We start from the raw sequence: 63296 nt of genomic DNA on the forward strand, positions 1-63296 counted from the left end.
GTAAAACTACCCCACCCCATCTCCCTTTGCTAATTCTCTGTTTGGACTCAGCCCACTTGTACCCAAGTGAAAATAAACAGCCTTATTGCTCATACAAAGCCTGGTTAGGTGGTCTCTTCACACTGACGTGCATAACATTTGATGCCGAAAAACCCAGGTCGAGAGCTCCTTTGGGAGACTGTCCCCCTGTCCTCACCCTCCCTCAATGAGGAGATCCACCTATGACCTCGGGTCCTGAGACCAGCCCAAGGAACATCTCACCAATTTCAAATTGGGTAAGCTGTCTTCTTCACTCTCTTCCCCAGCTTCTCTTGCTACCCTTCAATCTCCCTATCCTTCCAATTCCAGTTCTTTTTCCTCTCTAGTAGAGACAAAGGAGACACATTTCATCCATGAACTCAAAAACTCTGATGTCGGTCATGGATTTGGGAAGACAGTCTTCCCTTGGTGTCTGATCATAGCGGGGACGCCTGCCTTGATCATTCACCCACATTCCACTGGTGTCTGATCTCCACGGGGACACCTGCCTTGATCATTCACCCACACTCCCTTGGCAGGTCAACTGCAGGGATGCCTGCTTTCCCTGCTCACTCACATTACAGCCCAGGACTCAGTCAGGGATGCCTACTGGAAGCCTGGTAGGTGCCCACCTCCATTTCTCCGTGTCTCTACCTTCCTCTTTAAAGTTACCTTCTCCACCATGGGCAACCTTCCGCCATCCATTCCTCCCTCTTCCCCCTTAGCCTGTGTTCTTAAAAACCTAAAGCCCCTTTGACTAACACCTGACCTAAAACCTAAACATCTTATTTTCTTCTGTAATACTGTTTGACCCCAATACAAACTTGACAATAGTTGCCAAGTGGCCAGAGAATGGCACTTTCAATTTGTCTATCCTTTAAGACCTAGATAATTTTTGTCGAAAATTGGGCAAATGGTCTGAGATGCCTTACGTCCAGGCCTGTTTTACACTTCCCTCCCTCCCTAGTCTCTGCTCCCAATGCAACTTGTCCCAGATTTTCCTTCTTTCTCTCCCATCTGCTTCTTCAGTCTCCATCCCAAGTTCAGAGTCCTCCAAATTCTCCTTTTCCAGTGACCCCTCTGACGTCTCTCCTCCTTCCCTGGCTGCTCCTCACCAGGCTGAATTGGGTTCCAATTCTTCCGCAGCCTCTGCTCCCCAACCCTATAACCCTTCTATTACCACCCCTCCTCACACCTGGTCAGCTTACAGGTTCATTCTGCGACTAGCTCTCCCCCACCTGCCCAACAATTTCCTCTTGGAGAGGTGACTGGAGCTGAAGGCATAGTCAGGGTACATGTGCCTTTTTCCCTATTGGACCTCTCCCAGATCAGCCAGCATTTAGGCTCTTTCTCATCAGACCCCACTAAATATGTACAGGAATTCTAATATTTAACTCTGTCCTACAATTTAACCTGGAGTGACTTCTACCCTCTCCCCAGATGAGTGAGAAAGAGTTTATACCCTAGCCCAATCTCATGCTGACAACTGCCGGCATCATTAGCCAGGCCTCCAAGAAGGCACCAGGGCAGTTCCCCAGGAGGATCCCCAATGGGGATACCAAACAGGCTCCCAAGATATATCTAGACAAGATTACATGGTCTCTTGCCTAGTTGAGGGGCTTAAAAAGGACAGCATACAAAGTTGTTAATTATGACAAACTTAAGCCACTCAAGGTAAGGATGAAAACCCAGCTCAGTTCATGGCCTGCTTGGTGGCTACCCTCAGACACTTTACAGCCCTGGACCCAGAAGGGCCAGAAGGCCATCTTACTCTTTTTTTTTTTTTTGAGACGGAATCTCACTCTGTCACCCAGGCTGGAGTGCAGTGGCGCAATCTTGGCTCACTGCAAGCTCAACCTCCCAGGTTCCCGCCATTCTCCTGCCTCAGCCTCCTAAGTAGCTGGGACTACAGGTGCCCACCACCACGCCTGGCTAATTTTTTGTATTTTTAGTAGAGACAGGGTTTCACTGTTGTTAACCAGGATGGTCTCAATCACCTGACCTCGTGATCCACTCACCTCGGCCTCCCAAAGTGCTGGGATTACAGGCATGAACCACCGTGCCCGGCCAGCTTACTCTTTTTTTTTTTTTTTTTTTTTAGACGGAGTCTCCCCCTGTCGCCCAGGCTGGAGTGCAGTGGCCGGATCTCAGCTCACTGCAAGCTCTGCCTCCCGGGTTCACGCCATTCTCCGGCCTCAGCCTCCCGAGTAGCTGGGACTACAGGCACCCGCCACCTCGCCCGGCTAGTTTTTTGTATTTCTTAATAGAGACGGGGTTTCACCGTGTTAGCCAGGATGGTCTCGATCTCCTGACCTCGTGATCCGCCCGTCTCGGCCTCCCAAAGTGCTGGGATTACAGGCTTGAGCCACCGCGCCCGGCCAGCTTACTCTTAATATGCATTTTATTACCCAGTCCGCTCCTGACAGGAAAAAACCCCAAAAACTAGATTCCAGCCCTCAAACCCCACAACAAGACTTAATTAACCTCACCTTCAAGGTGTTTTACAATAGAGAAGAGACAGCCAAGCGACGACAACATATTTCAGAGCTGCAACTGTTTGCCTTCACTGTAAGACAAACCCCAGCCATGCCTACAGTACACAAAAACCTCAAAACAACAAAACTGCAGCCCCCAGGCACTCCTTCAAAACCTCCTTATGGACCTTGCTTCAAATGACAGAAGCTGGCCACTGGGCCTTGGAAGGCCTGCAGCCCAGGATTCCTCCTAAGCCTTGTCCTGTCTGTGCGGGACCCCACTGGAAGTCAGACTATCCAACTCAGATTACAGCTGCTCCTAGACCTGCTGGAGCAAAAACCCAAGGCTGTCTGGCTGACTCCTTCCCAGGTCTCCTTGGCTTAACAGCTGAAGAGTGATGCTGCCTGATCATCTCAAAAGCACCCTGGACCATCACGGACGCCGAGCTTTGGGTAACTCTTACAGTGGAGGAAGACAGGAATGTCAGGCCTCTGAGCCCAAACTAAGCCATCATAACCTCTGTGACCTGCACGTATACATCCAGATGGCCTGGAGCAACTGAAAAATCACAAAAGAAGTGAAACAACCAGTTCCTGCCTTAACAGATGACATTCCACCATTGCGATTTGTTCCTGCCCCACCCTAACTAATGAATCAACCTTGTGACATTCCTGCCCTGGACAATGAGTCTCAGGAGCTCCCCACCAAGCACCTTGTGACCCCTGCTCCTGCCCACAAGAGATAACCACCTTTAACTGTAATTTTCCACTACCTACCCAAATCCTGTAAAACTTCCCCACCCCATCTCCCTTTGCTGACTCAACCCACTTGCATCCAAGTTAATAAACAGCCTCGTTGCTCACACAAAGCCTGTTTGATGGTCTCTTCACATGGCTGCATGTAACACTCACTGTGGTGCCCAGGCTGGTGTTGAACTCCTGGGCTCAGGAGATCCTCCTGCCTCAGTCTTCCAAAGTGCTGGGATTACAGGCACGAGCCACTGTGCCCAGCCTGCATCTTACTATATAGATGGTGTCTTACCATCACCATAGATCTTTTTCTTCCACATTGCAATAATTACTCCAAAATTGCAGTGTGTCTTACAATTAATGTTTTGGATTAAATGAAATATCACGTAAGAAAGAGATGAGATGGTGATATCAGCAAGATGGTGAAATAGGAGGTAGGTGTCAGCCTCCATTTCCCCCACAGAAACACTGACTTAATATACAGACCAAAATACCTTTATTTTGGTAGAATTCTAAAAACGAATTAGGTTTTACTACCCCAGGCAAGCACGAAGCCAAAAAGAACCACACTGAAACAGGTAAGGAGCCATTTCACTTTATCTATGATTGTCCCTTCCTCAAACCAGCACAGCTCAGCTTGGGTCACAGGTTCTTCCTTGGGGGAAAGAGAAAAGCAGAACATACATCTAATGTTCTGGCCTTTTGGAGGGCTGCCCGTGGACTGGTTTCTTTTCTTGTGTAACTTGATGTACTAACGGAACTGGAATACTCTAGATGCCTGGGGGCCACCGAAAGCAAGGGAGAATAGGGTTGGGAAGTACATCTTGCTGCAACACTGGAGGGCCTGTAGTGCCAGAGACAGAGGTCAACACACTCAGCACAATTGAGAGAAGGCTCCCAATTTGTGGCTTCTCTCTTGGGAAGGAAGGAGAAGAGCAGAACATTTGTTAGTATTCTGCCTTTTGGGAGAACTGCCTAAGGGACTGGTATTTGTCACCTAATTTGGGATGCTAATGGAGAGCCAACATAATTTGAATGCCTGGGGGCCACTGAGCACAAAGGAGAGCAGGGGGACTTGCTGCAGTACTACCAGAGAACCTGCAGTACCTCAGACAGACACTAGAAAGAACAGGAAATTATGCACTTCTGAAAGTAACAACAAACTGGCAAAGGTCTGTAATTGGGAAATTACAAGCATGAGCCCAGAGAAGTAACATCCCCACCGAAAGGATTTGGAGGTTCCCAGAATCTACGTTGGCTGCTTATTGAAGCCAAGACCTTATTGAAGGTCTTTCTCTGTATGAAGCCAGTCTGTGAAAAATCAGAAAAACAATATGTGAATGAAATGAGAATGTCAATAGAGACAGAAACAAAGAACCAAACGAATTCTGAAACCGAAGAATACAATAACTGAATTGAAAAATTCACTACAGGGGTTCAACAGCAGACTTAAGCAGAAGGAAGAATTAGGTAACTTGAAGACAGATTGAACTTAGTGAGTCAGAGGAACAAAAAGAAAAAAAAGAATGAAGAAAAATTTTAAAATCCCAAGGGATTTATGGGATACCATCTAGTGGATCAGTATACACATTATGTGAGTTCCAGAAGAAGAGGGAGAGAAAGGGATTGAGAATGTAATTGAAGAAATAATGACCCAAATTTCCAAAATCTGAGGAATGAGATGGACATCCAATCCCAAGAAACTCAAAGAACTCCAATTAAGATGAACCAAAGAGGCCCACAATAAAGAACACACATTACAATCAAACTGTCAGCAGTTAAAGACAAAGTCTTGAAGCTAGCAAGAAAAAAGCAAGTCATCGCATACAAGGTAACTTTATAAAATTATCAGGGAGTTTCTCAGCAGAAACCTTATAGGCAAGAGGGAATGTGATGGTGTAGTTAAAGTGCTGAAAGAAACACACACACACACACACACACACACACACACACACACACCCTGCCAAACAAGAATGCTACATCCAGCAAAACTGTCCTTCAAAAATGAAAGAGAGGTAGGTATGGTTACTCATGCCTGTAATCCTAGCACTTTGGGAGGCTAAGGCAGGAGGATTGCTTGAGGTCAGGAGTTTGAGAATAACCTGGACAACATAGCAAGACCCTATCTCTACACCCACACACACCCACACACACACACACACAGCTGGTGTGATGGCATGAGCCTGTATTCCTAGCTACTCAAGATTTTGAGGTGGGAAGATCACGTAAGCCCAGGAATTTGAGGTTAGAGTGAGCTATGATCATGCTACTGCCTTCCAACCTGGGTGATGGCAAGACAATGCTAAAAAAAAAAAAAAAAAAAAAAAAAAGAAAGAAAGAAAAAAAGAAAAGCTTACTAAGATAAGCAAAAGCTTAGGGAATTCATCCCCACAACACCTGCCTTACAGGAAATGTTAGGATGAGTCCTCAGATTTAAACTAAAGGATGCTAGACAGCAACACAAACATGTACAAAAATACACAACTCACTAGTAAAGGTATATCTATAGATAAATACAGAATACTGTAATACTGTAATGTTGGTATGTAAATCCCTTAATAACTGGTATATAATTTAAGAGAGAAAAACACAAAAACTCAAACTGCTTTGATGCATACAAAATATAAAAAGATGTAATTTGTGACATTGATAAAGTGGGGGAGAGGTAAAGGAGTAAAGTTTAATGTAATTGAAATTGTTATTAGCTTAAAAGAGATTGTTATAGCTATAAGATGTTTATGTAAACCTTATGGTAGCCATGAAGAAAATATCCATAGAAGATGCACAGAAAAAAATGAGAAAAGAATCAAAGCAAGTCAACACACACAAAAATCAGTGAAACACAAAAGGAAGGGCACCAAGAGAAGAAAAGAGAGACAAAGTAACTACAAGACAGACAGAAATAATAATAAAGTGGCAATGATAAGTTCTTTCCTATCAGTAATTACTTTAAATTTAAGTGGATTAATCTCTGCAATTAAAAGACATAGTGCAGCTGAATGAATAAAAGTAATTCTGGTTTCTAGTTCCACGTGTAAGGAGCTTAGAAGTCACCCCTCTGTTTTAGCAATAAGTAAAAGCTGAACAAACTAAAAGATCAACAGCTCTACTTAGATCCATAAGATCCATAAAAGATGTGAGGTCACAGGGCAAATCATTGCCCCTGAAACTGGAGAGACAGGTAGATACAGAGAATCACAACATACCAGAACAGAAACCTGTGTGGAAACCAGTGCCAGGGTAGGAAAACCTAAACTGTAACTGATGAACTTCTGGAACATTTGGAGAGCTCCCAAGGGACTGGTACTTGAAATTCTGTAGAGCTCCTTGTTTCATTTAGGACTTTCACTCCATTCCTTTTCTGAGAAGGGTCTTTCTCTTTCTTAGCAGTGAAAGGAACTAGTCTGTGCTTCCTGGTTTTCTGTTAAGCTAAGCCCATTTCATTTTAGCTCCTTCTTGAATTCCAGCCAGCTGAGACTTTCCTCTGGAATAAGTCTCAGAGGACTGCAGTGTCCTGACACCAGCTAGAACCAGTGATGTGGCTATGTTCCTGGCACCTGAGACCACTCAGCACCCTACACCCCAGGGAACAGACAGCCCAGCACATCAGGGAGATTGCCCCCAGGACATAAGGAGCCAAAGTTCATGCCACTGAAGAGTCTGAGAGCTGCCTGCCCAGGGCCACCATCACTGACAGCAACTCTGCCCTCTTTAGCAGAGGGGCCATACACTGCCTGGGGGCCCAAGGACTGAACTGCTTGGGGCTGCTGCTACCACTGCTACCGTTGGTGCCAGTGCACATGCTATCTTGGGGCCAAGGACCGGCCCACCAACACCTGTGCATGCTGTCCAGGGACCAGAGGACAATCCGTTTAGGGTCACTGCTGCCACTACTGATACTCGCATGCACTGCCTGGGTATCTGAGGACTGGCCCACCCAGAATCCATATCTACAGCAAAGCTTCACCACAGCCTTCACAAACAACTGCAGCCTAAGTCAATGAGGAACTTGGAAATACTGGTGACACTGATTACAGCTGTAGGAATCATACAGACACTACACTATAATGCTCACTCAGAACCAAAACTGAAAAACCCTACCCAATTGATACTATAGATACATCTACAGGAAAAAGTCTTCCCCTATGAAAGCTACTTCATAAAATTGGAAGAAGTGACTATTATACTAGATGCATAGATATCAACATAGAGACACAAGAAACAAACAAACAAAAAAGACAAGGAAACATGACACCTCCAAAGGAACACAATAATTATTCAATAATAGACCCCAAAGAAAAGGAAGTCTATGAAATGCCTTAAAAGGGATTCAAAATAATGATGTTAAGGAAACTCAGGAAGCAGTGGCTCATGCCTGTAATCTCAGTACTTTGGGAGGCCAACGCGGGTGGATCACTTGAGGCCAAAAGTTCGAGACCTGCCTGGCCAACATGGCGAAACCTCATCTCTACTAAAAATACAAAAAAATTAGCTGGGCATGATGGTGCATGCCTGTAATCCCAGCTACTTGAGAGGCTGAGGCACAAGAATTGCTTGAATCCAGGAAGCAGAGGTAACAGTGAGCTAAGATCGTGTGCCACTGCACTCCAGCCTGGGTGACAGAGTGAGACTCAATCAAAAAAAAAAAAAAAAAAAAAGAAAGGCGAGAGAGAGAGAGAGAGAGAGAGAGAGACAGAAAGAAAGAAAGAAAGAAAGAAAGAAAGAAAGAAAGAAAGAAAGAAAGAAAGAAAGAAAGAAAGAAAGAGAAAGAAAGAAAAGAAAGAAAGAGAAAGAAAGAAAGAGAAAGGAACGTATATGACATTAGGATACCATCAAGAAAATAAACATTTGTGTTTTTGGTATTCCAGAAGAAGAGCTGGCAAAGGCATAGAAAACCTACTTAATGAAATAATCACTGGAAATGTCTCAAGTCTTGAGAGAGAAATATGAACAACCAGATATGGAAAGCTCAAAAGTCTCCAGATAGATTCAACCACAAAATGTCCTTTCTGAGACATATTATAAAACTGTCAAAAGTCAAAGACAAAGAGAATTCTAAAAACAACAAGAGAAAAGCATTAAGTAGTATATATAAGGGGATTCCCATCACAGTAACAACAGCATAAACCTTACAAACCAGGAGAGAAAGGACGCATATATTCAAAGTGCTAAAGGAAAAAAAATAAAACAAAACTACTAGCCAAGAATATCCACCAAAGGTATCCTTCAGAAATGGAGAAATAAAGTTTTTCTCAGGTAAGCAAAAATTGAGGGGCTTCATCACCACTAGACTGGTCCTAAAAGAAATGCTTAAGGGACTCCTACATCTGCAAGCAAAAAGATGGTATCAACACTTACGAAAACACAGAAAGGTATAAAACTCACTGGTAGAGTTGATATACAAATAAAAAAAAGAATCAAACATTATCACTGCAGAAAACCACCAAATTGCAAGAATAAACAATAAGAAAGGAGCAAATGATATATAAAACAATCAGAAAACAATTACAAAATGATGAGAGTAAATCCTCACCTATCAATAGCAACCCTGAATATAAATGTTTCAAATTCTTCAATTAAAACATATAGAAAAGCTGGATGGATTAGAAGAAGAAAAAAAAAAGACCAAACTATATGCTGCTTACAAGAAAGTCACTTCACCTTTAAACATGTAGCAGACTGAAAGTGAAGGGATGGGAAAAGATATTCTACACAAACGGAAACCAAAAGCACGTGAGAATAGGTATACTTTTATCAGACAAAATACACTTTAAGTAAAAAAACAGAGACAAAGGTCATTATATAATGTTAAAGGGATCAATTCAGAAAGAAGATTGTGAATATATATGCATGCAACACCAGAACACCCAGATATGTAAAGTGTATTAGAGCTAAAGAGAGACCACAATACAATAATAGATGGGGACTCCAACACCCCACTGTCAACATTGGACAGATCATCTGGACAGAAAATCAACAAGGTAATATCAGAACTGGAAATTCATTTTTCTATTTTTTTCCTTCTTCCTTTACATAGAAATATGTTTTTCTATGTTTAACTTTATCTATTAACTTTTATCTGTAGCTGGTTTGATTTTTCTCTCTTTTTTTTCTCTTTTCTTTTTTCTGACCACAAAGATCCAGAAGGTATCTACAGTTGGTTTGAAAGTTATATTTTATACTTCTGGAGGTTTCCCCTAACTTACCTACACTCACATTTATACTTTTTACATACATAATCACAAGGTCCCACAATAGGCTGTCTGCAAGCTGAGGAGCGAGGAGAGCCAGTCCAAGTCCTAAAACTGAAGAACCTGGAGTCCAGTGTTTGAGGGCAGGAAGCATCCAACATAGGAGAAAGATGTAGCCTGTGGTTGTTTCTCCAGTGCCAGAATGCATAATTGGCATAGACATACTTAGCAGCTGGCAGAACCCCCACATTTGCTCCCTGACTGGTAGGGTGAGGGCTATTATGATGGGAAAGGCCAAATGGAAGCCATTAGAGCTGCCATTAGAGCCATTAGAGCTCCACAGATTAGAAATGGAATCTGTGGATTCTAATGGAAGCCATTCGAGCTCCACAGATTAGAAACTAATCTGTAGAGATTAGTTTCACCATCAAGGACTTGAAAGATGCAGGAGTGGTGATTCCCACCACATCCTCGTTTAACTCTCTTATTTGACTTGTGCAGAGGACAGATGGATCTTGGAGAATGACAGTGGATTATCGTAAGCTTAACCAAGTTATGACTCCAATTGCAGCTGCTATACCAGATGTGGTTTCATTGCTTGAGCAAATTAACATGTCTCCTGGTACCTGGTATGCAGCCATTGATTTGGCAAATGCTTTTTCTCCATACCTGTCCATAAGGCCCATGAGAAACAATTTGCCTTCAGTTGGCAGGGCCAGCAATATACCTTTAGTGTCCTACCTCAGTGGTATATCAAGTCTCCGGCTTTGTGTCATAATCTTGTTTGGAGAGACTTTGATCGATTTTCTTTTCCACAAGATATCACACTAGTCCATTACATTGATATCATTATGCTGATTGGATCCAGTGAGTGAGAAGTAGCAAACACACTGGCCTTATTGGTGAGACATTTGTGTGCCAGAGGATGGGAAATAAATCTGACTAAAATTCGGGGAGCTTCTATCTCAGTAAGATTTCTAGGGGTTCAGTGGTGTGAAGCCTGTCAAGATATTCCTTCTAAGGTGAAGAATAAGTTGCTGCATTTGGTCCCTCCTGCAACTAAGAAAGAGGCACAATGCCTACTGGGCCTATTTGGATTATGGAGGCAACACATTCCTCACATGGGTGTGTTACTCTGGTCCATTTATTCAGTGACCCAAAAGGCTGCCGGTTTATATTGGGGTCCAGAACAGAGAAGGTTCTGCAACAGATCCAGGCTGCTGTACAAGCTGCTCTGCCACTTGGACCATAAGACCCAGCAGATCCAATGGTGCTTGAGATGTCAGTGGCAGATAGAGATGCTATTTGGAGCCTTTGGCAGGAGCCCATAGGTGAATCACAGTGGAGACCTCTAGGATTTTGGAGCAAGGCCCTGCCATCTTCTGCAGATAACTTCTCTCCTTTTGAGAGACAGCTCTTGTCCTGTTACTGGGCTTTGGTGGAAACTGAACATTTGACTATGGGTCAAGTCACCATGCAACCTGAACTACCTATCATGAACTGGGTGCTTTCTGACCTGTCTAGGCATAAAGTGGGGGCATGCACAGCAGCATTCCATCATCAAATGGAAGTAGTATATATGTGATCAAGGTCACGCAGGTCCTGAAGGTACCAGTAAGTCACATGAAGAAGTGTCTCAAATGCCCATGGTCTCCACTTCTGCCACCCTGCCTTCTTTCCCCCAGCCTGCACTGATGGCCTTATGGGGAGTTCCCTATGATCAGTTGACAGAGGAAGAGAAGACTGGGGCTTGGTTCACAGATGGTTCTGCATGATACACAGACACCACCTGAAAGTGGATAGCTGCAGCAGTACAGCCCCTTTCTAAGACATTCCTGAAGGGCAGCGGTGAAGGAAAATCTTCCCAGTGGGCATAACTTTGAGCAGTGCATCTGGTTGTGCACTTTGCATGGAAGGAAAAATGGCCAGATATGCGACTATGTACTGATCCATGGACTGTAGCCAATGGTTTGGTTGGATGGTCAGGGACTTGGAAAAAGCATGATTGGAAAATTGGTGATAAAGAAATTTGGGGAAGAGGTATGTGGATGACTTCTCTGAGTAGTCAAAAACTGTGAAGATATTTGTATCCCATGTGAGTGCTCACCAATGGGTGACCTCAGCAGAGGAGGATTTTCATAAGTGGATACGATGACCCGTTCTGAGGACATACTCAGCCTCTTTCCCCAGCCACCCCTGTCATTGTCCAATGGGCCCATGAACAAAGTGGCCATGGTGGTAGGGATGGAGGTTACACATAGGCTCAGCAACATGGACTTCCACTTACCAAGGCTAACTTGGCTACAGCCACTGCTGAGTGCCCAATTGCCAGCAGCAGAGACCAATACTGAGCCCTTGATATGGCACCATTCCTCGGGGTGATCAGCCAGCTACCTGGGGGCAGGTTGATTATATTGGACCTCTTCCATCACGGAAAGGGCAGAGATTTGTCCTCACTGGAATAGACACTTATTCCAGATATGGGTTTGCCTGTCTTGCATGCAATGCTTCTGCCAAGACTATCATTCATGGACTCACGGAATGCTTTATTCACCATCATGGTATTCCACATAGCATTGCCTCTGACCAAAGCACTCACTTTACGGCTAAAGACGTGCGGCAGTGGGCTCATGCTCATTGAATTCACTCGTCTTACCATGTTCTCCATCATACTGAATCAGCTGGATTGACAGAACGGTGGAATGGCCTTTTGAAGTCACAATTACAACACCAACTAGGTGACTATACTTTGCAAGGCTGTGTGTGCTCTGAATCAGTGTTCAATATATGGTACTGTTTCTCCCATAGCCAGGATCATGAGTCCAGGAACCAAGGGGTGGAAGTGGAAGTGGCACAACTTATCATCACCCCTAGTGACCCACTAGCAAAATTGTTGCTTTCTGTTCCTGTGACATTATGTTCTACAAGCCTAGCAGTCTTAGTTCCAGAGGGAGGAATGCTGCCGGCAGGAGACACAACAACAGTTCCATTAAACTGGAAATTAAGATTGCCCCCTGAATACTTTGGGTTCCTCCTACATTTAAGCCGACAGGCTAAGAAGAGAGTTACAGTGTTGGCTGGGGTGATTGACCCAGACTATCAAGATGAAATCAGTCTGCTACTCCACCATGGAAGTAAGGAAGAGTATGCATGAAATACAGGAAATCCATCAGGGTGTCTCTTAGTATTACCATGCCCTGTGACTCAGGTCAATGGGAAACTACAACAGCCCAATCCAGGCAGGACTACAAATGGCCCAGACTCTTCAGGAATGAAGATTTGGGTTACTCCACCAGGCAAAAAACTATGACCTGCTAAGGTGCATGCTGAAGGCAAAGGGAATAAGGAATGGGTAGTAGAAGAAGGTAGTCATCAATACTAGCTATGACCATGGGACCAGCTACAGAAATGACTGTAGTTGTCATGAGTACTTCTTCTTTTGTTAAAAACATGTTTGTGCATGTATACACTTGTACTAAGAAAATATTCTTCATTTTTATTCCCTTTTTTCCTTTATCATGTGATACAAGATTTATTTACTTCATATCAGCATTTAAATTTTGTTAATTTTATGTAATAGCATTTGGGTTGGGGATTGGTGCCCAAAGGACAGTTGTATTATGTTAGGTGTAATTATGTCTTTATTTGAAGATTATGTTTTTTTTTTATTTATTTGAAGATTATGTATGATCTCAGGAGATGTGTATGGGTTCAAGTTGACAAGGGACGGATTTGTGATGGTTAATACTGAGTGTCAACTTTATTGGACTGAAGGATGCAAAATATTGTTCCTGGGTGTGTCTGTGAGGGTGTTGCCAAAGGAGAATAACATTTGAGTCAGTTGACTGGGAAAGGCAGATCCACCCTTAATCTGAGTGGGCACAATTTAATCAGATGCCAGCATGGCTGGAATAAAAAGCAGGCAGAACATGAACAGATTAGACTGGCTTAGCCTCCCAGCCTACATCTTTTTCCTATGCTGGATGCTTCCTGCCCTTGAACATCAGACTCCAAGTTCTTCAGCTTTGGGACTCAGACTGGCTTCCTTGCTCCTCAGCTTGCAGATGGCCTATTGTGGGACCTTGTGATTGTGTGAGCTAATATTCCTTAATAAACTCCCCTTTATATATACATCTATCCTATTAGTTCTGTCCCTCTAGAGAACTCTAATACACATACAATAGAAGATTATGCAGCCTTTGAAAAGAATGAAATCCTGTCATATACTGCAACGTGGATGAAATTTTGGGACATTATGCTAAGGGAAATAAGCCAATCACAAAAAGCAAACGCTGCAACACTGCATGATTTTACTCAAATGAGGTATCTAACACAATCAAACTCATAGAAACAGAAAGCAGAATGGTAGTTGAGAGTCTATAGGGTGAGGGAAATAAGAAGTTATTATTCCATGGGTATAGAGTTTCAGACATATGAGGTGAGCATGTTCTGAAGATCTGTCATATAACAATGTGCACATAGTTAACAAGACTGTAGTGTACACTTAAAAATTGAGAGGGTAGACCGGGTGCGGTGGCTCACGCCTATAATCCCAGCACTTTGGGAGGTTGAGGCAGGTGGATCACCTGAAGTCAGGAGTTCGAGACCAGCCTGGCCAACATGGCGAAACCCCGTCTCTACTAAAAATGCAAAAATTAGCTGGGCATGGTGGTGGGCGCTTGTAATCCCAGCTACTTGGGAGGCCGAGGCAGGATAATCACTTGAACCCAGGAGGCAGAGGTTACAATGAGCCGAGATTGTGCCACTGCACTCCAGCCTGGGCGAAAATAATGAAAATCCATCTCAAAAAAAAAAAAAAAAAAAAATTGAGAGGGTAAATTTATTTTATGTATTTTTTTACCACAAAAAAATAAAAATAAAGAAATGAGCTAAGGCAATAATTGGCTTGACTGTTTATGCCCTAGAATGCACAGATTTGGAAAGAAAGAGATGATAGGGGTTCAGGAGTCTCAAAGAGCAAAACCAAGACTGCCCAAAACTTTTGAAAAGCACCCTTTACACTTCTCAGTTATGTAATGGGAAATAAGTCTGTGTCTTGGATTAGACCAAGGATATTGCTTTTTTACCCAGTGCTATTGTTTCAGTTGTCCTCCAGATAGCAGCCATTAAACTGAAGAATAGATAGACGGGATAAATGGTATAAGGAAATTAGAAATGTTCTTTGTTATCTAAATAATTAAATGCTATTTTAAAAAGATACATCCCTAACAATCTAGAGTTAAAGCTTCCAATGATTTCAAAGTGTCAGGGAGGTAATGAAGAGACAGACACAGAGAGAGGTAAATGCATGCCAAGATTCTTAATGTGTCTGGAGTAAAGATTTAGATACCATGAGCTTTAGGCAACCAGAAGAAAAAAAAGTATAAATGTGAGTGTAGGTAAGTTAGGGGAAACCTCCAGAAGTATAAAAATATAACTTTCAAACCAGTTGCAGATATCTTCTGGATCTTTGTGGTCAGAAAAAAGAAAAGAGAAAAAAGAGAAAAATCAAACTAGCTATAGACAAAAAAATTAAACATAGAAAAACATATTTCTATGTAGAGGAAGAAGAAGGAGAAAAACAAAAATGAATTTCCAATTCTGGTAATTCCGTGGACTAAAAAACTGTTTATAAAGCACCTACAGTTGTGCAATTGCTACATAAAACACAGCAAATATCCACTTAGGTGCATGCAACTTTTTTTCTTCAGTTTACAGAGATTCAGTTTGTATTTATTTATTTTTTGATGATACAAGTAAATTTTAATGAAAACAATGTGCATGTATTTTGTGGCTAAATCTAATTATAATGCCTATTATTGGCATAGAACTTTCCAGTTTATAAAGAACTTAAAAAAAAAACTTGTAGTTATGGGGTACATGTGCAGGTTTGTTATATAGGTAAATTGTGTGTTGTAGGGGTTTGCTGTATGGATTATTTCATCATTCAGGTAATAAGCATAGTACTCAGTAGGTGGTTTTTCAATCATCATCTTCCTCCCACCCGCTACTCTCAAGTAGGCCCTGGTGTGTCTATTGTTTCCTTCTTTGTGTCCATGTGTACTCAATATTTAGCTCCCACTTATTAGTGAGAACATGTGAACATGCGGTATTTGGTTTTCTATTCCTGCTTGGTTTGCTAAGGATAATGGCCTCCACCTCTATCCATGTTGCTGGAAAAGACACGATCCTGTTCTTTTTTATGCCTCAGTAGTATTCCGTGGTGTATATATACCACATAAAGAAATCCAGTCTACCATGGGTGGGCACTTAGGTTAATTCCAGGTCTTTGTTATTATGAATAGTGCTGTGATGAACATATGCATGCATGTGTATTTTATGGTTGAACAATATATTCCTTTGATTATATATTCATTAATGGGATTGCTAGGTCAAATGGTACTTCTGTTTTAAGTTCTTTGAGAAATAGCCAAACCACTTTCCACAGTGGCTGACCCAATTTACATTCCCAACAGCAGTGTGTAAGCATTCCCTTTTGTCTGCAGCCTTCCCAGCATCTATTATTATTATTATTATTATTGCTTTTTAATAATAGCTATTCTGACTGGTGTGAGATGGCATCTCATTGTGGTTTTGATTTACATTTCTCTAACAATTAGTGATGTTGAGCATTTTTTCGTATGCTTTTTGGCCACATGTATGTCTTCTTTTGAAGTGTCTGTTCATGTCCTTTGTAACTGAGATCTCTGGACAAAGATGATATCCTCAATGAGCTACACCTTAGTGAAAAAGTGATCTAGGAGAAAAAGAAAACCAAAACACTTTGCTTGCTTTTGTGGGCTTGTATTGAATGGTATTGATCTGGTTTATGTATTGAAATAATTAGAAGAAGATGTTTGCAGTAAGGCATTTAAAATTCTGTAATTATTCAGGTAAAGGGAAATAATATTACTATAATATATAATATTAATATGATAATATTAATATATTAATTTTTGAGATTAAGCATGCCTGTGAAAATGGTAAGGAAGGCACTAAAGCAATAAATTGAATTCCAGTTAGCAAAGGGGAAAACCTGAATTAATAAAAACAAATCAATCCCAAAGAAAAATAGGACAAATAGAAATATTTGTCCAAATAAATGTGAAATGAAATGAACTAACCAGTTAAAAGACAAAACTTTTTCAGATTAGTTGAGAAAACCCCTGTGGCTTACTCCTGTAACCCCAGCACTTTGGGAAACCGGGGCAGGAGGATTTATTGAGGCCAGGAGTTCCAGGCCAACCTGGGCAACATCCCTTGTAATCTGAGCTACTCAGGAAGCTGAGGCAGGAGGATCGTCTTACAGGAGTTCGAGGCTGCGGTATGCTATAATCATGCCACTGCACTTCAACCTGGGCAACAGAGTGAGACCCTGTTGCTACAGAAAAAAAGAATGAAAGAAAGAAAAAAAACCCTCAAATCCTGTTATATGTTATTTATAAGAAGTAAACCTAAAATGTAAGCACACAGAAAGGTTGAAAGTACAATAATTTTAAAAATCCCAAGGAATTACCAATTAAAAGAAATTTAGTGTGTAGAAAATATAGACTATAAGGAAAAAAGCATTATTAGGGACAAAAATGGCCACATAATGAGGAGTTACAATTCACTAGTAATATATATTTCCAAAGTTATAAGCACCTCAAAAGTTAGGTGTAGCCTTGTTTCTTTGAGTGGAAGCTCTAAGAATCAGTGTGTATTTTGCAACAGTGCTCTTTTTCCACTGCTATGGCAACCAGGATTGTTCTAGGTAGTACCTTCTCCATCAGTGCAGGTCCCAGACTGAGGATGAGGACAATACTCCTAGCCAATTCATGATGGATATGTGTCATTAGCAGGAAATAAATCTTTGGCCAGGCTCGGTGGCTCACGCCTGTAATCCCAGCACTTTGGGAGGCCGAGGCAGGTGGATCACGAGGTCAGGAGATCGAGACCATCCTAGCTAACACAGTGAAACCCCGTCTCTACTAAGAATACAAAAAATTAGCTGGGCGAGGTGGCGGGCGCCTATAGTCCCAGCTACTCGGGAGGCTGAGGCAGGAGAATGGCGTGAACCTGGGAGGCGGAGCGTGCAGTGAGCCGAGATTGCGCCACTGCACTCCAGCCTGGGCGACAGAGCAAGACTCCGTCTCAAAAAAAAAGAAAGAAATCGTTGATGGGTTCTTTTATGACAGCTTTATTGAGGCACAGCTGACACAATTTGATAAGTTTTGACATAGGTTTGCACCTATAAAAGCCATCACCACATCAGGATAATGAACACATCCATCACACCCAAAAGTTTCTTCATGCCCTTTGTGATCCCTTTCCCTCATCCCTCTTCACTGTCCACTGGCTTCCAGGTGAACATTGAATCTGCTTTTGTCACTGTAGATTAGCTTACATTTTCTAGAATTTTATATAAATGGGATCATGCAGTACGTATTCTTGTTTCGATTGGTCTACTTTCTTTCACTCAGCATAATTATTTTGAGATTCATGCATGATGTAGTGTATATAAATATCCATTTTTATTGTTGAATTTTATTTCATTGGATGGCCGTACATTTATATGTTTATCCATTCACCTCTTGATGGACATTTTGAGTGTGTCCAGTTTGGGATTATTACAAATAAAGCTGCTATGAACATTTCTGTAGAATTCTTTGTATAGCCAAATTGTCACAGGATCCTTAGGGTGTCACTTTTCCAGTCAGAAGCCTCTGTGGCCAGTGGCACCTTTGCCCAAGTTTTGCTAGGTTCATTCTGTCCACTCAACTTGACAGGCTGTGCTCAGTTCGTGCTACTGGCCCAGATCCCATGCCTGCCAAGGGCGAGCCAGGTGCATGAGAGGTGCATGAGAGAAGTGCATGGGGTCCAGCCACTGCACACAGCCAGGCATGCCAGCTGCTGTGGGTGGGCAGCTCCAGGCGCTGGCACAGGTGCTGGTTCCATGTGAGGCTGTGGCTGAACCAGGCATACTGCAAGCGACTTCCACTATGGGCTCCAGGGAATGCGGTGGCTCCAGGAAGCTTGGAGATACCAGGAACCACAGAGCCCCAAAGAGGGTGTCACAGCCCTGACTCGGAGAGCCCTTTGGTTTGGACTCCCTGAAGGATCGCAGCTCTTCTCTCCTTCTCATCACTTGCAATGTGGCAAGCCAGTGGGAGGGGGTAGGATGTGTTTCAACCCTGTTTGTGTTACAGCTTTTTCAGCCCCACCATTTGGCAGGTCCCAAGTTCTTGTCCTGCATCCAGGAAGAATGAGGTATGCAGACAACTGGAAGGTGAGCAAGGTGAAAAGGTGCTTTACTGACCAACAGTATAGCTCTCAGGAGACCCAAAGTAGGTAGCTCCTATCCACAGGCAGTTCATCCTGTCAAGTCTGCAGCCCTCAGAGGAGAGGAGACCCAGAGTGGGTAGCTCCTATCTGCAGGCAGGTTGTCCCAACATCTGCATCAGTCTGAGCCTGGCTGAGGCTGGGTTTTTTATGGGCTTCAGAAGGGAGAAAGTGTGTGCTTATTGATCCATGGGTGGCCATGGGTGGGCCCAGAAAAAGCACCATAAGTTCTCATTCCAGGCCGCAGACTCCATCCAGAACTGACAGCCCAGTTCCCATGCTTTAGGACGTTTCTGGCATGAAGATGAGGCTTCACCAGGGGCCTGCCCAGGAGCCTGTCAGTCTCCTGCCACCATCAGTCATGTCATCCACAGTGCCCAGGCTGTTTGTGCTGAGGGGTGCCTGCAGACCTCTGCCTAGATGCCCTCAGAACTCCCTCAACCTCAAAGTCTGGAGGTGGCCGAGGCAGCAGGGCGCTGGTATGTCAATAGCACCCTGAGTGCACTCCCACACCCTGCTGGGTTGTGACAGTGCCCAGGCTTGGCCTCAACTTTGTTCCAAAGTCAGAGCAGGCAGTGAATGCAGGGAGAGGCCAGGCAGGGGGAGCAGGTGCTTCCAAGCCTGCAGGGGTAGGGAGGCTTCCTGGGCCCCGAGAGTGCAGGGATGCCTGGATCCATAGCCACAGTTGGCTGGCTGCAGCTGTGCCTGGGATGGCAGGGCTCCCACCCTGCCAGCTTGGAAAAAAGTGGGGCTCCCGCCTGTTTCCAGCTCCCAGCTCTTTGGGGCATGCAGTTCCAGCTGGGTCTCCTCCATTGCAAAGCCAGCGACTTTGCAGTGGCCACTCTAGATGGGCTGCAGCTGCCATCAATATGCTTTCATTTCTCTTGGGTAGGTAATTAACTAGAAATGACTGGCTCAAGTGATAAGTATATGCTTACCTTTTTAAAAAACCATCAAACTGTTTTCCAAAGTATACCATTGTGGTTTTCATGTTTGTTTCCCTAGTGGCCAATGATGTTGAAAATATTTTTATGTGGTTATTTGCATCCATATATCTTATTTGGTGAAGTGTCTGTTTACCTATTTTTTTCCATTTTTTATTGGGTTGTTTGTTTTCTTTTTCAATTCAAAACTTCTGGTCTTTGAAAGATACTTCTAACAGAATAAAAAGACAATTGGGTATGTGTGAATATAAACAGTAGCACAGGGAGATCTTTATAATAATATGAGTGTTCTGTATCTTGATTGTTGTGGTGGTTACACAAATATACACATGTGATAAAATGATATAGAACTACAGACATACATTGTATCCATGTGTTATTCCTGGTTTTGATAGTGTACCTTAATTATGTCAGATGCAACCATTGGGGGAAACTGGTTGAAGGGTATACAGGGACTCCTTGTACTATCTTTGCAACCACCTGTGAACCTAAAATTATTTCAAAATTAAAAATTTTACAAGAGACAATTGACAGATCTTCTAAAGTAAATGGCATGTGGATGTTTGATTATAAGGGGAAAGATAAAACGGATCCCTATCTTACAACATACACAAAAGTCAATTCCTAGAGTATTTGAAACCTATATATAGACAGAAAAATGATTATACAAGTCAATGTAGAAGATTATCTTTTTGACTACTGGATAGGAAAATATTTCTTAATTTGGTCAAAATGGACAAACTTAAAATCAATAAATTTGACTATATTAACATTAAACATTTCACATAAAAAAAGTGAAAAGGGCCGGGCGCAGTGGCTCACACCTGTAATCCCAGCACTTTGGGAGGCTGAGGTAGGCAGATAACCTGAGGTCAGGAGTTCGAGACCAGCCTGGATGACATCGTGAAACCCTGCCTCTACTAAAAGTACAAAAATTAGCCAGGCATGGTGGCACACGTCTGTAATCCCAGCTACTCAGGAGGCTGAGGCAGGAGAATCACTTGAACCTGGGAGGTGGAGGTTGCAGTGAGCCGAGATTATGCCATTGCACTCCAGCCTGGGCAACAGAGCAAGACTCTGTCTCAAAAAAAAAAAAAAAAAGAAAGAAAGAAAAAAAGAGTAAAAAGATAAGCTACAAAATGAGAGAATAATTGCAACACATAAAGCTAAGTAAGATGTGATATGTAGAATATGTAAATAATTTCTGTAAGTCAGTAAGAAGAGACAATTCAGTTAGCAAAATAGACAAAAAGTAGTATTATTTCCACTCAAGAAAAAGCATAAACAATATGTAAACATATTTTAAAATGTTCAGGTTCATTCAAAGTCAGGGAAATGTGTGTTGAGACCACAGTAAAATCCAATTTCACAACCGCCAAATATAAAAGTTGGATAATACCAAACGTTAACTAGAATATGGCATAATAGGAACTTTCATATGTTCCTAATATTGGTATAAATTGGAAAATTCCTATAGGAAATCATATGGCATTACCTTAAAAAGTTGAACATGCCTGTACCCTACAATGTAGCAATTCTACTACAAGGTACATTCCCTAGGGAAACTCTTGCATGTGGGCACCAAGAAACATGTAGAAGACTGTGTATAGTGGCATTGTGCATAATGACAAAACAAACAAAAAATAACAAAAGTAACTGGAAAAAACTGAAATGTCCAATATTACAGTTTTGAGATTTATCTATGTTGTCATATGTATTCTTTGATTTTTACTGCTCTATAGTTTTATAGAGTATGAATTTTATTGTATTCTTTTTAGGGGAATGCTGCAAATTATTTATTATCATTAAAGGCACTACAGCCAGATCTTTTTTTTTTTTTTTTTTTGAGACGGAGTCTCGCTCTGTCACCCAGGCTGGAGTGCAATGGTATGATCTCGGCTCACTGCAACATCTGCTTCCCAGGTTCAAGCCATTCTCCTGCCTCAGCCTCCTGAGTAGCTGGGATTAAAGGCACCCACCACCACGCCCGGCTAATTTTTTCTATTTTTAGTACAGATGGGGTTTCACTACGTTGGCTAGGCTGGTCTTGAACTCCTGACCTCATGATCCGCCCACAAGCCAGACCATTTTACTAGTGAGCTTTTGCTAAACTTTCTTTTTTTTTTTTTTTTTTTTTTTGAGACGGAGTCTCGCTCTGCCGCCCAGGCTGGAGTGCAGTGGCCGGATCTCAGCTCACTGCAAGCTCCGCCTCCCAGGTTCCCGCCATTCTCCTGCCTCAGCCTCCCGAGTAGCTGGGACTACAGGCGCCCACCACCGCGCCCGGCTAGTTTTTTTGTATTTTTAAGTAGAGACGGGGTTTCACCGTGTTAGCCAGGATGGTCTCGATCTCCTGACCTCGTGATCCGCCCGTCTCGGCCTCCCAAAGTGCTGGGATTACAGGCTTGAGCCACCGCGCCCGGCCTTGCTAAACTTTCAAAGGAACTGATGATTCTTATCTTATACATGTCGTTCCAAAGGGGAAAAAAATTTTCAACACATTTTTAAGAGGTTGAAATAATATTGATACCAAAAACATTTAAGGGCAATAAAATGGACAATCTTATTTATGATGTGGATGCAAAAATTTTAATAAAGTATTAATTTTTAAGTCCAGTATTAAATTTAAAAATAATGCATTCACAGTCAAAGTATAGCTTATTCCAGAAACATAAGGATTTTTCAAAATTAGAAACTCCATCAGTGCTTTTGGCTTCCCAGTCTAGTCTCATTACTTCATCTGAGGCAATGGCACAGGCAACGAAAACAATGTAAGCAATCAGCTACTACAATTACTCTGATCCAAGCCAAATTATACAGAGGACTAGGGGAATGAACATTTGGGTTCATTCCAGACAACAAGGCTATTGATTTCAACACAGAGATAAAATAGATGTGTAACTCCATGATTTATTTATTTATTTATTTATTCATTTATTTTTGAGACAGAGTCCTGCTCTGTCGCTCAAGCTGGAGTGCAGTGGCATGATCTCGGCTCACTGCAACCTCCGCCTCCCGGGTTCAAGCAATTCTCCCACCTCAGCCTCCAGAGTAGCTGGGATTACAGGCACACATCACCATGCCCAGCTAATTTCTTTGTACTTTTAGTAGAGACGGGGTTTCGCCATGTGGGCCAGGCTGGTCTTGAACTCCTGACCTCAGGTGATCCGCCTGCCTCGGCCTCCCAAAGTGCTGGGATTACAGGCATGAGCCACCGAGCCCAGCCCAACCGCATGATTTATTAACCTAAACTGACTTGGCTAAAGTTGACAGGAGAAACAACTGTTCAACAGATCTAAAACCTAGAAACTTTCTTGACTGTAGAAACTCAAGATAATCTTTTCTTTTATGACATTATCTCTTTGTCTTCTGCTTGAATCGCTTGAAAATGCCTCCCCAGTCCTCCTCCTAAGGCAGAGCTAAGTTCTCTAATAGCATTTGCAGCATAGAGGCACAGCTGCTTCTTTGTTTCCACGGGGCAGTCTGCTTTTTCTCTGATTCTTTCTTGGTCACTGAGCCCTGCAGGGGAGCTTCAGTGCAGGAAGGTGCAGTACAGCCACAGTAGGGTTGCCCAGGAACAAACTCAATAGTATTCACCCAGTCCTCTGAACCTGCTCATACAGTTGCAAAGTTTGAATTTCTTGACTCAGCTTTGCCTGTATTCTTTTCAACAAGTGGTCCAACTATCGATGAGAGACTTGAGGAAGCAGCAAGGGATGACATTGTAGTTAGCTCTGTAGCAGTTGCTTCTTCCTGTTTCAGAGGCTTGCTATGTTCATATCTGCAGTGGTCTCCATAAATATAGTACCCTTGCTGAAAATAATTGCACACTACACCATACGGACTGTCAGAAAGGTCAAGCGAGTAGTGACAGTTATCTCTTTCTTACAAACCCCATGCATAAAATATCTGCAGGTGACGTGCCCTCACTGCCCCTCCTGCTCCTGATATTGTGGCTGTTGTTCTGGGAGCTGCAGCATTCACCATTACTGTTTATGATAGTACAATCGTTATTCTCATTTTACAATTAGTGACACTAAGGCAGAGAGAAGGTAAGAAATTCACTCAAGATCAAACCTAAATGGTTTGTTTCTAGGGCCTGAAGTTTCAACCACTATCCCATATTATAACTTACTGTCATCAACACAATTTTGTGGCAGACAAAGCAAGGTATGAGAGATATTCAAGCTCTGATGGAATAAAATTAATATGTCTTTAGAGCTGAAGGAGAAGGCATATCAGTGATTCTCAACCTTGGCTGTATATTAGAGCCACCAGAGGAGATTTGAAAACTCCTGATGCCTAGACTGTACCCAGACCAATTACAGCAGAATTTTGGGAGATGGGTGGAAAGGTCACCCATGTAGTTGTTAAAAAAAACTACATTAAAATATCATAAGATGGCCAGGCACAGTGGCTCACGCCTGTAATCCCAGTCCTTTGGGAGGCCGAGGCAGGCGAATCACCTGAGGTCAGGAGATCGAGATCAGCCTGGCCAACATGGCGAAAACCCATCTCTACTAAAAATACAAAAATTAACTGGGTTAGGTGGCATGCACCCGTAAACCCAGCTACTTGGGAGGCTGAGGCAGAAGAATCACTTGAACCCAGGAGGTGGAGGTTGCACTGAGCTGAAAGCATTCCATCCTGGGCAACAGAGTGAGACTTTGTCTCAAAAAAATAAAAATTTAAAAAAAAAATCGTAAGAGGCTCACATATCTACTCAAATTGTGGTAGAAGTTTCTATTCTTGCAACCTGAGTTAGGTTGCAAACTTTGACCAGATGAATTACAGAAGGGTATAATTTGAATCCTGTAGAAGGATATGGACTAGAAGGCCCCTGTTGTCATGGTGACTATGAAAACGGCTCACTGTATCCAGATGTAGCTCAGGTAGAATCATTCTGGAAGCCTGCAAAGCTCAGATCCTGCTCCCCAATGTCAAATCTCTAACCAATAATCACCTTATTGTGTTAACAAATTTTCAACTCTATAGCTTCAACTTGTTTAAGATGTCAACCTCAGTTTTCCTGACAAGGTAACTATCTCACAGCCATGAACTGTTGAGCCAGTCACCTCAGCTTGGCCCCCTGAGTTGGTAACTCTATCATGGTTGTGAATTCTTGACCTAGTAATCTGAACTCCCTGGAGATGCTAGAACTCAGTGAGTAAGTGACTTTTCAAACCTGAAAAGGCTTAGAATTAAAAATAGAGATGATAAATAAATCAAACCTATTACGTTAATAATTTTGTGTTTATAATAAGTTCATATGTGTGGGAGTATGGTACTTAAAGTGTAATTTTAATATAATATGGCATATTGAAGAATCCAATAGATTAACTTAATTTGATCAATTAGACCTGTGAGGTGTATGAAAATTTAATTAGGGTTATAAATAGTATTAGAATATTTGACAATTAGACCTAATAAATTTGCACGTTTAATATACATAATAATTTTTAGTTGAGTACTTGGGAAGGATTTGCTTATCAGGGATGGAAATTTTTTGCTTTTTTTAAATTTATAATTTAAAAAAATTTTTTCCATAGGTTATTGGGGTACAGGTGGTGTTTGGTTACATGAGTAAGTTCTTTAATGATGATTTGTGAGATTTTGGTGCACCCATCACCCGAGCAGTATACACTGCACCCTATTTGTTGTCTTTTATCCCTTGCCCCCTCCCACCCTTCTCCCCAAGTCCCCAAAGTCCATTGTATCATTCTTATGCCTTTGCATCCTCACAGCTTAGCTCCCACATATCAGTGAGAGCATACAATGTTTGGTTTTCCATTCCTAAGTTACTTCACTTAGAATAACAGTCTCCAATCTCATCCAGATCGCTGCAAATGCTGTTAATTCATTCCTTTTTATGGGTGAGTAGTATTCCATTGCATATATATGCCACAGTTTCTTTATTCACTCATCGATTGATGGGCATTTGGGTTTGTTCCACGATTTCGCAATTGTGAATTGTGCTGCTATAAATATGTGTGTGCAAGTTATCTTTTTCATATAATGACTTCTTTTCCTCTGTGTAAATAACCAGTAGTGGGATTGCTGGATCAAATGGTAGTTCTGCTTTTAGTTCTTTAAGGAATTTCCATACTGTTTTCCGTAGTGGTTGTACTAGTTTACATTCCCACTAGCAGTGTAGAAATGTTCCCTGATCATCTCATCCATGCCAACATCTACTGTTTTTTATTTTTTGATTATGGCCATTCTTGCAGGAGTAAGGTGATATCACCTTGTGGTTTTGATTTGCATTACCCTGATTGTTAGTGATGTCAAGCATTTTTTCATGTTTGTTGGGCATTTGTATATCTTCTTTTGAGAATTGTCTATTCATGTCCTTAGCCCACTTTTTGATGGGATTGTTTGTTTTATTTCTTGCTGATTTGTTTGAGTTCGTTGTAGATTCTGGATATTAGTCCTTTGTCAAATGCATAGATTGTTAAAAATTTTTCCCACTCTGTGGGTTGTCTGTTTATTCTGCTGACTGTTCCTTTTGCCATGCAAAAGCTCGTTAGTTTAATTCAGTTCCAGCTATTTATCTTTGTTTTTATTGCATTTGCTTTTGGGTTCTTGGTCATGAAATCCTTGCCTAAGCCAATGTTCAGAAGGGTTTTTCCAATGTTATCTTCTAGTATTTTTCTAGTGTCAGGTCTTAGATTTAAGTCCTTAATCCATCGTGGGTTGATTTTTGTATAAGGAGAGATATGAAGATCCAGTTTCATTCTCCTGCTTGTGGCTAGCTAGTTATCCCCATGCCATGTGTTGAAAAGGGTATCCTTTTCCCACTTCATGTTTTTGTTTGCTTTGTTGAAGATCAGTTGGCTGTAAGTATTTGGGTTTATTTTTGAGTTCTCTATTCTGTTCCATTGGTCTATGTGCCTATTTTTATACCAGTACTATGCTATTTTGGTGACTATGGCCTTATAGTATAGTTTGAAATCAGGGAGTGTGATGCCTCCAGATTTGTTCTTTTTGCTTAGTCTTGCTTTGTCTATGTGGGCTCTTTATTGGTTCCACATTAATTTTAGATTTTTTTTTATAATTCTGTGAAGAATGATGGTGGTATTTTGATGGGAATTGCATAGAATTTGTAGATTCCTTTTGGCAGTATGGTCATTTTCACAATATTGATTCTACCCATCCATGAGCATGGGATGTGTTTCCACTTGTTTATGTTATTTATGATTTCTTTTAGCAGTGTTTGTAGTTTTCCTTGTAGAGGTCTTTTGCTTCCTTGGTTGTGTATATTCCTAAGTATTTTATTTATTTATTTATTTTTGCAGCTATTGTAAAAGGAATTGAGTTCTTGATTTGGTTCTCTGCTTGGTTGCTGTTGGTGTATAGAGGAGGTACTGATTTGTGTACATTAACCTTGTATCCGGAAACTTTGCTGAATTCTTTAATGAGTTCAAGGAGCTTTCTGCAGGGGTCTTTGGGTTTTTGAGGTAAACAATCATATCGTCAGCAAATGGTGACAGTTTGACTTCCTCTTTACCAATTTGGATGCCCTTTCTTTCTTTCTCTTGTCTGATTGTTCTGGCTAGGACTACCAGTACTATGTTGAAGAGAAATAGTGAGAATGGGCATCCTTATCTTATTCCAGTTCTCAGAGGGAATGCTTTCAACTTTTCCCCATTCAGTATTATGTTGGCTGTGGGTTTGTCATAGATGGTTTTTATTACGTTGAGGTATGTCCCTTGTATGCTGATTTTGCTGAGAGTTTTAATCATAAATGGATCCTGGATTTTGTCAAATGCTTTTTCTGCCTCTATTGAGATAATCATGTGATTTTTGTTTTTAATTCTGTTTATGTGATGTATCACATTTATTGACCTCCCTATGTTAAACCATCCTTGCATCCCTGATATGAAACCCACCTGATCATGGTGGATTATCTTTTTGATATGTGGTTGGATTCAGTTAGCTAGTATTTTGTTAAGGATTTTAGCGTATATGTTAATCAGGGATATCACTCTGCAGTTTTCTTTTTTGGTTATGTCCTTTCTTGGTCTTGGTATTAGGGTGATGCGGACTGCATAGAAAGAATTAGGGAGGGTTCCTTCTTTCTCTATCTTGTGGAATAGTGTCAAAAGGATTGGTATCAATTCTTCTTTAAATGTCTGGTAGAATTCTGCTGTGAATTTGTCTGGTCTTGTACTTTTTTGTTGTTGTTAACTTTTTTTTTTTTTTTTACTTTAAGTTCTAGGGTACATGTGCATAACGTGCAGGTTTGTTACATATGTATACTTGTGCCATGTTGGTGTGCTGCACCCATCAACTCGTCAGCACCCATCAACTCGTCCTTTACATCCGGTATAACTCCCAATGCAATCCCTCCCCTCTCCCCGCTCCCCATAATAGGCCCTGGTGTGTGATGTTCCCCTTCCCGAGTCCAAGTGATCTCATTGTTCAGTTCCCACCTATGAGTGAGAATATGTGGTGTTGGTTTTCTGTTCTTGTAATAGTTTGCTGAGAATGATGGTTTCCAGCTGCATCCATGTCCCTACAAAGGACACAAACTCATCCTTTTTTATGGCTGCATAGTATTCCATGGTGTATATGTGCCACATTTTCTTTTTTTTTTTTTTTTTGAGACGGAGTCTTGCTCTGTCGCCCAGGCTGGAGTGCAGTGGCCAGATCTCAGCTCACTGCAAGCTCCGCCTCCCGGGTTTCCGCCATTCTCCTGCCTCAGCCTCCCGAGTAGCTGGGACTACAGGCGCCGCCACCTCGCCCGGCTAATTTTTTGTGTTTTTAGTAGAGACGGGGTTTCGCCGTGTTAGCCAGGATGGTCTCGATCTCCTGACCTTGTGATCCGCCCGTCTCGGCCTCCCAAAGTGCTGGGATTACAGGCTTGAGCCACCGCGCCTGGCCGTGCCACATTTTCTTAATCCAGTCTGTCACTGAGGGACATTTGGGTTGATTCCAAGTCTTTGCTATTGTGAATAGTGCTGCAATGAACATATGTGTGCATGTGTCTTTATAGCAGCATGATTTATAATCCTTTGGGTATATACCCAGTAATGGGATGGCTGGGTCATATGGTACTTCTAGTTCTAGATCCTTGAGGAATCACCATACTGTTTTCCATAATGGTTGAACTAGTTTACAATCCCACCAACAGTGTAAAAGTGTTCCTATTTCTCCACATCCTCTCCAGCACCTGTTGTTTCCTGACTTTTTAATGATTGCCATTCTAACTGGTGTGAGATGGTATCTCATTGTGGTTTTGATTTGCATTTCTCTGATGGCCAGTGATGACGAGTATTTTTTCATGTGTCTGTTGGCTGTATGCATGTCTTCTTTTGAGAAATGTCTGTTCATATGCCTTGCCCACTTTTTGATGAGGTTGTTTGTTTTTTTCTTGTAAATTTGTTTGAGTTCTTTGTAGGTTCTGGATATTAGCCCTTTGTCAGATGAGTAGATAGCAAAAATTTTCTCCCATTCTGTAGGTTGCCTGTTCACTCTGATGGTAGTTTCTTTTGCTGTGCAGAAGTTCTTTAGTTTAATTAGATCCCATTTGTCAATTTTGGCTTTTGTTGCCATTGCTTTTGGTGTTTTAGACATGAAGTCCTTGCCCATGCCTATGTCCTGAATGGTATTTACCTAGGTTTTCTTCTAGGGTTTTTATGGTATTAGGTCTAACATTTAAGTCTCTAATCCATCTTGAATTAATTTTCATATAAGGAGTAAGGAAAGGATCCAGTTTCAACTTTCTACTTATGGCTAGCCAATTTTCCCAGCACCATTTATTAAATAGGGAATCCTTTCCCCATTTCTTGTTTTTGTCAGGTTTGTCAAAGATCAGATGGCTGTAGATGTGTGGTATTATTTCTGAGGACTCTGTTCTATTCCATTGGTCTATATCTCTGTTTTGGTACAAGTACCATGCTGTTTTGGTTACTGTAGCCTTGTAGTATAGTTTGAAGTCAGGTAGCATGATGCCTCCATCTTTGTTCTTTTGACTTAGGATTGTCTTGGCAATGCGGGCTCTTTTTTGGTTCCATATGAACTTTAAAGCAGTTTTTTCCAATTCTGTGAAGAAACTCATTGGTAGCTTGATGGGGATGGCACTGAATCTATAAATTACCTTGGGCAGTATGGCCATTTTCACGATATTGATTCTTCCTATCCATGAGTATGGTATGTTCTTCCATTTGTTTGTGTCCTCTTTTATTTCACTGAGCAGTGGTGTGTAGTTCTCCTTGAAGAGGTCCTTTACATCCCTTGTAAGTTGGATTCCTAGGTATTTTATTCTCTTTGAAGCAATTGTGAATGGAAGTTCATTCATGATTTGGCTCTCTGTTTGTCTGTTACTGGTGTATAAGAATGCTCGTTATTTTTGCATATTAATTTTGTATCTGAGACTTTGCTGAAGTTGCTTATCAGCTTAAGGAGATTTTGGGCTGAGATGAAAGGGTTTTCTAAATATACAATCATGTCATCTGCAAACAGGGACAATTTGACTTCTTCTTTTCCTAACTGAATACCCTTGATTTCTTTCTCTTGCCTGATTGCCCTAGCCAGAACTTCCAACACTATGTTGAATAGGAGTGGTGAGAGAGGGCAGCCCTGTCTTGTGCCAGTTTTCAAAGGGAATGCTTCCAGTTTTTGCCCATTCAGTATGATATTGGCTGTGGGTTTGTCATAAATAGCTCTTATTACTTTGAGATACGTTCCATCAATACCAAATTTATTGAGAGTTTTTAGCATGAATGGGCTGTTGAATTTTGTCAAAGGCCTCTTCTGCATCTATTGAGATAATCATGTTGTTTTTGTCTTTGGTTCTGTTTATATGCTGGATTACGTTTATTGATTTGCGTATGTTGAACCAGCCTTGCATCCCAGGGATGAAGCCCACTTGATCATGGTGGATAAGCTTTTTGATGTGCTGCTGGATTCAGTTTGCCAGTATTTTATTGAGGATTTTTGCATTGATGTTCATCAGGGATATTGGTCTAAAATTCTCTTTTTTTGTTGTGTCTCTGCCAGGCTTTGGTATCAGGATGATGTTGGCCTCATAAAATGAGTTAGGGAGGATCCCCTCTTTTTCTATTGATTGGAATAGTTTCGGACGGAATGGTACCAGCTCATCCTTGTACCTTTGGTAGAATTCAGCTGTGAATCCATCTGGTCCTGGACTTTTTTTGGTTGGTAGGCTATTAATTATTGCCTGAATTTCAGAGCCTGCTATTGGTCTATTCAGGGATTCAACTTCTTCCTGGTTTAGTCTTGGGAGAGTGTAAGTGTCCAGGAAATTATCCATTTCTTCTAGATTTTCTAGTTTATTTGTGTAGAGGTGTTTATAGTATTCTCTGATGGTAGTTTGTATTTCTGTGGGGTCAGTGGTGATATCCCCTTTATCATTTTTTATTGCGTCTATTTGATTCTTCTCTCTTTTCTTCTTTATTAGTCTTGCTAGCGGTCTATCAATTTTGTTGATCTTTTCAAAAAACCAACTCCTGGATTCATTGATTGTTTGGAGGGTTTTTTGTGTCTCTATCACCTTCAGTTCTGCTCTGATCTTAGTTATTTCTTGCCTTCTGCTAGCTTTTGCATGTGTTTGCTCTTGCTTCTCTAGTTCTTTTAATTGTGATGTTAGAGTGTCAATTTTAGATCTTTCCTGCTTTCTCTTGTGGGCATTTAGTGCTATAAATTTCCCTCTACACACCACTTTAAATGTGTCCCAGAGATTCTGGTATGTTGTGTCTTTGTTCTCATTGGTTTCAAAGAACATCTTTATTTCTGTCTTCATTTCGTTATGTATCCAGTAGTCATTCAGGAGCAGGTTGTTCAGTTTCCATGTAGTTGAGCGGTTTTGATTGAGTTTCTTAGTCCTGAGTTCTAGTTTGATTGCACTGTGGTCTGAGAGACAGTTTGTTATAATTTCTGTTCTTGTACATTTGCTGAGGAGTGCTTTACTTCCAATTATGTGGTCAATTTTGGAATAAATGTGATGTGGTGCTGAGAAGAATGTATATTCTGTTGATTTGGGGTGGAGAGTTCTGTAGATGTCTATTAGGTCTGCTTGGTGCAGAGATGAGTTCAATTCCTGGATATCCTTGTTAACTTTCTGTCTCGTTGATCTGTCTAATGTTGACAGTGGAGTGTTGAAGTCTCCCATTATTATTGTATGGGAGTCTAAGTCTCTTTGTAAGTCTTTCAGGACTTGCTTTGTGAATCTGGGTGCTCCTGTATTGGGTGCGTATATATTTAGGATAGTTAGCTCTTCCTGTTGAATTGATCCCTTTACCATTATGTAATGGCCTTCTTTGTCTCTTTTGATCTTTGATGGTTTAAAGTCTGTTTTATCAGAGACTAGGATTGCAAGCCCTGCTTTTTTTGTTCTCCATTTGCATAGTAGATCTTCCTCCATCCCTTTATTTTGAGCCTGTGTGTGTCTCTGCATGTGAGATGGGTCTCCTGAATACAGCAAACTGATGGGTCTTGACTCTTTATCCAGTTTGCCAGTCTGTGTCTTTTAATTGGACCATTTAGTCCATTTACATTTAAGGTTAATATTGTTATGTGTGAACTTGATCCTGTCATTATGATATTAACTGGTTATTTTGCTCGTTAGTTGATGCAGTTTCTTCCTAGCATTGGTGGTCTCTACATTTTGACATGTTTTTGCAATGGCTGGTACCGGTTGTTCCTTTCCATGTTTAGTGCTTCCTTCAGGGTCCCTTGTAAGGCAGGCCTAGTGGTGACAAAATCTCTAAGCATTTGCTTATCTGTAAAGGATTTTATTTCTCCTTCACTTATGAAACTTAGTTTGGCTGGATATGAAATTCTGGGTTGAAAATTCTTTTCTTTAAGAATGTTGAATATTGGGCCCCACTCTCTTCTGGCTTGTAGAGTTTCTGCTGAGAGAGCTGCTCTTAGTCTGATGGGCTTCCCTTTGTGGATAACCCGACCTTTCTCTCTGGCTGCCCTTAACAGTTTTTCCTTCATTTCAACTTTGGTGAATCTGATAATTATGTGTCTTGGAGTTACTCTTCTTGAGGAGTATCTTTGTGGCGTTCTCTGTATTTCCTGAATTTGAATGTTGGCCTGCCTTACTAGGTTGGGGAAGTTCTCCTGGATGATATCCTGAAGAGTGTTTTCCAACTTGGTTCCATTTTCCCCCTCACTTTCAGGCACCCCAATCAGACGTAGATTTGGTCTTTTCACATAATCTCATACTTCTTGAAGGCTTTGTTCATTTCTTTTTCCTCTATTTTCTTTAGACTTCTCTTCTCACTTCATTTCATTCATTTGATCCTCAATCGCTGACACTCTTTCTTCCAGTTGATCGAGTCGGTTACTGAAGCTTGTGCATTTGTCACGTATTTCTCGTGTCATGGTTTTTATCTCTGTCAGTTCGTTTATGGCCTTCTCTGCATTGATTATTCTAGTTATCCATTCTTCCATTCTTTTTTCAAGATTTTTAGTTTCTTTGTGCTGGGTATGTAATTCCTCCTTTAGCTCTGAGAAGTTTGATGGACTGAAGCCTTCTTCTCTCAACTCATCGAAGTCATTCTCCGTCCAGCTTTGATCCATTGCTGGCGATGAGCTGCGTTCCTTTGGAGGGGGAGATGCGCTCTTATTTTTTGTATTTCCAGCTTTTCTGCCCTGCTTTTTCCCCATCTTTGTGGTTTTATCTGCCTTTGGTCTTTGATGATGGTGACGTACTGATGGGGTTTTGGTGTGGGTGTCCTTCCTGTTTGTTAGTTTTCCTTCTAACAGTCAGGACCCTCAGCTGTAGGTCTGTTGGAGATTGCTTGAGGTCCACTCCAGACCCTGTTTGCCTGGGTATCAGCAGCAGAGGCTGCAGAAGATAGAATATTGCTGAATAGCGAGTGTACCTGTCTGATTTTTGCTTTGGAAGCTTCATCTCAGGGGTGTACCCCGCTGTGTGAGGTGTGGGGTATCGGTCTGCCCCTAGTGGGGGATGTCTCCCAGTTAGGCTACTCAGGGGTCAGGGACCCACTTGAGCAGGCAGTCTGTCCATTCTCAGATCTCAGCCTCCAAGTTGGGAGATCCACTGCTCTCTTCAAAGCTGTCAGACAGGGTCGTTTGCGTCTGCAGAGGTTTCTGCTGCTTTTTTGTTTGTTTGTTTAGCTGTGCCCTGTCCCCAGAGGTGGAGTCCACAGAGACAGGCAGGCCTCCTTGAGCTGCTGTGGGCTTCACCCAGTTTGAGCTTCCCAGGGGCTTTGTTTACCTACTTAAGCCTCAGCAATGGTGGGCGCCCCTCCCCCAGCCTCACTGTTGCCTTGCCTTTAGATAGCAGACTACTGTGCTAGCAACGAGGGAGGCTCCATGGGCATGGGACCCTCCTGGCCAGGTGTGGGATATAATCTCCTGGTGTGCTGTTTGCTAAGACCCTTGGTAAAGCACAGTATTGGGATGGGAGTTACCCGATTTTCCAGGTGTTGTGTGTCTCAGTTCCCCTGGCTAGGAAAAGGGATTCCCTTCCCCCTTGCACTTCCCAGGTGAAGCGATGCCTCGCCCTGCTTCAGCTCTCGCTGGTCGGGCTGCAGCAGCTGACCAGCACCGATTGTCCAGCACTCCCTAGTGAGATGAACCCAGTACCTCAGTTGAAAATGCAGAAATCACCCGTCTTCTGTGTTGCTGCCGCTGGGAGCTGGAGACTGGAGCTGTTCCTATTCGGCCATCTTGCTCCACTCCTCGTTGTTGGTAACTTTCTAATTACCACTTTAATCTTGCTGCTTGTTATTGGTCTGTTCAGGGTATCTAATTCTTTCTGATTTAGCTAGGAGGGTTGTATTTTTCCAGGAATTTATCCATCTCTTCTAGGTTTTCTAGTTTATGTGCATAAAGGTGTTCATAGTAGCCTTGAATGATCTTTTGTATTTCTGTGGTGTCAGTTGTAGTATCTCCCATTTCATTTCTTATTGAGGTTGTTTGGATTTTCTCTCTTCTTTTCTTGGTTAATCTTGCTAATGATCTGTCAATTTTATTTATCTTTTCAAAGAACCATTTTCTTGTTTCATTTATCTTTTGTATTTTTTTTGTTTCAATTTCATTTAATTCTGCTCTGATCTTGGTTATTTCCTTTCTTCTACTGAATTTGGGTTTGGTTTGTTCTTGTTTCTCTAGTTCCTTGAAGTGTGACCTTAGAATGTCAGTTTGTGCTCTTTCAGTCTTTTTGATGTAGGCATTTCGGGCTATGAACTTTCCTCTTAGCACTGCCTTTACTGTATCCCAGAGGTTTTAATAGGTTGTGTCATTATTGTTGTTCAGTTCAAAGAATTTTTTTTTTTTTTTTTTTTTTTGAGATGGAGTCTCGCTCTGTCACCCAGGCTGGAGTGCAGTGGCCGGATCTCAGCTCACTGCAAGCTCTGCCTCCCGGGTTTACACCATTCTCCTGCCTCAGCCTCCCCAGTAGCTGGGACTACAGGCGCCCACCACCTCGCCCGGCTAGTTTTTTGTATTTTTTAGTAGAGAGGGGGTTTCACCGTGTTAGCCAGGATGGTCTCGATCTCCTGACCTCGTGATCCGCCCGTCTCGGCCTCCCAAAGTGCTGGGATTACAGGCTTGAGCCACCGCGCCCGGCCCAGTTCAAAGAATTTTTAAATTTCCATCTTGATTTTGTTTCTGACCCAGTGATCATTCAGGAGCAGTGTATTTAATTTCAATGTATTTGCATGGTTTTGAAGGTTTCTTTAGGAAATGATTTCCAGTTTTATTCCACTGTGGTCTGAGAGAGTGCTTAATATAATTTCAATTTTCTTAAATTTATTGAGGCTCCTTTTGTGGCCTATTATATGGTCTATCTTGGAGAAAGGTCCATGCACTGTTGTATAGGATGTGTATTCTGGGGTTGTTGGATGGAAAATTCTGTATATATCTGTTAAGTACATTTGTTCCAAGGTATAGTTTAAATTCATTGATTTTTTGTTGACTTTCTGTCTTGACCTATCTAGTGCTGTCAGTGGAGTATTGAAGGCCCCTACTATTATTGTGTTGGTGTCTATCTCATTTCTTAGGTCTATTAGTAATTGTTTTACAAATTTGGGAGCCCCAGTGTTAGGTGCATATATGTTTAGAATTATGATATTTTCCTGTTGGATAAGGCTTTTTACCATTATATAATGTCTCTCTTTGTCTTTTTTAAACTGCTGTTGCTTTAAAGTTTGTTTTGTCTGACATAAGAATAGCTACCCCTGCTCGCTTTTGGTGTCCATTTGCATGAAATGCCTTTTTCCACCCATTTACTTTAAGTTTATGTGAGTCCTTATATGTTAGGTGAGTCTCTTGAAGGTAGCAGATACTTGGTTGGTTAATTCTTATCCATTCTGCAGTTCTGTATCTTTTAAGTGGAGCATTTAGGCCATTTACATTCAATATTAGTATTGCGATGTGAGGTACCATTCCATTCATCATGCTATTTGTTGCCTGTGTACCTTCTTGTTGTTGTTTTATAGGTCCTGTGAGATTTATGCTTTAAAGAGGTTTTGTTTTCATGTGTTTCCAGGATTTTTTTCAAGATTTAGAGCTCCTTTGAGCAGTTCTTGTAGTGGTGGCTTGGTAATGGCAAATTCTCTCAGCATTTGTCTAAAAAAGACTGTATCTATCCTTCTGTATGGTGCTTAGTTTTGCTGGATACAAAATTCTTGGCTGATAAGTGTTTTGTTTGAGGAGGCTGAAGATAGGGCCCCAATCCTTTCTAACTTATAGGGTTTCTGCTGAGAAATCTGCTGTTAATCTGATAAGTTTTCCTTTATAGGTTACCTGGTGCTTTTGTCTCACAGCTCTTAGGATTTTTTCCTTCATCTTAACTTTAGATAACCTGATGACAATGTGCCCAGGTGACGATATTTTTGCAATGAACTTCCCAGTTGTTCTTCGCACTTCCTGTATTTGGATGTCTAGGTCTTTAGCAAGGCTGGGGAAGTTTTCCTTGATTATTCCCTCAAATATGTTTTCCAAACTTTTAGATTTCTCTTCTTCCTCAGGAACACCAACTATTCTTAGGTTTGGTGGTTTAACATAATCCCAGACTTCTTGAAGGCTTTATTCATGTTTTCTTATTCTTTTTTCTTTGCCTTTGTTGGATTGGATTAATTTGAAGAACTTGTCTTTGAGCTCTGAATTTCTTTCTTCTACTTGTTCAATTTTATTGCTGAGACTTTACAGAGCATTTTGCATTTCTCTAAGTGTGTCCAACGTTTCCTGAAGTTTTGATTGTTTTTTCTTTATGCTATCTATTTTCTTGAATATTTCTGTCTTCATTTCTTGTATTGTTTTTTTGGATTTCCTTGCATAGGGCTTCACCTTTCTCTAGTGCCTCCCTGATTAGCTTAATAACTAACCTCCTGAATTCTTTTTCAGGTAAATCAAGGATTTCTTTTTGGTTTGGATTCATTGCTGGTGAGCTAGTGTGACTTTTGGGGGGTATTTAAGAGTCTTGTTTTGTCATATTATCAGGGTTGCTTTTATGGTTCCTTCTCATTTGGGTAGGCTCTGTCAAAGGGAAGGTCTAGGGCTAGAGGCAGTTGTTCAGATTCTTTTGTCCAATGGGGTGTTCCTTTGATGTAGTACTCTCCCCGCTTCCGTATGGATGTGGTTTCCTGAGAGCCGAGCTGTAGTGATTGTCATCTCTCTTCTGGGTCTAGTCACCCAGCAAGTCTACCAGGCTCTGTGGTAATACCAGGAGTTGTCTTCACAGAGTCCTGTGATGTGAACCATCTTTGGGTCTCTCAGCTCTGGATACAGCTCCTGTTCCAGTGGAGGTGGCAGGGTGGTGAAATAGACTGTGAGGGTTCTTAGCTTTTGTGGCTTAATGCTCTATTTTTGTGCTGGCTGGCCTTCTGCTGGGAGGTGGTGCTTTCTAGAGAGCATCAGCTGTGGTAGTATGAAGAGGAACTGGTGGTGGGTGGGGCCCTAGAACTCTCAAGAGTATATGTCCTTTGTCTTCAGCTACCAGGGTGGGTAGGGAAGGACCATCAGGTGCAGGCAGGGCTAGGGATGTCTGAGCTCAGACTCTCCTTGGGAGGGTTTTGCTGTGGCTTCTGTGTGGGATGGGAGTGAGGTTCCCAGGTCAATGGAGCTATGTTCCTAGGAGGATTATGGCTGCCTCTGCTGAGTCACGCAGGTTGTCCGGGAAGTGGGGGAAAGCGCAGTCACAAGCCTCATCCAGCTCCCACACAATCCAAAGGGCCGGTCTCACTCCCACTATGCCCCGCTAATGGCACTGAGTCTGTTTCCAGGCAATGGGTAAGCAGGGCTGGGAACTTGCCCCAGGCTACCTGCCTCCCAGGTGTGAAAGAAAAGGGCTTGAGTTCTTCCCAAACCCGTGGAGTCTGCAAGCAGGATTCACACCCTCCCCCAAGTTCTGGTCAGGAGGCTTCTCAAATGCTTCAAATTGTTACAAAGTGCATCTGGAGACTTTCTTCTCTCCGTGGCATTTTTTCCTGCACCTCTGGCCACCCTCTCAAACAAGTCCTGTGATGCCAGGCAGGAATGGCCTGCTTAGGGACTCAGCGAGCTCCCAGGGCCTTTCCCACTGCTTCTTCTACCCCTGTATTTCACTCGGCTCTCTAAATTGACTCAGCTCCAGGTAAGGTCGAAATCCTCTCCCAAAAACTAGATCTTTGGTTTCCTTAGTGGCGGCATGTGTTCAAAAGCAGAGGGTCTCCCTTTCCCACTTCCGCAGTTTGGGCACTCACAGTATTTGGGGTGTCTCCCAGGTCCTGCAGGAGCAGTTCACTTCCTTCAGAGGGTCTGTGGGTCCTCACAGGATTCCTGACTTATTCCTGCAGTCGTTCTGGAGCTAAAATTCACCATGCGAGCCTCCACATGCTGCTCTGTCCATCAGAGTCAGAGTTGCAATCTAGTCCTGCCTCCTCAGTGATGAACTTGACTGGTTAGGCATATTGACAGGTATAAAATGAAAAAAGAATATATGAAATTTAGAAATTCAGTTTAAAATTCTAATATAATTATGTTGTATAAGCTTATAAGTGAGACTGTTTAAAAGAGTTTAGATAGTTCTACCTGAGTTACTTGAACAATAATAAAAGATCCCCTTAAACTGAATTATTATTTTATATAAGCTCAGTTTATAAGTATACTATTCTATCTGTAAATCTATATAATAGATTACATATAATAGACTTACAGATAGAATAGTATACTTATGAACTGAATTTTAAGACTTAAATAAACCTAGGTATTGAGTTTTAAATTAATAAATTAAATATTAACTTAAAACCTAAGCTGCTGTAAGTAGTCTTTTTGTGTTCACAGAATCTGCCCTCAGACATGAAAAAAAAAAATTACATGACACTATTGTTATCTACATTTAACAGATGAAGAAACTAACACTCAGAAAGGTTAAGAAGCCAGAGTCAGCTCCATGAATGTCTGGCTCTAAAACCTGTGTCCCCACTTAACATATGGCTTCCTTAACTGACCAACTCCCTAAAGAGCAAGGTGACTTGGGAACAATTAAATAAAATGTTTTGAAGTAACTTTACCAAGGTCTGATTATATGTATTATAGATTGATTTTATAGCTAAGCAGTCAATTTCAGCTTAAGAAAAGAGCATTTTTTGGCTCACGTAGCTGAAAAGTTTGACTTCAGACATGGTAGCGTCAGAAATGGTAGTTACCCATTCAGAGACAGGCTTTCTTTCCCTTTGTGCTACAAGACAGCTGGAGCTATCCCTCTGGGCTAAAGTACGGCTAAAACATGGACTGCCTCTCTTCTAATTGTTCTCACAAAAGAATCATTTCATCTCACTGATATGAGTAGGTCATGGGTCCATTCTGGAACTGATCACTGTGACCAGGGGAAGGTGATGCTTTAATGGTCATGCCTGGGGTCAGAAATTGACCCTTGGAGTTTGGGGTGGAGTTAACTATTCCATAAACATATGGACTGAGAGTAGGGAAGGAGCGACCTTCCTTGAAAAGGGTGATTGGATGGCAGGCAGCCAAAATAGATGCCCACTATAGGGGGCAACTTTACCTCTCTTACTTTAAAGTTCTTTGTAGTACCTCACTATATCATTCATATTTACTGCTGACATTTCTCTTTCTTTTGGCCAAGAATCATGATACTACACTATAACTTAATTGAGCGTCATTTATTTCTCCTGTGACTGCATGTCAAAGGCAAGGGATATCTGTATTGCTTTTCTTCAGTGACCTACGTAAATGCTTGTCTAAATGAAAAAAACCTAGATTACAGGAGACTGGGTTTGTTACGTAAGAGAAGAAATGTTGGAAAAGTGTTTTTAGGGAATTGTAGGTGGCAGCTCTGTAGTGTAAGGAGGAAAAGTCAAATTCACTAAACGCTTATTGATAACTTTCTTTGTGTTAGGCTGATCTGTCTTGGGGACAGTGTTCCAGTGGCCTTCAAAGAGCAACCAGTCTGAGCCAGGTGTGGTGACTTGCACCTGTAGTCCCAGCTGCTTGGGAGGCTGAGGTGTGAGGATTTCTTGAGCCTGGGAGGCTGAGGCTGCAGTGAGCCATGATTGTGCCATGCATTCCAGCCTGGGTGGCAGAGCAAGACCCTGTCTTAAAAACAAACAAAAAACGAAGAGTAACTAGTCTAGAGGAAGAGACTGGATGAAGGGTATTGGTTACTGTGATTTGGTTTTGGCCTAGATCTAGGTTATTATGGATTGCATAGAGCTTTGGTAATAGACTGAGTCCTGGAGAAGGTTTGGGTTGCCATGTATGATGTTGGTTGGGTTTAAGGTTCTTATTTTTCATTTATTGAGCATCCCTGTCAGATTCTTGACACCCAGAGCCTGGGGCATGGGAATGAGCAGGTAAGAAGACTCCCAGGATAGGCCCCGGTCTTGATTCAGGGTTACACCCATTACTCTGTTAACAATGTCAGGAACCTAGCTAAAAATAGAGATTGAGATACCCACCAAAGCACAGACATAGGGGCAGACTGGGATAAAGCAGAGACCCACGCTGCCAGGCACCCAGTGAAACAGTGCATTTTCCCAAAGACAGCATGACTGCTGAGATGGAAGCATTACTGCCCAGTTCCAGAGGGAGGCTGTGAAGGGTGTCTGGGCTTCAGACTCAGTTTAGTAGAATTGCGCATACTTTTTACTTTGGCTGTGCAGAGGAAAGACATCTATAAAACATTGCACTCATTTGGAAAACCTGACTGTGGTCATTTTGAAGCCAAGGCTTGCTTAGAAAGTGTGGAAATTGATAAAGTAAAGGAAATTGATAAAGTAAAGATCTGTGCAAGGGTTTCCTCTGCCTAATCCTCCCACCTTCCCCATTCAAACCTAAACTCAAGCCTGCTGCTCTCCAGCCTAGCGTTGCTCTTGCCATGGCTCTCAGCGATGCTGACATGCAAAAGCAGGTAAAGCATATGATGGCTTTCATTGAACAAGAAGCCAATTAGAAAGCAGAAGAAATAGATGCAAAGGCAGAAGAAGAGTTCAACATAGAGAAAGGTCGGCTTGTGCAAACCCAAAGACTAAAGATTATGGAATACTATGAGAAGAAAGAGAAACACATTGAGCAGCAGAAGAAAATTCAGATGTCCAATCTGATGAATCAAGCAAGGCTCAAAATCCTCAGAGCGAGAGATGACCTTATCACAGACTTACTAAATGAAGCAAAACGGAGACTCAGCAAGGTAGTGAAAGATACAACCAGGTACCAAGTGCTGCTAGATGGACTGGTTCTCCAGGGTTTAGTACCAGTTGCTGGAGCACCAAATGATTGTTCGTTGCAGGAAACAAGACTTCCCTCTGGTAAAGGCTGCGGTGCAAAAGGCAATCCCTATGTACAAAATTGCCACCAAAAACAATGTTGATGTCCAAATGGACCAGGAGTCCTACCTGCCGGAGGACATAGCTGGTGGAGTTGAGATCTATAATGGGGATCATAAAATAAAGGTTTCCAACACCCCAAAAAGCCAGCTGGATCTCATAGCCCAGCAGATGATGCCAGAAGTCCGGGGAGCCTTGTTTGGTGCAAATGCCAGTAGGAAGTTTTAGGACTAAGCCTCAGGAGGTGGAGCTCGTTCTCGGCTCTCCTGCTGTGATGTGGAAGATTCTGATATTTGAAGAAATACGAATGTTTCTGTAGCTTCCTCTTTACTGCCCCCATATTGCTCTGTATTTATCAGTGATGCCCCCTGTCACTAACACCTTGCCTAATTGTTCACAGTGGCGGAAGGCTTCATGTAATATGATCAGGACCCACCTCTAGTTCATCTGAAAGTAACACAGCATCCGTTTGGCTCTGCAGCACTAGGGGAGGGGGCAGATGGTGGCTTCATGGGCTTCCTGGGTCTCCGCTCTCCGTCTGGCCTAGAGGTGATGTGTTTGGTATTCTCAGCCCTGCAGTTCCCACTGTGGAGGCTTAAGGCACATGTGGCACACCACTCCTTCCAGCAGTTGTTGCTTCACTGTTACCTGTTTAGGCCTAGAAGTTTTCTCTCACCTGTACATGTGATTTAAAATCTAAGTCCTGAATATGCTTTATTTATTAAAAGAGTTATGTGGATTTTTTAAAAATGTGGAAATTACGTTCATGTTATACTGTCAACAAAGATACAATTTTTTTAAAAAAAGAAATAAAAAGAGAAGAAGTAGAATTTAAAAAATCTTTTTAAGTGAAAGTATGGGAATATAGGAGCAGAGCTGGAAGAGGAGCCATGCAGACCCCAGGAAAGAACAGCTCATGTTCCCTTTCCCTCCTACCTCCCTGGAGGCAGGAGCTAATAAGGGAAGATAGCCTCTGTGACACTCCTTTCTCAGTGTATGTGGGTCTGAGATAAAGGTGGAGGGGGACTTCTTCTGGGAGTGAAGAGGGAGTAGCCTACCCTCCTGGACAAACACAAACCCTGATGTTGTTATATCTGGGCTGAGGACAGCTGTCCATTTCTCACCACTTCTGTTACGGTTTTCAAGAGAAACAGAACAAATATATAATCTATTTGTTCTGTTTCTCTTGAGAACCCTAATAGAGGTTCATTATGGAAATTGGCTTACATGATTGCAGAGGCCAAGAAGTCCCACATTATGCTGTCTGCAAGCTAAAGAACTAGAAAAGTATGTGGTGTGATTCAGTCCAAATTCAAAGGCCTGAGAATGAGGGTAGCTGATGGTATTACTAGCAGTCCAAGGCTGAAGGCCTGAGAACCGGAAGTGGGTGGGGGGTGGTGCAGAGAACTGCTGGTATAAGTCCTGGCGTGTGAAGGCCTGAGAATCAGGAGCTCTGATGTTCAAGGGCAAAAGAAGATGGGTGTCATAGCTCAAGAAGGGAGAGATAAAACTCTTTCTTCCTCTGTCTTTTTTTTTTTTTTTTTTTTTTTTTTGAGACAGAGTCTCACTCTGTTGCCCAGGCTGGAGTGCAGTGATGCAGTTTCGGCTCACTGCAACTTCTACCTCCCAGGCTCAAGTGATTCTCCTGCCTCAGCCTCCTGAGTAGCTGGGATTACTGGCGCCTGCCACCATGCCTAGCTAATTTTTTGTATTTTTAGTAGAGACAGGGCTTCACCATGTTGGCCAAGCTGGTCTCAAACTCCTGACCTCATGATCTGCCCATCTTGGCTTCCCAAAGTTCTAGGATTACAGGCGTGAGCCACTGTGCCCGGTTGCCTTTTGGTTTTACTCAGGTGGACCCTTAATGGATTACATGATAACTGCTCACACTAGTGTCAGTGGATCTTTTTTACTCAGTCTGCTGATTCAAATGCTAATCTTCTCTGGGAACACCAGCATAGACTCACCCAGAAATAGTGTTTGACCAGCTGTCTGGGCATCCCTTAACCCAGTCAAGTTGACATATAAAATTAACCATTACAAGTCTGCCCCTTGGGAACTTGGCATCCATATGTATCTCCTTAAACCATAGTTAGTCTCCAAATAATAACAATAACAAGGTCATAATTCCACTTAACATGATACAACCATCCTGCATGCAACAAAAAATGCAGTAATCCCTTTTCCAGAAGAGGAAGTAGTCTGTGAGTGATGTGTAGTCTTCTGATATCCCATACTTAAAATACTAAGATGTATTTTAAGTATTAACAATACTAGTACTTAGAATACTAGTATAAACTCAATACATCTTATGTTACATGATAAGGGATAACAAAGGAAAGAAAGCAAAGACGTTTGTTTAATATATGTATACATACACACATTTTTTTAAAAAAATAGGAATGAAATACTCTTGACAATTAGTCTTCTTTTCTGTAACCGATGACATGGTTGTAGCTCAGACTTATAACTACCATCTTCAACTACACATTCTGTATTCCCTTTGCCTTCAGCAAGAACCTCAGCTGGTCTTGGTTCTTAACCTAGGAAGCCAGGGTTGGTTTGGGGGTGGAGGGGAGGTAAGCCAAACCTTCATTCCTAAAGGGTCTGGGCCATTCATAGTCCTGCCTGGTATGGGTTGTTGTAGTTTTCCATTGACTTTAACCACAGGACATGGTAATACTGAGACATTCTAAGGGATCTCCTGTGTTCCAGACATATTCTTTCTTACCTCTTTTATGTCACATTTCCCCATGGTAGTCATGGTAGTCCCCAGCCAACACCATAACTCCCCTATTGGCCTGTTGACTCAGAGGCATGAGGGGAGCCCAAAGTGGTTGGGTGGCAGTCTTAACTTCTAGTTCAATGGAATTTAGTTCAATTGTGTCTCCTGGTGGAAGCAGTCCTCCCTCTGGATCCAGCAGAGCATACCTTTGTAGAAACAGGAAGCAAAATTTTTGTTAGTGGATCACTAGGGAATTAGTGCGTGGTGCCCTTCCCATTTCTACCCCTTGATTCCTGGACCATAAATCCTGACTATGGGAGAAACAGTACTGTATGTTGGACATTCATTCAGAGCCATACAGCCTTCTGGAGAACCTTGCCTCTGCCTTGCAAAGTATTGCCACTTAGCTGGCTCTGTAAGTGAGTCTTCAAAAGACCATTCCACCATTCTATCAAGCCAGCTACTTCAGGATTGCGGGGAACATGACAAGACCAATGAATTCCATGAGCATGGGCCCACTGTTGCACTTCTTTGGCTGTGAGTTGAATTTCCTGGACAGAAGCATGTTGCATAGAATGCCACAATGGTGAATAAGGCAAGATGAAAGTCCCTGGATGGTAGCTGACAGAAGCATTGCATGCAGGGAAGGTGAATCTGTATCCAGAGTAAATGTCTATTCCAGTAAGGACAAAATGTTGCTCCTTTCATAATGGAAATGGTCCATTATAATCAACCTACCACCAGGTAGCTGGCTGATCATCCTGGGGAATGGTCCTATATTGGGGGCTCAGTGTTGGTCTCTGCTCTTGGCAGATTGAACACTCAGAAGTGGCTATAGCCAGGTTGACCTTGGTGAGTGGAGGTCCATGCTGCTAAGCTACACATAACCTCCATCCCTGCCACCATAGCCACTTTGTTCATGAGCCCATTGGGTGTTGACATGGGTGGCTGGGGAAAGAGGCTGATTGATAACCACAAAATGGATCACCCTATTCGCTCAGTTATTAAAATCCTCCTCTGCAGAGGTTATCCTTTGGTGAGCATTCATATGGAACACAAATATCTTCATGTCTTTTGCCTATTCAGAGCAGTCTGTCCACATACTCCATCCCCATATTCCTTTGTCACCAATATTCCAACCATGTTCCTTCCCAGTCCCTGGCCATCCAGCCAAACCATTGGCTATAGCCCATGAATCAGTATATTATCGCACATCTGGCCATTTCTTCTTCCAAGCAAAGTGTAGAATCAAGCACACTGCCTGTCGTTCTAACACTGGGAAGATTCCCATTCAGCACTGTCCTTCAAGGATGTCCCAGAGAGGGGCTGTAGTGCTGTACCTGTCTACTTTCAGGTGGTGCCTGCGTATTGTACAGAACCATCTTTAAACCAGGCCCAAGCCTTCTCTTTCTCTGTCAACTGATCATAGGGAACTCCCCATGAGCCCATAGGTACATGTTGAGAGATAGAAAGAAAGCAGTGTAGCAAGAGCGACCATGGGCATTTAGGCCACTTATTCATGTAACTCACTAGTGCCTTTAGGGACTGCTCTGGCCTTATTACATACATAACACTTCTATTTGACGATGGGGAGCTGCTATGCACACACAACTTTATGGCTTGGTGAGTCGGATAACACCTCGTTCATGATGGGCAGCTCAGGTAACATGGTAACTTGGTGGCCTATGGTAGGTGTTTAGTTTCTACTAAGGCACAGTAGCAGGCTAAGAGCTGTCTCTCAAAAGAAGAGTACAGTCATGCACTGTGTAATGTTTCAGTCAGATGGGCCACATATACTGCTGTGGTTCCATAAAATCATAATACTGTATTTTGTACTGTACTTTTCTAGGTTTAGATACATGAATACTTACTGCTGTGTTGCAGTTGCCTACAGTATTTAGTGCAGTAACATACTGTACAGGTTTATAGCCTAGGTGCAATAGCCTAGTTGTAGAGTAGGCTATGATATCTAGGTTTGTGTAAGTAAACTGTATGATGTTTGCACAATGGCAAAATCGCCTAACAACACATGTCTCAGAACATATCCCTGTCATTAAGTGACTCACGACTGTAGTTATCTGCCAATAATGTCAAGGTCTTGCTCCAAAATCCCAAAGGCCTGCACTGTGATTCACCTATGCACACCTGCCAAATAGGCTCCCAACAGCATCCCTATCTGCCATAGACTCATCAAGCACCATAGGATCTGCTGGATCATATGGTCCAAGTGGCAGAGCAGCTTGCACAGCAGGCTCAACCTATTGTAGAGTCTTCTTTTGTTCTGGGCCTCATTTAAAACTAGCAACTTTTTGGGTCGCTTTGTAAATGGACCACAGTAACACAATCGAATAGGAAATATGTTGCCTCCAAAATCCAAAGAGGCTCACCAGGTATTGTGCCTCTTTCTTGGTTGTAGGAGGGGCCAAATGCTACAACTTATTTTTTACCTTAGAAGGGATATGTCCCACACCTAGTGGACATAACCTATGTCCCACCTCTAGAAATTCCACTGCATAGAAGGCTCCTGAATTTTAGTAGCATTTATTTCCCACCCTCTGACATGCAAATGTCTTACCACTAAGTCTCAAGTATACTTCTTGCTCACTAGGTCCAATTAGCATAATGTCATCTATGTAATGGAAGAGTGAGATATCTTGTAGAATGAAAAGATGATCAAGATCCCTGAAAACTAAATTATGGCAGGACTGCGAGTGGATGTACCCCTGAGGTAGGGTGGCGAAGGTATATTTCTGATCTTCCAGCTGGAAGAAAACAGTTTTTGGTAGGCTTTATAGATGGGGTGGCAAAGGCATTTCCCAGATCAATAGACGCATACCAGGTACCAGAGGATGTGTTCATTTGTTCAAGCAATGAAGCCACATCTAGTATAGCAGGCGCAGTTGGAGTCACCAGTTGGTTAAGCTTATGATAATCCACTCTAATTCTGTAAGATCATTTGTCTTCTGCACAGGCCAATTAGGAGAGTTCAATGAGATGTCGTGAGAATCACCACCGCTACATCTGGTGTCACTAAACTCTGCAATGAAAGGAATGCAGTATTGCTTTTGTTTTACTGTTTTCCTAGGTGGAGGCAGTTCTAGTGGCTTCTAGTGGCTTTTTCCATGATAATATCATTGTCAGGGAACCAAAGTGGAGGTTCTACCAACTGCTAAGTATATCTGTTCCTTATGCATCCTGAAACTGGGGTAATAACCACAGGATGGGTTTGGGGACCCCCTGAGCCCACTGAGAGATGGACCTGAACTAAAATTCCATTAATCACCTGGCCCCCATAATTCCCTACTCTGATTGAGCGCCACAGTGACATTTTGGGTCTCCTGGAATCAAGGTCAGTTCAGAGCCAGTGTCCAGTAGTCTCTGAAAGGTCTGGTGATTTTATTTTCCCCAGTGCACTTACTGTGATTAAAGACTATAGGTCCCTTTGAGGAAGGCTGAGGGAAAGACGAACAGCATAAATTTTTGGTAGTGCACCAAGATCCTTCCTCCAGGGGACCTGGATTTCCCTTAATTCAAGGGGTTCTGGGTCTGTAAACTGGCTCAAGTCTGGGAATTCATTGAAGGGTTGTGACTCTTTTTAAAAATGATTTGAGCTAGACTTATTGTTCACTTGATCTGGAACCTTTCTGCTTATACAGATCACTTCTAGGAACACCATGATTAACTAGTTAATGCCATAAGTCTGCGGGAGTCAGGCTATTCCTATTGCTGCTTTGACTCTGCTGTCCATTATAGTAACTATGCCCACCATACCTTTGGCAGTTTAGTGCTGCTACTTGGCCCCTGCCACCACATAATCTAATTACTGTGACTGCCTTTGTTTTCCAGTTCAGTGGCTGTGATTCCCACTGTAAGATCTGGCCTACAGAAGAGAGTGATCAAGGATGTTGGAGATCCCTTCAAAAATTTCATTTATTTATTTATTTATTTATTTATTTATTTAGAGACGCAATCTTGCTCTGTCGCCCAAGCTGGAGTGCAGTGGCATGATCTAGGCTCACTGCAACCTCTGCCTCCTGGATTCAACCAATTATCCTGCCTCAGCCTCCTGAGTAGCTTGGATTACAGGCATCCACCACCACACCCAGCTAATTTTTTGTGTATGTACTTTTAGTAGAGACGGGATTTCACCATGTTGGCCAGGCTGGTCTCACACTCCTGACCTCAACTGATCTGCCCGCCTTGGTCTCCCAAAGTGCTGGGATTATACTCTCATAAATTTATTTCTAAAAGTATTGTGCAAGATGTCTTCTGGACTCTCTTCATATGGGTTAGTAGGTCTTAAATGACAAATCCATTGTAACGTTCCAATTTCCCCAAGCCTTTGAATCCCTTCCTCTACATTAAACCAGAGAGATCGGGCATTTCCAACTTGCATCATCATGGGCCACCTTTTTCAGCCAAAAACCAAACAACTAGAGCCCTTTCTAACTTCCCCAAGCGGCAACATTAAATGCAGAATCTCTGCTTAGTGGGCCCACATCAATAAATTAAGCCTGTAAAGGAGCAGGATTGAAAAATAATAAATTAGGCCATCCAACTCTATGTTCCCTCTGCCATTATTATATACTCCTAATATCCATTCCCACACATGTTCCCCAAATTTATGCTTGTATAAGAAGAAAACTCAAGTAATTCTTTTGGAATACAACGTACCTTCTCATGAGCCATACCTCACTTTAGGGGTCTGCTGGGACTTGAGTCTAGTTAGGGGTGTAGAAGAAAGAGGAGTGGTGAGGATGAGTCCTGAGAAGAATCAACATGATCTTGCTTAGCAACTGCTTTAGTGGAGGCCACTACCATCCCTCAGGAAATTTAGGATTAATCCCATCGGGCAGAGGTAGAAAAGCCAGTACCACTGCAGTCAGGGAGGCCATTTTTGTTGGGAGTGAGGAGGCCACTTTTGCTGGGGTTGGGGAAGCCACTTCTGCTGAGAGTAGGCAGGCAACTTTTTCTGGGGGTGGAAAGAACTCTTCCACTGGCAAAGGAGACTTATCAGAATTTAGGACTCAATGTCCTCAGCTTCATTAGGATCTTCCCCTAAGTCCTCATCCTAACATATTGGATGGGACATTATTTCCCAATCAATACCCTCACTTCAACAGTAGGCACCTTGTAAGGCTGGGTGTTCCATTTGCATTGTAATTCAGCCAATTACAAGATGAGATCTTCTGTTTCATTTGTAGCAATTTCAGTCCTGAGGTTATAGGAGATAAGGCTCTCCCTCAGGGCACATGTAGGAGCTCTTAGACCATTTATGTGATGCTCAAGCTGGTAATTTGAATCTCTGAGCTCATCCTCCTCTTTCACCATTTTGTTCAATGACATTAGGAGCAACCAACCAATGGCATTATATTCCTTGGTTTTCCAAAAATGTTTGAAAGTATCATATACAGAGTTACTTAGGTTCTTACTTCTTATATTTGGTAAACTAGGAGCATCTAATGCATATCCTTATAAATAGCTCATGCAATAGACTACTAGATATAGAGTCCTTAGCATCTTGAAATCTAAGGAGATTGAAGAGCCAATTCCATAAGCCCCAAAACCAGTTCAGAAAACTCATCCTTAAAATTCTGTTCCTCTAGAACCACTCTCAGTATAAAAATTTGCATTCATCAGCGTTCTTGAAAAAACCAGAACCAATAGGATATTTACATAGATATTAAGGGCAGATGTATTATAAGAATTGATTCAAGTGATTGTAGAGGCCAAGAAGTCCCACGATATACTGCCTGCACAAGAAATCACATGATATACTACCAGGAAATATGGTAGTGAAATTCAGTGTGAGTTTGAAAGCCTGAGAACCAGGGGAGCCAATGATGTAACTCCCAGTCCAAGGCTGGGGGCCTGAGACCCAGGTGGCTGCTGCTCTGACTCCTGAAGTCTGAAGGCCTAAGAATCAGGAGCTCCAATGTCCAAGGGAAGGAAATGGATGTCCCAGCTCAAGAGAGAGAATTCTCCCTTCCTCTACCTTTTTATTCCATTCAGATGGGCCTTCAATGAGTTGGATAATACCTGCTAACGCTAGTGTGGGTGAATCATTTTTACTCAGTATGCTGACCCAAATGCTAATCTCTGGGAATACTCTCAAGACATACCCAGAAATAACGTTTTACTAGCTATCTGGGTCTTCCTTAACCCAGTCAAGTCGACACATAACATTAACCATTATACCATTCAAAGTCTGCCAGACACATCCTCTGACGAGGTGCCCAGCTTGGGGGTGGAAGACACCCAGTATAGGAAGTAGGTATTTTGAGAGCACATTCAAGGCAGACTTAGGAAACAAAATCCCAAAGGCAGCCAGAAGAATACTAATGTGAATCCTCCAAAAAGGTTATCTTCAAACTGGGTATTCATAACTGGGGATGTCCAAAAACATTTCCAAGGAATATGTGAACATATTTAGCTTTAAGGGAATCGATTTCCAAATCCCGATCTTTACCTTCTGCATGTACTCTTTTCAAAAACGAATCTTCCTGAGAGGAGTAACATCAGTAATACAGCATAATAGGACGTCTCAGACCTTGTTCTTCCATAGACACTGACTTAATATATGGTCCAAAAAGCTTTTATGAGAATTCTAGAAACTAGTACCTGAGGCAAGCTCAAAGTCAAGAACAGCTATATTAAAATGGGTAAGAAAACCCATTTTCATTTAACTTACAATAGCCCTTTCCCAAAGCCAGTACGGCTTGGTGCTTTCAGGAGTAAATGCTCAACTTGATGCTTCTACCTTGCAAGGGAAACAGAAGAGTAGAATGTGCATCCAACATTCAGGCTTTTCAGAGGGCTCCCTGAGGGACTGGTTTCTGTCTTGCCTGACACTGAGTGCTGATAAAGTAAAAATACTCTGAATCCCTGGGAACTGCCGAGAATAAGAGGTATCAACAGCTTGTTATAGACCCTGAGAACTTGCAGTACTGTAGACAGACACCAGAGGGAGGAAGAGACTACAAGCTTCTGAAAAGACATCAGCAAACCTCTTGAATTGGGAAATTACAGGCACAAGCCCAAGAATACATATCTCCAGAAAAGGTTTGAGAGACCACTCCCCCAGACTGTTGGTTGAGCTGAATGTTAAAGGTTTTCCCCTTTATGAAGACAATCCATAAAAACTAGAAGATATGGTCATTTTTTCAAATCCACCAACTCCTGCCAAAAAAACAAGACATATGATGATAGTGGGAAACATGATCCAATCAGAGGACCAAATATGTCTCAGAAATGGAACTCTAAAGAAACAGAGATCTATGAATTACCTGACAATGAATTCAAAATAATCATCTTAAAGAGGCTCAGCGGGCTACAAGAGAATCAGATAGATAAATGAAACCAGGAAGTGATATGTATAAACCAGAATACCAACGAAGACGCAGAGACTGGGTGCAGTGGCTCATGCCTGAAATTCCAGCACTTTGGGAGGCCGAGGCAGGAGGACTACTTGAGCCCAGGTGTTTGAGACCAGCCTGGGCAACATAGTGAGACCCTGTCTCTAAAAAAAAAAGACAAAATCTATTAAAAAAAGACCAAATGGAAATTCTGGAGTTGAAAAAAACAATAACTGAATTGAACAATTCACTAGAAGGGATCATAACAGATTTAAGTGAGCAGAAGAAAGAATCAGGAAATTTGAGACAGATGATTTGAAATTACTGAGTCAGGGGAAACAAAAGAAAAAAGATGAAGAAAAATTAAGAAAGCCTAAGGGACTTATGGGATACAATGTATGATCCAAAGAAGCCAACCCTGAGACACATAATAACCAAACTGTCAAAAGTCAAAGAGAGACTCTGAAGGCAGCAAGAGAAGAGTGACTCATCAAGTACAAGGGAGCTCTTATAAAATTATCAGCAGAGGCTGGGCGCGGTGGCTCACGCCTGTAATCCCAGCACTTTGGGAGGCCGAGACGGGCGGATCACGAGGTCAGGAGATCGAGACCATCCTGGCTAACACGGTGAAACCCCGTCTCTACTAAAAAAATACAAAAAAAAAAAAAAAAAAAAAAAAAAAAAAAAAAAAAAAAAAAAAAAATTATCAGCAGATTTCTCAGCAGAAAACTTACAGGACAGAAGGGAGTGGGATGATATATTCAGAGCACTAAAAGAAAACCTGCCAAGCAAGAAGAATATTCAGGAGAACTGTCCTTCAGAAATGGGGGGAATTTGGTTTCCAGTCCAGCATGTAAGGACCTTAGAAGATAATACTCCCATCTAAACAAGTTAAAAAGCTGAGCAACAACAACAAAACCAAGCAACAGGTGAACATCTCTTCTTAGATTTGTTAGAGGAATGAGACCACTAGGCAGATTGCTGCCTCCAAAATTGGAGAGACAGGAAAATACAGAGAGTCACAAGTTACTGGAAATGCAACACATGAGCAGAAGCCTCTACAGGATGTTTGAAAACAGGAATAGGAAAACCTAAACAGTAACTGACCCAATTTTTAGAGAATCAGTGTGGACAACTCAAGGAGTTAAAAACTCCACCAGGGGCCAAGCATGGTGGCTCACACCTGTCATCCCAACACTTTGGGAGGCTGAGGTGGGAGGATTGCTTCAACTCAACAGTTTAAGAACAGCCTAGGCAACATGGCAAGACTCCGTCTCTACAAAAACTTTAAAAATTAGCTGGATTTGGTAGTGCACTCCAGTAATCCCAGGTCCTCAGGAGGCTGAGGCAGGAGAATCGCTTGAGCCTAGAGGGATTGAGGCTGCAGTGAACCATGATCATGTCACTGCACTCCAGTCTAGGTGACAGAGCAAGACCCTGTCTCAAAGGAAAAAAAAAACACACTTCAGGGGTATTGATTATGGAGACCCCTCAACACTTTTGTGATTTTTATCTCTCAGAGCTCTACCAGATCCTCACAGTGAATCTCAGAGAAAAATCCCTTCATGCTTCTTGCAAAGGGAGGGGAAATAAACCATTTGTAGTATGCCAGAACATTCTGTTGTTTTTAAAAAGGTCTACCCTTAGGAGAAATAATTTTGCCAGAGCCTAACCTATCTTGGGGAAGGGAAATACCCAACTCCAGCAGGCTGTAGCTTCCCATCTGGGGGAAAGGAAATACCAACTCCAGCTTCCTCTAGGCTTCCCTGTAGGAGAAGGGAGATACCCAACTTCAGTCTCCTCTAGTGGTTCTGCCCCCACCTAAGGGGAAAAAACACAAGCTGAGAAGCACTGGTGAAGTTCACAGTCCAGACCCACAGGCTTACCAAAAGATTGAGACCTAATAGTAGAACTGCAGAACACTTCTCCTCCTGCAACACCGCACTGTTACGTTACTAAAGATCTATATCTTTTTTTTTTTCTTTTTCCAAGACGGAGTCTCACTCTGTCGCCCAGGCTGGAGTGCAGTGGTGCGATTATAGCTCACTGTAGCCTCGAACTCCTGGGCTCAAGTGATTCTTCTGCCTGAGCCTCCCAAGTAGCTGGGACTACAGGCAGGCTCAGTTAAGGTTTTGTTTTTTGTTTGTTTGTTTGTTTAGAAATGGGGTCTCACTCTGTTGCCCAGGCTCTAAAGGCCTATTTACCACAGTTCCATTTACCCAGTACAAAATGGCTCATTTTTTTCCAACAAAAAAATTAGAAGACACACTAAAAGGCAAAAAAAACACAGCTTGAACAAATAGTGCAAGCATCAGAGCCAGACACAGACATGGCAGGGATGTTGGCATTACCAGACTGGGAATTTAAAACAACTATGATTAATATGTTAAGAGCTCTAATGGAAAAAGTAGATAACATGCAAAAACAGATGGACAGTTTAAACAGAAAGATGAAAATTATAAGAAATAATAAAAAAGAAATGATAGAGATAAGAAAAAAACCACTAACAGAAATGAAGAAACCTTTTGATGGACTGATTAGTACACTGCACATGGCTGGAGAAAAAAGAACCTCTGAGCTTGAGGATATGTCAACAGAAACTTTGAAAGCTGAAAGTGAAGAGAAAAAAAACGTGAAAAAAAATGAGAAAGAATATCCAATCACAAAAAATGTAATATAGGCATGATAAGAATACCTGAAGAAGAAAGACAGAAAAGAACAACATAAACATTTGAAGCAATAATGCCTGAGAATTTCACCAAATTAGTGCCAGACACCAAACCACAGATCCAGGAAGCTCAGGAATCACCAAGCAAAATAATGCCAAAAATAAACAAACAAACAAAAAAGCTACACCTACACATATAATATTCAAGCTGCAGACAACTAAAGATGAAGAAAAAACTTTGAAGGAAGTCAGAGGATAAAAAGCCACTTACCTACAGAGGAGCAAAAATAAGAATTATATCCAACTTCTCCTCAGAAATCACATAAGCAAGAAGATAATGGAGTGGAATACTTAAAGTGTTGAAAGAGAAAAAGCCAAAGTTAAGGTTAAGGTTTTGTTTTTTGTTTGTTTGTTTGTTTGTTTGTTTAGAGATGGGGGTCTCAGTCTGTTGCCCAGGCTCTAAAGGCCTATTTACCACAGTTCCATTTACCCAGTATAAAATGGCTCATTCTAGGATTCTATACACAATTTGGAAGCAATCAGATTGAAATAAATAATAAAAATAATAAAAATTATATCAGCAATCAATGAATTGAAAACAGGAAATCAATAGTGAAAATCAACATAACCAAAACCTGTTTCTTTGTAAAAATCGATAAAATCATAAGCTTCTAGCAAAGCTAGCTAAGAAAAAAAGAGAAAAGACATGAATTATGAATATTGAAAATGAAAGAGAGATCAATTCAAATCCCATGGATGTTAAAAGAATAATAAATGAATATTATGAACAACTGTATGCCCACAGATTTGATAACCCAGATGAAATGGACCAATTTCTTGAAAGACACAATCTGTTAAAACTCACACAAGAAGTAGACAATCTGAAACAGGCTTGCATCTGTTAAAGAAACAGAATCAATAAATAATAAACTTCTCAAACAAAAAGTACTAGGCTTGGATGGATCCACTGGTGAATTCTACCAAACATTTAAGAAAAAATTATACCAATTTTCTAAACATCTTCCAGAAGATAGAAGCAGCTCATTCTATGAGGCCAGCATTACCCTAATACCAAAACCAGATAAATACATTACAAGAAAACTACAGATCGATTTGTCAATTTAAAATAAATAAATAAATAATAAAATTTAAAAAGAAAAATACAGGCCATCTCTCACGAACATAGATGCAAAAATCCTCGACAAAATATTAGCAAAGCACACCCAATGATGCATTAAAAAAAAATTATATACCATGACCAAATGTGATTTATTCCAGGCATGCAAGTCTGGTTCAACATTAAAAACTCAATTGGCTGGGCATGGTGGCTCATACCTGTAATCCCAGCACTTTGGGAGGCTGAGGCAGGTGGATCACCTGAGGTCAGGAGTTTGAGACCAGCCAGGCCAACATGGTCAAACCCCGTCTCTACTAAAATACAAAAATCAGCTGGGTGTGGTGGCACACACCTGTAATCCCAGCTACTCAGGAGGCTGAGGCAGGAGAATCACTTGAACCGGGAGGTGGAGGCTGCAGTGAGCCGAGATTGCACCACTGCACTCCAGCCTGGGCGGCAGAGTGAGAGTCTGTCTCAAAAAAAAAAAAAAAGAAAAAGTATTTCACAAAATCCAACATTCGTTCCTGATAAAAACTCTCAGGAAACTAGAAATAGAGAGGAACATCCTCAACTTGATTAAACAATGTTCACAAAAACCCTACAGCTAAATATTATACTTAATGGTGAAAAATGTGAAGCATTATTTTTGCTAAGATCAGGAACAAGGCAAGGATGTCCTCTTCACTATTCCTTTCCAACATTGTATTGGAAGTCCTAGTTTATGCAACAAGACAAGAAAATGAAATAAAAGGTATGCTGATCAGTAAGGATGAAGTTAAACTATTGTTGTTGGTTGATGACATGATTGTCTATATAGAAAATCCAAAAGTATCTACAAAATAACCCCTGGAACTAATAAGCAATTAATTATAGCAATGTTGCAGGATACAAGGTTAATATACAAAAGTAATTTGCTTTCCTATATGATAGCAATGAACAAGTGGAAATTAAAACATACTACCATTTATATTAGCACCCCCCATATTGAAATACTTATGTATAATCTAATAATATATATGAAAAATCTCCTATTTTGTGGATATGATATAGTAACAGTGTGGTATATTGTTTGAATATATAAAGAAGAGTAATGTAAGAGTTTTATTGTAAAATGACAATATCGGCCTGGCACAGTGGCTCACACCTGTAATCCCAGCACCTTGGGAGGCCGAGGCAGGTGGATCACTTGAGGTCAGGAGCTCAAGACCAGCCTGGACAATATGGTGAAACCCCATCTCTACTAAAACAAAAATACAAAAATTAGCCGGGCATGGTGGCGGGCACCTGTAATCCCAGCTACTCAGGATGCTGCTTGAACCCAGGATGTGGAGTTTGCAGTGAGTCGAGATCATGCCACTGCACTCCAGCCTGGGTACAGAGCGAGACAGCATCTCAAAAAAAAATAAAATAAAATAAAATGGCAATATCACATAGCAGAAATTAAATCTCCTGCAAATATTTGAATTTAAGAAGATAAATTTGTAACTTCAATCTAAAAATAAGCAAAGAGATAGTTTTTCAAATTCTTTTTTTTTTTTTGAGACAGGATCTTGCTTTGTCACCCAGGCTGGAGTACAATGCTGTGATCATAGCTTACTCATTGCAACCTCGACCTCCTGGGCTCAAGCAATCCTCCCACCTCAGCCTCCTGAGTAGCTGGGACTATGGGCGTGCACCACCACACTCAACTAACTCTTGTATTTTTTGTAGAGACAGGGTTTTTCCATGTTGTCCAGGCTGGTCTCAAACTCCTGAGCCCAAGCGATCCACCCGCCTTGGTCTCCCAAAGTGCTGAGATTACAGGTGTGAATCACCAGGCCTGGCCTCAAAATTCTTTTGGGAAGTATGTGAGCAAAAAAATTTGAAGATAACTACTCTAGAAAAAAGACAGAGATGTGGAATTCATTTTGAGACAGCGGAGGAAGATGGAAAAACTGATATCCTAGGTTGGGGTCAACACCACCCTCGTCTTGAACCATAATTCAAAATCAAGCTCTTTGTCCATGACAATTGTGAGGCACTGGGATCCAGTCCTTTATGAGGAGAATAGGACAAAAACAGTGAGTCTGAGAAGAAAGGAAATCCATTACCACTTAATAAACGTGCTTAAACCTTCTCACCTACTGCTTTATGCAAACATGTATGGAATAACTTTTGTAAGAGATTGCACATTTTAAGGGGAAATTTGTGATTCCCCTGCCCCTGATAAAAACTGGGTAAAGGAAAGCCCAAGTAAATTGACAGGTCCTTACCAGCTGTCATTTCAAAGCATTAGTCAAGGCCTTTGACAAGCAAAGTGGGGACTGGGCAAGCTGGTTGGAGTTTGGGCCCAAAGCCTGGGCTGGGAAAGAGGCCAAGGGACTTAGATGTCTAAAATTCAATTTTAGGTTATGTTGTTATGATTTAAATCCCTTCTCCCCCACTTTCTAAAAAGGTTTATATGAGCCTTGGATTAGTATATTCAACTGCCTACTCAATGTCTTTAGCTGAATGTCTACCAGGATTCAATTTAACACATCCAAAACTGAACTTTTGATTCCAATTTTCTCAGTGCTCCCTTTCTCAGTTAATGGCACCACCATTTATCCAGTCAATTTGGCTAACCTTTATTTCTCTCTGTTTCTCAAACCTCACAGCCACCCCATTAGCAAATCCTGTAGGCTGAATCTTCAAAATACATCCCCTCTGACTACATCTACTTGTTGCTACTACCTGAGGCAAGCCACCATCACCTCTTACCTGGACAACCGCAACTGCCTCTTGACTGTTCTTCCCACTTCCACCCTTGCTCCCCTACAGTTTACAGCAGCCAGATGATCCTTTAAAAATGTAAATCAGGCTGAGTACGGTGGCTCACGCCTGTAATCTCAGCACTTTGGGAGGCTGAGGCAGGTGGATCACCTGAGGTCAGGAGTTTGAGACCAGCCTGGCCAACATGGCAAAACCCCATCTCTACTAAAAACAGAAAAATTACCCAGGCGTGGTTGTGGGTGCCTGTAATCCTAGCTACTCAGGAGGCTGAGGCACAAGAATCACTTGAACCCGGGAGGCAGAGATTGTAGTGAGCCAAGATCATGCCACTGCACTCCAGCCTGGGCAATGGAGTGAGACTCTGTCTAAAAAAAAAAAAAAAAAAAAGTAAATCAGATCATGTCACCTTTCTGGCCAATATTCTTCAGTGGATCACCACTGAAATAAAACCCAAAGTTGGCCAGGCACGGTGGCTCATGCCTGGAATCCCAACACTTTGAGAGGTGGAGGTGGACGGATTACCTGAGGTTAGGAGTTTGAGACCAGCCTGGTCAACATGGCAAAACCCTGTCTCTACTCAAAATACAAAAATTAGCTGGGCGTGGTGGCAGGCACCTGTAGTCCCAGCTACTAGGGAGGCTGAGGCAGGAGAATCACTTGAACCCAGGAGGCAGAGGTTGCAGTGAGCTGAGATCGCCCCACTGCACTCCAGCCTGGAAGAGTAAAACTCCATCTCAAAAACCAACCAACCAACCAACCCCAAAGTCCTCATGTGATATAAGAGGCCCTACAAGATCTAGCATTCTGCCACCTCTCTGACCTCATCTGTGTCACCCTGGTCCGGCTACCCAGGCCTCCTTGTTGGTCTGCTAACATGGTCCTGTCTCAGTACTTTCGAACTTGCTCAGAAGGCTTTTCTCCCAGATACATGTATGATTTGTTTCCTTATCTCATTGAGGTCTGTGTTCACATATCACTCCTTGAGGGAAGGCTTCAAATGATCTCATCTAAAACTGACCCCCATCCACACTGCTGCTTTCATCCCCTTAGGGTGGTTTTTTCCCCTTAACACAAATCACCATCTAAGTTTATCACACATTGTTGGTTGCTTATTGGGTTTCCCCCAACAGAATGTAAGCTCCGTGAAGGCCAATCTTTGTTTTCTTATTGCTGCATCCCTGGCATCCAGGAGGTGCTCAGTAAATGAATGAAGTGAAACTAAAGAAGATATGAGTTCCATGACAGGAAACAGCTTGTGGTAGAAACCCTGCACCTGTTGGTTTAGGGGATGTTGACCGTCAGAACCAGAGATAACCTTAAGAATAGAAGAGATCCTGCCAGGAGCTGTGGCTCCACCTGTAATCCCTGCACTTTGGCAGGCCAAGGTAGGTGGATTACCTGAGGTCAGGAGTTCGAGACCAACCTGGCCAACATAATGAAACCCCATCTCTACTAAAAATACAAAAAATTAGCTGGGCATGGTGGTGGGGACCTGTAATCCCAGCTACTTGGGAGGCTTGAGCCGGAAGGATCACTTGAACCCAGGAAGTGGAGGTGCAGTGAGCCGAGATGGCACCACTGCACTCCAGCCTGGATGACAGGAGTGAAATTCCGTCTCAAAAAAAAAAAAAAAAAAAAAGAAAAAGAAAAGAAAAAAAAAAGGAATATAAAAGATCCCTGGGGGCCAGGCATGGTGGCTCACGCCCATAATCCCAACACTTTGGGAGGCCAAGGCAGGTGGATCACGAGGTCATGAGGTCAGGAGTTCAAGACCAGCCTGGCTAACATAGTGAAACCCTGTCTCTACTAAAAATACAAAAATTAGCTGGGTGTGGTGGTGGGGGCCTGTAATCCCAGCTACTCAGGAGGCTGAGGCAGAGAATTGCTTGAACCCAGGAGGTGGAGGTTGCAGTGAGCCGAGATCGTGCCACTGCATTCCAGCCTTGGTGACAGAGGGAGACTCTTTCTCAAAAAAAAAAAAAAAAAAAAAGAAAGAAAGAAAACAAAAGATCCCTGGGAATTCACAGAAACCTTGGGGGTGATTACCAGACTTTCTGAAGCGTTTGGAAGGGGGAAGATGATGTAACTTCAGCTGACATCTGCATTACAATATATATTATCTTATTTCATTTTAGTATTACAACAGACAAAGAAACAGAAGATCAGAAAGGTGAAGTGACTTGCCCAAGATTATTCAGGTAAATAGCAGAGCTAAATAGCTAAATCAGCTATTTCTGACTCCAGAAACCATATTTTTTCCAAGACCCAGCATAACTGAGGAGGAAACTTGGCAACAAGTGTGTGCTCAGTTAGGCAACGGTTCAAATAATTAAGCAAATGCTTCATAAAGTGACAGCTAATTTGGTATTTTGATATCAGATAATCCTAAGGAGAGACCAAAGGCAGACCAGGAGAAAGGAGCTTAAACAAAAAGTTTTAGGGTGAGGAGCTGTCCTGGGAACATAAGAGTACATCAGCTTCGCTGGAGATTAGGGTGTGGAAGGAATGTATTGGGAGATAAGGTCGGCAAAGGCCAGAATGTGGTTAAGGAATTTGGGCTTTATCATGAGAAAGTGGGGAGTATTAACCCATAGAATAATGTGGTCAGAACACATTTTTAGGAAGATCATTTGGGAAGCCAGGGTCAGGGATACCGGATGGATTTGTTGTAGTAGGACCAGTCAAGGGTTCCCTCCAAAGCAATGTAGTATCTCTGAAACCCTGAAAGGATGAGGTTAAACCCTGCCTTGATCGAAATGTTCACAAAACAGCCACTAGTTGGCAGGAGTGTGCCAATGAATGAATGAGCCAAACTCCCAACTAGCACAGCTTCCCTTCTCTCACTCCTTGAGCTGTGGTGGGATATGATCAGCTGGTGGATAACAGGAGTAGGTGGGAGGGCAATCTCTTCGGAGGAAACTTCAAAGGCCCAGAGGAGAAGGAGAATGTGATCAGAGAACAGAGTGGATGGATGGCTGGAGGATAGGGTTGAGGTCGAGTGGGGCCAGCCGTGAGGGAGAGAGCTTGATCATGAATGACTTGAATTTTCAGGTTAAGAAACACAGACATGGCGGGGCGCGGTGGCTCACGCCTGTAATCCCAGCACTTTGGGAGGCCGAGGCGGGCGGATCACAAGGTCAGGAGATCGAGACCACGGCGAAACCTCGTCTCTACTAAAAATACAAAAAATTAGCCGGGCGCGGTTGTGGGCGCCTGTAGTCCCAGCTACTCGGGAGGCTGAGGCAGGAGAATGGCGGGAACCCGGGAGGCGGAGCTTGCAGTGAGCTGAGATCCGGCCACTGCACTCCAGCCTGGGCGACAGAGCGAGACTCCGTCTCAAAAAAAAAAAAAAAAGAAAAAAAGAAACACAGGCATTATCCTGAGAGAAATGAGGAACCCACGAAGGTTTTTAAGTAGGAGAGAGACATAACTAGATTTGAATTTTAGGAATATCATCGATTGCAGTGTGGAGAATGAGGAGGAAGGAGGAAGCAGAGCCAGTGAGAAGGCAGTTGCAGTGATCCTGGGAAAGGTGATGAGTGGCCAGCACTAGGGGCAGCAATTGCAACGGACAGACGGGCCAGAATTGTAGGAGACTTATGAAATAAAAATCACAGAATGAAAAAGGGGCCACTAAAAATGTAATTGACAGAAGAGAATGAATATCCTTTCCCTATTATTAAATGCATCCTGAATTGTCAGATCGTCTACCTAAAATTGCACTGGAAGAACTCAGATTTCAGAACTTCTTGGCTTCTAAATTCTACTTCATTCATTCAATAATCCTGACCAGAGTCTGTGGTGGAAAGTGGGGACCAAGGAACGGCTCAGTCCTGTACCTGCGGCAGCTGCCCCCACCCCGCCCGCGCGCCCAGTGTGGTGGAAAGATAGTCAATTCCGGTACAGCGTGGAGAGCGCTTTGATGGAGGAAATACAAGCCGATGTAGTGTCCCCGGGAAAACCTGATCCAGAAGGCTTCCAGGGAGAGGAGATTTTGCGTCTAAGATTTCAAATGAAACATCTCATAACACTGTCAGTGAAACAACTAAGCACTGCTGGGAAAAGATGGTGGCCTGCTGGGAAAAGATGGCCCGGAGAACAGTCCCGTTATCTATTTACCCCTTTTCGTCAGAAACCGTAGGCGTCACCTTATGCGGGATAGGAACCCGGGTGAGCTACGTCCCCAGGGATGCCCAGCGATACACAAGTCACCGTCACCCCCTCCAGAGTAAACAGCATCGCCGGACAAGCAGGCGTCCGGATCGTCCTCAAGGGCCAGCGCCTGGAACCGCCAGGGTGTGATTGGTGGAGTCTTGGAACCCGCCCCTCGTCGGGCCCAAAACATCGTCTCTGATTGGTGGAGACGCCACCTGGCCCCGCCCCTCCCCAATCTTGTCCGGGCGCCGCCGGCGGCCGGGCTTTGGGGACCGTTGTGAGGTCTGGGGAGGATGCGCCATCGACCCCGGCAGTAGGCGGCCGAACCTTGGTCCCAAATCTTCTACCCCGGGGTGGATTGCGGCCCCTAGAGGAAAGGCGTCAGCGGACCGACCGGCAGCTGTGCCGCCACGGCACTCTGGGACACGCTGAGGGCGGGCCGGGCTCCCTGCGCCTGCGCTGACATTTTGCAGTTTGGGAAATGGCGGTGCTCGGGGACGTGGCGGGAGGGAGCTGCGAGTGGATTGTCGGGCCTTTTCAGACCGGCGTCTGGATCCCCGGGCCGGGGCGGTTCCGGGTTGCTGCCTGGCTCTGCCAACTTTCGGGGCCCTCGCGTACGGCCACTGGCCTCTGAGTGAGGAGCGTCGTAGGAGTAAGATACCCGAGTGGCAACCCTGACAGCCTAGGCCCCAGCCTCTCCTTCTCGCCCTGTCCCCAACCCTCTCCTGCACGGGGACCCGGATAACTCCTTTCCACAGAAGTCTTTTGGGAGCACGTGATAAGGCTTCTTTTCACCTGGCCTCAGCCCTTCATCAGTTAACCGCCCTGTCCTCAGGGCTCAGGCAGGGCACATCCTTCTCAATCTGCTCTCCTTTGTGAGATGCAGATGGATGTTCTCATAGATTTTTTATACCTAATGGTAGTGCATATAGGTATTTCCATTTGCTAAGTACCAGTTTTCCTTTGTCAGCTGACCCTCTAGAGACAAATATCCTTGGTGTTTTATTTCCTGAAGTATCTTCTGAGTGCCTGCTGTGCATCAAGCACTGTACTGAATAGTGCT

The 63296-nt window shown here is 42.5% G+C and overlaps 2 pseudogenes; one reads left to right on the plus strand and one right to left on the minus strand.

Moving 5' to 3' along the window:
• Positions 1-22426: 22426 nt before the first annotated feature.
• LOC112626287 lies at positions 22427-23597 on the minus strand (annotated as a pseudogene).
• Positions 23598-41014: 17417 nt separating this feature from the next.
• On the plus strand, positions 41015-41690 carry LOC112608630 (annotated as a pseudogene).
• Positions 41691-63296: the final 21606 nt, after the last annotated feature.

Source organism: Theropithecus gelada, chromosome 1 (assembly GCF_003255815.1).
Source record: "Theropithecus gelada isolate Dixy chromosome 1, Tgel_1.0, whole genome shotgun sequence".
Taxonomy (NCBI): Eukaryota; Metazoa; Chordata; class Mammalia; order Primates; family Cercopithecidae; genus Theropithecus; species Theropithecus gelada.